Raw genomic sequence first — 59,472 nt, 5'->3', positions numbered from 1 at the left:
CGACGGCGAGGAGCCTCCGCCCCGCCGTCTTCCCCGTCTCCGGTGGCTCCCTGTCGCCGGATCCGCAACCACTGCCGGCCACCTCCTAACCACACGCTTGCTTTGCCCTCGCCGCCGACGCTGGCCCACCGCCCGCCGTAGTCCACCGCCCACCGCCGGTTCTCGGCCGTCCACAGCCATCCCTCTAAGCCCCGAGGAAACCCCCCTCTTCCCTCTTCCCCAACTCCCCTCCTACCCTCACCCCAACCCCAAACCCTAACCCGTATGCTTCCTGCTGGAGTTGGGGTGTCGCCGGCGCTGGAGAAGAAGGGAAGCCTGCCGGAGTTGGAGGAGAAAAGGTGGTGCATGAATCTTGGCATGGATCCAATGGTCCAAAATCTGTAAGATTCTATTTCCAAATTTCATTCGAATGACATATAGCAATCTCGAAATTTTATATGTGCCTTTTAACCCTCTGTTTTACATGTGCTTTCATTATTTTATTTTTCTACATTTATATTCCTACGTTTTGTTTTCCCTCAATCCAAATAAGGCAAAAAAGTTGAACAGAGGAAAGTTTATAAGAGATCTAACTTAAATAGGATTAATAATGAATAAGGTTATGGAAAATTACAATATATTAATGAATTAAGATTCAATAATATTTTACCATTTTCATTTTATTTGTCCTCATTCAAAAATGGATTGTCATGCCTATACTATCCAACTGAACCAAACACGTAGTAAAAATGTACACTCGTGGACTGGGTTGGAGAACCAGATAAAACCAGCATGCACCATAGATAAACAGGCCCGATATACTCAACTAACAGATCTAGCTACACCTGCAATATGGTAATACCCACCTCATCAAAATCATATCAACTAACTTTTATAATAGGTCTGTCAAACTTTCCTCCATGGAGAGAACCAACAGCGGGGAGGATGAAGAGAAGGAGGATGCGGGTTTAGGATCCCACAGATGGGGACGGAGCTCTCGCGCGCTGGAAATCATGGCCGCGGCAGCTGACGACCTGGCCCCTGTGTATCAGACCAACGAAAATGGCGAGAGGGAGATAGGGGACTGGGGAGGGATGAGGGGGCCTAACAATTCCGATGAAAATGGTGAGGGGGATATATATTTTGCATCGGACGTCTTACGCGAAGCATTTTCAAAGAGAACGCCGTGTCTGTCGACCACGGCATGGAGACAGCTCGCGCTGGTCAAGGGGCACATAAAAATTAAAATAAGAAATCGCAGTGGACAACTGAAAAATGCCGCGTGCATCAATCAATTTATTGAACCGTTAACAACGCATGCCCCTTTCTTTACATTGTTACTTTGCCGGCAACTCGTTCCATTGCTTATTTATAAATCCAGTCAAATGTTAAATTAGGTTTGTTAATTTATACCTACTTTCTTCCACGAAGCACGTGCATCGTAAATGTAGCGTGCTGGATTCATTTGGTGGACAAAACATGGATGCACACTGGGACCTAAGGAGGGTACGTAAATGTAAACTAAGTGATGGTGTGGTTCGTGCACGGATAGCACCAATATAAAATATTTATTTTTTTACATGATTTTCTTTAAAAATTGCTAAATAGCTATTTCTTGTCGTTTCATGACTTTAAAAGATCGCACCTTACTATTATTGGGTTTATAATATTATAGTTTTTAAAAGTCACACAAGTTACCTCCTTTTACTCTTCGTCACATTCTTATTTGTTTGCATGTTCTATCGTGGCTTTTATTCATCCTAATTTAACCTCTTAAAACCAAACCTTATATGAGTTTATTGTCTCGTTGGCTTTCGTTTTTATAGCATTGAGAAGTCATGCATATCAAACGGCATCACTGTAGTCCTCTATAGCCCGCTCGCTAACCTTTTTATTCTTATTGGGATTATATATAAAATTGTGGAGATTATGGGTACCATATACTCACAAGGCTAGGTTATCCGACTGGTTATAAGGGGATAACTATGAGTAGAATATGTATAGATAAGGACTTGGGTATTATGTTAACTTGTGTATCAAGGAAATATCTCATAGTTGTAGTCGGTTACAATTGTAAAGTATCTATAGAGCTTTAAACCGTAGGGGATAAAGTCTCTATGACTCCTCTACCTATATAAGGAGGGGTTGGGTATTCCTTGAGGGCATAACCACACTTTGGATCATTAGATCAATATCACAATCGGCAGAATATTTTCCTAGATAGGAGTAGGGTATTACTTCTCATCAAGAAGACATGAACCCGTATAAACCATTTGTCTCATAACCCATCCACTTTCCTTACTTGTTCGCTATCCCTTTTAGTATTGTCGAAATCTAGTTTCGGCAGTTGGCTCGCCAAGTAGGGGTGGCGTCAAGTTTTTCGCCGACTAGTGCAATGGGATCTACATCATGTATTGACGACTTCGCCTTCCCTCCAGGGCAGGCGTACCGCTTTGGTGGCCTCGACTTCATCACCGACAGCTTCGGCAAGATCTCTCTTCTCGTCTTGGATTTGAACCAGTCGGGAGGAGACAACAGCTTGGTTCCATTCGGTTTCCTGAACTCGGCCAAGATCTACTCCAACTTCCTCTCTCCCGAGTCAGCTTCGAACCGGCGAGACCTCCAAGACTTATTTCTCTTCACCAAGCTCTGCTCAAGACATGCCGGTTTACCCGGCAATCACTATGCGACTCCTAGATGACCTTGTTGTCAGGGTTACAGATAAGGTATACCCTCTACCCTTGGATGTACGCTATACGGCAATATGGTACATCTGCGCGTGTACGGACGTTCTCTGTATACGCTAAGGAAATTCATCACGAAGTCCACCAATGGAAAGGTTCCTACCCGTATAGGACCGGGTCGTCACTGTATCGTGCAGGGTTCGATGTCTCTGAGTCCTACTTGGAGACCACCTGACCTGCGATATAAAAGGGACCCCCTGGGAGGATCTAAGGCATCGAATCTCATAGCCAAGACAACCACCACAGCCTACGAAGCCGGAGCCTACAGGAGCCAAGTCACCGGGCGATCTAGTCGGACCAACTCGACTACGATCTCGTCGGTATCATCGTGTTCTGTTATTCCCTTTGTAATTTGTGGTTTCCACCATATAATCCCAAACCAACTGGATTAGGGCTATTACCTATCAAGGGGCCTAAACCAGTATAATCTCTGTCTCCTGTTTCCTTGATATCGTACTACGTAGATCCTCGTACCAGCGTACCCCAATACCCTCTATATCCGGTCTACGGGTATCCCCCGTCGACAGTGGCACGCCAGGTAGGGGGCCTTGGTGCTCAAGCTTCTACTACTATGACATCAAGTTTCGTTGACAACAGCGTCAACACTAGCCCCATCCAAGGAGTCCCTACTTCAACAATGCTGGTGTGGACTCAAGTCGGCGAAATCGTCTTCCCGGTTTACGCCACGGTACCGATCTCGGCTGGTCCATCAATGGCCAGAAACGAGAACGCCGTGGCTATAACCCCGGACAACTCCAAGTCGAAAGATCCTCCCGCCATAGTGGAGAACGGAACGTCGACATCATGCGAGCCCGAGAAGGTTCCTAGTGCGGCCAAACCTTGTCCTTCCGACAAGAACCACGAGCCGACAAGGACAACTTCCGAGGTAACAAAGCCCTGGTGTCCTATCCACAAGTGCAGGAAACACAACTTGCAAGCTTACTGGGTTTTTCTCAATGTACAGGCTAAGATTCGTGACTGCAAAGAGCATGGAACCCAGCGTACTTCTCCAACTCGTGATGTCTATTGTCCTATTCACAAAATGAAGAATCACGACTTCTCAAGCTACAAGGTCTTTCTCCGCGCCATGAAGACGCTGCTTCCTAAGGTCCAGCAATCAAAAATCTCTCTTAGGGATGCAGACAAGGAACAAGGAGCGGCGCTGATTTCGGATCGATTCGTTGGAGTAATCGACATCGATCCCCATGAGCCGTCAGTCCTACACTTGCTCGAAGACTATGGCTCATCATCCTCCAGTACACCACGCGACGTATTTGCCATCGGTGGGACCAGCACGTCTGCGCACGCTAACACAGAGGCGGAGAATCAAGCGGTCACGCCGGCCCAACACCTCGGCACCATCAACGCAATACTGAGAGAAACCCCCTATTATCCCGTACTTAACGATGATCTTGCATGATGGACAGAACGACTACGGGAATCGGTAGCCAATCTCAGTAACGCGTTCGAGGAGGCCGCTACCAGAGCACAACCAGAACATTCGACAGCTGGCGGCGCTGACAGCGAAACACCGGAGCAATGGACGTCGCCTAGACGAGCTACCCCTCCACCTCGCGGCACCGGCGATCTCCGCGACCATCTGAATGACCGCCGAGAAGCACGACGCGCGCGAGACGACGAGAATTGTTCCCGACATCGTGTCTCTTCACGATGTCGCAAGAACGAAGAGCGAGGAGGCCGCTCGAACGAAGACCGACACCATGATAATCGTCACAACCGCCACGACCGCGACGATCGCAAACAGCGGACGCTAGACGATACTGGTCGAGGACGCCGACATGACAGCGATGATAATGGGGATTGACGCCAGGACAACAATGGTGGACGACGACAGAACTCTCGAGAACCCAAACGTCGTCCTCGGAATCGGACACCGGACCCGAGTGACCCATCGTCATCATCATCATCCTCTTCATTCTCGTCATCCGATAGACATCCACGGAGGACATACGATCGCCGACAACCCACGGCCCCTAGCGCCGGGTGTAGGGCTTTCAACCGTTCCCTATGTGATGTCCGATGGCATGAGAGATTCCGACCCGGGGCAATAGAGAAGTACGATGGGAGTACCGACTCAGAAGAATTCCTTCAGGTCTACTCCATGGTACTATACACTGCCGGAGTAGATGACAAAGCGTTAACAAACTATTTGCCGACGGCGTTGAAAGGTTCTGCGCTTTCGTGGCTGATGCACCCCCCGCCCTACTCGATTTTTCATGGGCAGATCTGTGGCAGCAATTCGTCGCTAACTTCCAAGGAACTTACAAGCGCCACGCGATCGAAGACGACCTACCCGCGTTAACACAGAATCCGGGCGAATCTTTGAGGGACTATGTTCGGCGCTTTAATGAGTGCTGAAATACAATCCTCGAAATCACCGACGCCTCTGTGATTCGCGCTTTGAAAACCGGTGTCAGAGATCGCTATACTACTTAGGAGTTGGCAACAAGGCGAATCACAACTACTCGAAGATTGTTCGAGGTCGTTGATCGATGCGCTCACGTGGACGACGCACTGAGATGCAAGAACGACAAGCCGAAGACGGGGGGGATTGAAGAATCCAGCCAAGGACGCACCTGAACCGAGCAAGAAGAAAAGCGGCAAGAGTGGAAAAGGAAAGCTCAAGCGAAAGTCCTCACGTCGGAATACGAGCGCCCTCCCAAAAATCCAGACCCACAAGGCAGTGACACGAAGAGAATATGGTGCCCCATACACAAGTCGGACAGACATTCTCTAGAGGATTGCCTCATCTTCAAAAAGTCGCTTGAAAAGTAACTGGCATTGGAGAAGGGCAAGCGAGTACGAGTAGTCGAGAAAGCCGCCGAGGCTACCACTCAGGACTCGGACTCGGCGTACCCAGATTCCGATCTTCATGTCTCGCAAATCTTCGGAGGTTCTACGGCGTACTCCTCAAGCGAGAATACAAGAAAGTGGAGCGTGAGGTTTGTTCGACAAGGCTGGGGGCTGCACCCAAGATGAAGTGGTCTGAACAGAAGATCGAGTTTTCAGATGAGGACCACCCCAAGGCTGCTGTTACCCTAGGACGATATCCGATCGTGGTCGAACCCACTATTCGGAATATCAAGGTAGCGCGAGTCCTCATCGAAGGCGGCAGCTCCATCAATCTTCTCTTCGCCAGCACATTGGACGCAATGGGGATTCCACGAAGCGAGTTGACACCCACCGATCAACCCTTCTATACCAGGCTAACCATTCCAAATTTTAGTTGTTTAGCAAGTTTTAAGAATTAAACCTCTAACTTGGGTACATTGCTAGGCTTGCCCATAACCGCGGGCACGGCTATTCGAATAGATTATACTCTGATCAGAAGTGTACATCTTTACCCACAAGACACGCCTTCCTCATGCGTCACCATGTGCCACATACCAGCACGGGATACAGACAAAGGGTATGACATAGTTCCTAACCCATCCTAGCCGTGAACAAGAGTACCGGCCCAACGCCCGCCTACCGCCGGAGTCCCTGGGACATGTAGGTTATGGTTGAGCCCCCATGGCATTAGGACATCCTTCGGGAGTAACCACCCGGTTGCCCGTCTCGCGCCACGACATCTCGACTACCAGAACAAACTGCCCATGTAGCCTTCATTTGCCTCAGAGATATCCATCGGTCCCGACTTCATCCATCTCTATCCGTGTCCTTTTGTTTATGTCCAGACTGAGCAACAAACTAAGTCTTACACATTAGACATGTGGAAGTACGGTGGTGCTTTGCAACAAAGGCTCGAAGACCGGTCCTTATGGTGGCTGAGGTGCTTTTATCAAAACCATGCACCCCAAGCCCAGCCTAAAACCATTTTGGGGTTTTGAATAGAGGGGGAGGTGTATGTTCAATTTCAACATGAGCCAACCATTCCATAATGTCCAAGTGATATGAGAATTCTCAAGAGAGCTCGTGTCCTCTTGACCTGTGGATCGGACACCTGGTGGTCCTGCTTGGTGAGATGTGCTGAATATTATGCTCCTTGCAAACTTCGAGTTCGGCTTTCACTTGTTGAACCACCTTGCAGTCCATCAGGGAGTGATTGGCCGTCTTGTGGATGACGCACCAAGTGGTAGACCTCTGAGAAGATATCCTTATCGGTGCCTGATTCTCGGTAGATGGATGTGTTTCGGCCACTTGAGGTCTCTTATCAGACGTTGTTGTAGCCGGCATCCTCTTTTCCATCGGGACAAGAGGACCAGCTGGGGTGGTGTCGCTTCTCGTAGTCGCAGCTGCGCCGTTCTTGTTTCGGACAGAGATTGGGCTAGACGAGATTGGAGTTGCAGCGTACACCGGAAAGAAGATGGATCCGACTTGAATCCACACCAAAGATGCCTATGTTGGATCACCTGGGCCAAAGTTGGTGTAGATGCAGGTGTCGGAGTAACTTGAAGTCATATCAATGGAACATTGAGCACCAAGTACCCCTACCTGGCACGGCACTATCGATGGGGGATACCCATAGACCGGATGAATAGAGTATTGGGATATGCTAGTACGAGGATCTACACGATACGACATCAAGCAGATAAAGAGACAAAGATTATACTGGTTCAATCCCCTCATAAGGTAATAACGCTAATCCAGTTTATATGAGATTGATATAAAAAACCATATAGTACAATAGAGAACAGTCGATCCCAAGATTACCGGCGAGATCCTTGTCGAGATGGTTTCGACGAGATCTCCCGGCGAGTAGGCTTCACGTCCTTCGGATTGTAGGCTATGGTGGTGGTGTTGCAGCTACGATTTTATCCTTGGGTCCCACTAGGCGGTGTGTATTTATACAGTGGATTACCTTAGTTTCCAAGTAGAACTCGGAGACTCCGAACCCCGTAGTACAATCCCAATCCTTTCCGAGTATGACTCCGTTATGCACTTGTCCGTGAGGATAATTTCAATAATCTCTTGTCGATTTCCTTATCATATACGGAAGTATATCGTACATACGAAGGTATGCCGTATCCGTATATTCCAAAAGTCGTAGGATAGAAAGTACTCCCTCCGTTTCAAAATATTTGACGCTGTTGACTTTTTTAAACATGTTTGACCGTTCGTTTTATTCAAAAAATTTAAGTAATTATTAATTTTTTTCCTATGATTTGATTTATTATTAAATATATTTTTATGTAGGCATATAATTTTACATATTTCACAAAAGTTTTTGAATAAGACGAACGGTGAAACATGTGCTAAAAAGTCAACGGTGTCAAATATTTCGAAACGGAGGGAGTATATATTATCTGTAACCATGACACAATCTAATTATTATTTATATTAAAATTTATTTATCCTCATATGGTATTTGGCATATGGTCTTACATTGATGTTTTACTATCCATGTATTATTTTATTAGTATATTTAGTAATTAAGGGGTTTTAATATGGTATTTGTAACTTTTGGTGATTATTTTTTTTCTAAAATATTTTTTATACTATTTTTCATGGACTATCCTTCTAATAATATATTTAGTCCTGATCTCTTAATAAGTTTATAAATTGTATGTCGGTATGGGCTTTACCAATTACATATTTCGTTTTATTCTTATCTCTTGCGTGGAAATTTTGGGCACCGGTTTCAGTGGTCTTCCATGAGATCAATGATACCGGCCGATCGAGCAGAGTAGACAATTCTCCCTTCAATCACTCCAATTTCAGAAACTACACGTGCTTGTTTTCAATGCGAAAGGAAAAAGTAAAACAAAGAAACTACACGTGCAGATGGTATATATACCAGGTCTAGCACGTCTAGGCACGCGCACGCGCACGATATTGACGCGTGTCATTCCATTAAATAGCATAGCTACAACAAAGGTTTTTAGACCGTTAAGAGTTTTCACCAATCACCACACAGAAGTTGCTAATCACTTGCGACCTTGCGACCGGAGTAGCCAGCCAGCAGAGGCGATCAGGCCGCCATAATGTCCAGCCGCGCGCTGCTTCTTCCGTGGTTGTCTCTACGGCTGCTGCTGCTGCTCTGCCATTATTCCCTCTCTGCTCCGGTTGCAGCCCTTGACGCACTAGCGCCAGCGGTTGTCGGGAAGCCGGGCTGCCAGACGAGGTGCGACGTCGTGGATATCCCATTCCCGTTCGGCATCGGTGATGATCGGTGTGCACTTGAGGCGCGTCATACGCGCTACCCGTTTAAGCTCGACTGCATGTCCGTTGGCGGCACCAGCAAGCCTTTCTTCAGGGGTATGGAGGTGACCAAGATCTCCCTGGCAGACGGCAAGGCCTGGATGAAGATGAACATATCCCAGAACTGTTACAACCAGTCAACGGGAACCATGGAGCGCAACAGAGAACCTGTGGATTTCACTGGTACACCTTTCTGGATATCCGACAAGGATAACAAGATCTTTGTGATCGGGTGCCGAACGTTTTCATATATGCAGATCAATAATGTAAATATTCTGATTCTTCATCAATCTAATTGCATTAATTAAATCACAAATGTTCTATATGGCCTTTAAAAAATACTATATATTAGCCAAATTTCTCCCTTTAATTTATATATCAAGGACGACTTCGGATTGGTCATGTGAGAATATCATTATATATAATTGACTTGCATAAGAGTTTTTACATTAATCAAAGATTCAATCAATACATTGATTATATGGATTATATTATCGTGACCGTAGATCGTGTTGATATCACGCGTTAATTAAACAATCAAGCATGAACCACTATTAATTTTAAAATTCGAAATTAATTAATAATTAGCGAGTAGTACCAGACATGAACCACTAGTTTTTTAATATACTATAATTTAATAATTTTGTAATTAATAATAATAAATATCATATCATACCCATCTCATCTCCATTTAGTGTTCTATTAATTTAATTCTGGCATTCGAAACTAATAATTAGCAAGTTGTAAATAGCGCACACTCTTCTTAATATAAGCATATACAATTTTAAATAATATAGCCAACATATTTAAATAATATTTTAATTCTAACATACTTAAATAATTTATTTTTTTAGTTGAATTATAGTATCAATAATAATAATAATAGTTTGTGCCATGCACTTGTTGACGACTAGTACATATATACAGTATGAGGGGAACTGGACAACGTTTCACCGTAGAAACATTATGGACTAAAACTTTCAGGGCACACTATCACCTTGTTGCGCTTCGGCTTCGCGTGACTCTGAGCACCGGCACAACCTACATGTATTAGTGGGAAATATAGGCATTTTTAGTTTGTTTCGGCCACGCTCGGCCCTGTCTTTCAGTCATATTCCACCATCACCGGTTTGATCGCGAGCCAGATGGTTATCTCCGCATGAACGTTCTTGTTGTCGTCATCGATCTCATCACCACGACTAACGATCTCTTGTTGGTGCGTGACCCTACCTCATATTTCCTCCTCCACATGCCTGCCTTCTTGATCCAATGATGAAATCTTCTCCTTTGATATCACTTGTTGTAAAAGTTAGTCGATATAGCAGAATGATGACTAACCTTCTTGGTCGCTTCAGTCATTCATCACCCAAGACACGTTAGATGATGATACAGAAACACACGATATTTGTTAACGAAATTCAGCCGAAGCCTAGATCTCTGGGGTTCTGATTATGGGTGCTCCTCCTAAACCAATATAGCTCATAGCCGCTACGAGTCCATGACCTCACCACCATTATCTCCTTGCGTGTCTACGCTGCATTGTATTAGCCATGGTTATATTGTCGTGCGCCCTCTTCATTTAAGAGAGAGTTGCCAGGTTATAGAGTCTGATTCTAACTCCACCCACTACCACCTATTACAACTCAAAGTCCAACTATAACTAAATAGGACTACTACATTTGACACCTATTGTAATAATTTTCCTTCTTACGTGGATCAATTAATCAGCTTGTTTTTTTATTAACCTTTCACTTATAGAGATATGGCATTGAAAAAACATGTAATCAAAATTTTGTGAGGATACCATTTTATATTTGTCATGGAAAAGAAAATCCTGCCATAGCATTTTTGTCGTTGGAGATTTTGTTAGCGCCTAATTGAAGAGTCACATAATCTTACTCTGGGTTTTTTCTTTCTTGCTATAGGATTTTATTGCTGGCCATATTTTTATAGGATGCTTTCATGAGATAAACGTGAAAAATCACATTTTACATTAGACGATAATGTTAAAATACTATCAGAGGCTTTCCCAACTAATGAGAGGTGGTTTTCAATTAATTTTTAATCACGTATCAGAGATGATTTGAAAAGAACATCGTTTCACATTTTAAAATAAAATTCCTTTCGTAAGTGAGTTTTCGCAGACGCTTCTTCCCCTCATATTTGAATTTAGATGCTCCCTCTTGTAGAACCACATGTGGTAATATTAGTATGACACAGAGTTTCCAAGTTGTCAATGTGGATAGTGACCATTTATGTATGAATTCTATGTTCATATCATGCATGAGAGAGAGTTTTTCTAAGTTGTCAATCCGGAGAGTGACCATTAATTATGCGTGAGGTATTCTATATGGTCGTCCTTGTAGAGGTATCATTTTCTGGTTTAAAATTTGATATCTTTTGGTACCTTAGAAATCTAAGAAGGTATATCAAATTTTGTACTCCTTTCGTCCATATATAAATATACTCGATCCCTATGTTCCAAAATAAATCAAAATTTACACATAAATCTAGATATACAAAAGTTGTTGATTTATTTTAGGACAAAGTCAGTAAAGATTATGCTACTTTTAGTAACAATTAAGGTAGAAATAAAAGAATATATATATATATATATATATATATCACTACTACAAAAGTGATTTTTGCAAACGAACCATAACTAGTGGCGTCTGCAAAAATCGAGGTTCATTTTTGCATGCGGCCCCTTAAGTGGCCCGTATGGAAAAATCGATTTTCTCATACGGGCCTCTTAAGACGGCCGTATGCAAAAATGAGCTCATTTTTGCATGCGGCTCACTTAAGCGCCCGTATGGGAAAATCGATTTTTCCATACAGGCCACCTAAGGAGGCGTATGCAAAAATAAAATTTGAAAAATTTGAAACTAGTGTATCTCACTTATATGCACTCCAAATTAGATGATTCTTTTTTCTAAATGTTTCTAAAATCATCCTCTATCATGTTATTGTGTTCTTACTGCTATTATTTTGGCCATTTTTTCTTGTGACTTTATTTTATCAATTAAAACTTTGAATTTCAAAACTTCAAATAATATTTTGAAGGAGTAATTAATTTCAGCTGAAAAAGTCATCAACAACAAAGTTGTATAACACATCAAGATATATAACTTCTTTTTTGGTCATTTCTTCATCCGACAAAGATTTTTGTAAGATTGATCACAAAATGTAAATCTCTCTTATAGTTTTATAACTATATAAGAGATATGTACATTTTATGAACAATATTACAAATAACTTTGTCGGATGAAAAAATGACCAAAATAAAAGTTATAGATCTTGATGATTTATACAACTTTGTTATTGATGACTTTTTCAGTTGAAATCAATTAGTATTTTAAAATGCTGTTTGAAGTTGTTATAATTTTAAATTGAAATTCAAATTGTTCAAACAAAGTCATATAGAAAAATGACCAAAACAAAAGTTATAGATCTTGATAAGTTATACAACTTTGTTGTTCACAACTTTTCCATTTGAAATTATTTATTGATTCAAAATATTATTTGAATTTCTTATATTTTAAAATTCAAATTTTATATAGCTCAATCAAACTTGGATGGAGAAATACCAAAAGAAAATTGGTAGATCTCAATGATCTCTACAACTTTGTTTTTGACAACCTTTTCACATTAGTTCATTTAATACCACAAAATTAGATTTAATGTTCATTTTTATCTAGAAGTCTGATTTGCCTCCTCTCCCTCTCCACCACTTCAAAATTTCAGCAACCTTATCTCCAACCTTATCTTCTCTTATCTCCTCTCCACCATTACTTCTCCTCAACTCCCTCCCCCCCTCTCTCTCTCCCCCTCACACACAGCAAGACGGGCGGGCATCGGCGACACCGAGGAGGCACGCGGTGGCAGCGGCCGAGGGCGGTGCGGCGCGAGGCGGTGGCGGCAAGGAGGCACGCGGGGGCGGCGGCCGAGGGCAACACGGCGCGAGGCGGCGGCACGCGGCGGCGGCCGAGGGCGGCACGCAGTGGCACGCGGCGGCGGTCGGCGGGAGCGACCGCCCGCGTGGATCTGCCTCCTCTACCCCCCTTCGTCGTCGCCGGCGACTCCCTCGCCCTCCTCCAACGCGGATCCAGCGGCGGCGCCCACCCCCGTGGCGACGACGACCTCGGGCGGCGGCGCCACCGCCATCCCCTCCTCACCGCCCCTCCCCCCTCCTCACCGCCGCGGCGGCGGGGGCGGCTCTGCCGCCTCGAGCGGATCCAGCGCCAAGGGTGGCGGGGGCGGCCGATCCGGTGCCGGCGACGACGGCAGGCGGCGGGGGCGACGGATCCGGAGCCGGCGACGACGGCGGGCGGTGGGGGAGACGGATCTAGTGCCGGCGACGATGGCGGGCGGCATGAGCGATGGATCCGGTGCCGCGACGACAGCGGGCGGCGTGGGCGATGGATCCGACGCCGGCGGGTGGCGGGGGCGATGAATCCGGCACCGTGCGGCGGTGGGCTAGGGTTTGGGATATTTTGGATTTTTATTTTTTTTTGTTTGCTGAATTTATTTTCGCATGCGGCTGGTATAAGCAACCGCATGCGGTTGGGCCGGCCGCATGCGAAAAGGGTGATTTTTTTGCAGACCTTCTCGCATGCAAAGATGCCTTTTGCTCGTATGGAAAAAGCCTTTTTTACTAGTGTACAACTGAGGTGATGTCTTCTGTACTTTTGGCACATTTAACATGAAAAAGTAAAAAAAAAAGAAAATGGTATGTTGAAGGATTGAATGATAACTCAGGTGATATATATTATACTTTTATTCTTCTTAGTATCTCAAAGTCCATTATATTAGGAACAAATAAATGGGATAATATTTGACGGATAGAGTATTAAAAAGTATGGTAGCTCTCACTAAATTTCTCACAGAGGCTCATTGGGGTTAGTCCACAATAATATTTGCCTGATTTAGCAGATTTTTGTTGCAATTTGTTTTACTATATAATAATAAAATAAAACATGCCTGGTGACAATGTCTTCTTAGTCGTAGCCAATGTATAATCAGCTATTGCTTCTAGTATTGACTATATATTACCTATATATATACAACATGCCTGCAGGTTGTAACAGGTTGTGTATCAAAATGCGAACGTGCCCTTAAGGATGGTGAATGCTCTGGTGATGGTTGCTGCCAAGTTGATTTCCCGACAAAGGGATGGCGTTATAGTACTACTTTCGATAGTGAAAACTATAATACCAGTCTAATATGGAGGAACAACCCGTGCAGCTATATGGCAGTGATAGAGACCACAGCTTTCAAATTCCACTATATTCTATGACACATATAATGGGGCAGCTCCCGTTGTCCTAGACTGGATCATATATCAATGGATGTATGTGATATTGCTATAAAAAACACCACTTCATATGCGTGTATTAGTGGAAACAGTAACTGTGTCGATGATATAAAGGGAGGTTACCGTTGCAAGTGCTCCCATGGATACGAAGGCAACCCATACATTAAAGATGGATGCAAAGGTACAGCTATGCGCTATATATTAATACATTCATATAAGATAGCAGAAATATTAATGTTAACCAAGCGTGGTGGTTTTATTTCAGATATCAATGAGTGCCTTGACAACGCTACTTACCCATGCATGGGAATATGCAAGAATACGATAGGGAGTTTCGATTGCTCATGCTACCCAGGAAGTTATATGAAGAATGGATTCTGCCTGCCTAATCAAAAGTCCACTTTTCCTGCTAGGCATGTAATAGGTATAGGCTCCTTTCTTCCGTACAAAAAGATAATTACATGTGTGGGCATCAACCTGAAAGTAGTAATTAAAGATTGCGCCCACATTACTCACTCAATCCTTGATTTCAAATACAAGAGCTCATCATTACGAATTGAGAATTTTCTTTTGTTTAAAGAACATACGAAGAGGTACTATAATTTTTAGCGTAAAATTTGATATATTATATCTTGTTAACTGAGATATTAAAAGGTACAAAATTTGTAATAGAGAATACGCTACCTTCTTAAAAAAAGGTACACGAAAGCTTTTGTTATGATAAACTTTTGGCTATATCATTTTCACGTATATACCTGAAACCTACACTTTAAATAATAAATAATTAAACACATTCTTTCTGACTGGAGGGAGTAGAATTAGATTCATAGTTACTTGAATAAATAATATCCCTCTCATGAATGAATGATTGATCATTTTTATTGTATTAATGAATGCGGACAAGTGCATTTTAATGTACGATCTTAAACTTGCGTAGCAGTATAAAACGACCAATATTTGATATTAGATGGAGTAAAATAAAGTCTATGTGACTTCGTATCACGAAACTTCATGGTTACCCATGAGATATTATTGCTAGCAGCTTTATCTAGTATTGTACACACAGTTTTCTACCATTTTATTCAAAAAGAACTTGTTTAAATAGCCTAAAACAAACAAGATCCAAGCCAAGATCGCATAACCTAAACAAGGACCAAATAATCATTAGGCCATGCATGGATCTTGGTCGTGTTTGCCATGGATCTTGGTCGTGTTTAGTTGTTTTGGCAAAAATATTTTGACTATACGGACACATAGGGTTGTTTTGGTTTGATACCAAAAAATATGCCCTACCAATTTATAAACAAATTGAATACTATATGTGTTAGTTTGGATTGAGCCAAATATTTGATAGTGCCCCAATCCTATTTGGTCATATCCTAGAAGTTTCTTCCTTATACAATGAGAATTTGGCTTTATATTGGTAACAATCCAAATGATTGCTAAATAATTTTACCCTACCAATATTTTGGTAGTGCCAAAGTTTGCCTAGACTTTGGCACTACCAATGAATTGGTAGGGTAAAGAACCAAACAAGTCCATATTTAAAGTATTAAACGTAGACTAATAACAAAACAATTACATATTTCACCTGTAAACTGCGAGACGAATCTATTAAGCCTAATTAATCCGTCATTAGCAAATGTTTACTGTAGCACCATATTGTCAAATCATGGAGTAATTAGGCTCGAAAGATTTGTCTCGCAATTTACATGTAAACTGTATAATTGGTTTTTTTCGTCCACATTTAATGCTTCATGCATGTGTCCAAACATTTGATTTGACGAAAAAGTTGGAAGTTTGAAGGGAACTAAACACAGCCTTTCTGTACATTTCAAAAAAAAAATCATAACTCTAGTTTACTTTTGAATTGTGCAGGTGCAAGTGTTGGGTTCGTCATCCTAGTGATTGCCATAACTTTTGCATGCTATGTCCAACAGAGAAGAAAACTACAACATATAAAAAACAATTATTTTCAACAGCATGGTGGTCTGATACTATTTGAAGAGATGAAATCTCAACAAGGTCATGCATTCAAAATCTTCTCCGAAGAAGAATTGCAACAAGCGACAAAGAAATTTAATGAACAAGAAATTCTAGGCCAAGGAGGCAATGGAATTGTTTACAAGGGGCTTCTCAAGAGCAACTCTGAAGTAGCTGTCAAAAAATGCATGACAATTGACGAGCAAAAGAAGAAAGAGTTTGGTAAAGAAATGCTAATCCTATCCCAGACCAACCACAAAAACATTGTTAAACTATTAGGTTGTTGCCTCGAAGTGGAGGTCCCATGCTTGTGTACGAGTTCATCCCGAACGGTACACTCTTCCATCTCATCCATGAAAACCATGGTAATCACATCTCTCTAATCACTCGCCTTCGGATTGCCCATGAGTCTGCTGAGGCGCTTGCCTACCTCCACTCTTGTGCTTCACCACCAATCCTACATGGTGATGTCAAGTCATCCAACATCCTCCTTGACAACAACTTCTCAGCGAAAGTCTCAGACTTCGGTGCTTCTATCTTGGCTCCAACGGATGAGATGCAGTTTGTTACGCTAGTCCAAGGAACTTGTGGGTATCTTGACCCAGAGTACATGCAAACATGCCAATTAACAGATAAGAGTGATGTATAGCTTCGGAGTTGTTCTTCTCGAACTTCTCACACGCAAGAAGGCATGCAACCTTGATGCACCAGAACATGAGAAAGTCTTGTCGATGATGTTTCTCTCTGCGATGAAGGAGAACAAGCTCGAGGATATGTTGAATGATCAAATTAAGAATAACGAGAATATGGAGTTTCTGGAAGAAATGGCAGAGTTAGCAAGAAAATGCTTAGACATGTCTTCCATAAATAGGCCATCAATGAAGGAAATTGGAGACGAACTTGGTAGGCTAAGGAAGGTCATGGAACACCAATGCGCAAGACAGAACCCAGAAGAGATGGAGAGCTTTCTTGGGGATTCATCTTATGTGATCAACTCAACTGTTGAGAGCACAAAAAGTTTCAGCATTGAGAAGAACGCTATGAAGCGTCTCAAATCAGGGCGCTAATTAAGTACTAGCAATCTCTTGTTATAGCCGATATCATATCGTACGTGGCATATATACTATATCATACATTCATTGTTTTTCAAGGGAAATCAAGTGTTCATTGTACCATAAGAATCTAAATAAGTGAAAGGAGAGTCCTTTCTCGCAAAATTATGAAGCCACGTCACCAAATAAACATATAGATCATTCGATTTCAGATCCAAACGATGTAAACCGTTGGATCCTTGAATTTGTGAAACTTACTCTTGACCCTTCATGAAACTTCTTTTGCAAAGAAGACCCTTCCACATCCTCACGTTGTCACGTGAGAAAAGGAGAAAAAAAAAGGAAGGAAAAACAAAAATTCGCTTCCCTTTGTCACCTCCGCTCCCAAATCGTGCCGCCTCCTCTTCTCCCCCTCGCCACAGCCGCCACACCTCCTCCTCCTCCTAGCTTCATGCCCCTGCCGCCGCCGCTCCTCCTCATCATCCATGTCGTCGCCATACTAAAGAAAATAGAAAATGGAAAATGAAATGAAGAAAAAAAAAAGAAGGTGTCGTCAACCTTATTAGCATCCCTTATACAACAGTTAGCATAACTTCTGTTTGATTTTTTTTCTTTTTTCTCCTTTGATTTTTTCTAAGTATATGTTATTAGGGTATAGAATGGACATTTAAACATTGATCTTGCATGCAAGAACAACCTGGTATGCCAAGTGGTATTTTTCATATGGGTCAAAAAGCTACTTCCTCCAGTTTTATAATTCTGACGTTTTGGACAATGTCGCAGTCTCCAAAATGTATTTTTGACTATGTTTTTTCTATTATAATACATACAACAATTGATTTTTTTTTTACTTTTATTGTAGTACTTTGTAAGACAAATTTATATATATGTTGTCCTAATGCCTTTAAACTAAATAACATTAATGTTATAAAAGTTTGAACTCAACCTTATCTAAAACGTCAAGAATTATGGAACCGGAGTACATGTGACAAAATTTAAGTACTTATTTATTAGACAATATGAAACATAGGTACTGTTAAAATAGGTGTCGAATATACTAGTCCTATTTGGTTACAGTTGGACTTGGAGTTGTAATAGATGTTAGGGGGTGGAGTTAGAGTCGGACTCTGTAACCCGTCATCTCTCTTAAATAGAGAGGGGGGCACCGCAATGTAACCATGGCGACTACAATGTAGCGTAGACACGCAGGGAGAGGATGGCAGCGTGGCCATAGACTCGTAGCGGCTAGGAGCTATATTGGTTGGGGAGGAGCGCCCATAATCAGAGCCTCGGGGATGTAGGCTTCGGCTGAACCTCGTTAACAAATATCGTGTGTTCCTGTGTCGTCATCTGACGTGTCTTGGGTGATCAATGATTGAAGGGATCGGGAAGGTTAGTCGTCGTTCCGCTATATCGGCTAACTTTTATAACATGAACGCATTTGACATTATTGTAGCTAAACCTTAGTGATCATATTATCTATTCACCCATTTGATAATTTCAAAACTCAGTGTGCTCCTTGATTCCCGTGTATAACTCCCGTGGGAGGGTACTTGGGAGAAAAAAGTATGCCCACCAAAACACCACCCGCACTGTTCCATCACTGTCACCGGCGACTGTCCTATTTCCTCTTTTATTCCACTTCCCTTGTCTAGAGCTCTTCAACTAGATATGGCAGCGCAACAACGCGGGTGGAGGTGATGGCAATAGAGGGAGGTTGATCGATCTAATTGCCCACAGATCGTTGGGTAGCAGCGTTCTGTAAGATCAACGTGAGTTTTGATTCTTATTCTGTAATGAACAATTGGCATTTGTGATTATTGGTTTTGATATTTGGAGATTATCGTTGAAGTGGTTTTGTAGATAATCAATTTTCAGGTGATGACCGGATTCACTGTTATTTTATGTGACCGGTCCGACCGGGCTGAGGTTGCCGGTCAGACCGGCGCTATGTGTGCGGTTAGACCAGCCAGGCCCGCGGTCTGACCGGCCGACGCTGTGTCGGTTTCGGTTTCGGGTTGTTTCTTTGGATATCCGTGATTGTTTCATGGTTATGGCATCTAGATGGATACTATACGTATGTAATACTGTTGTTTGCTAACAATGAGTCAAGTTGGTGATAGCTTGGTCTCGGAATATGGTTTCTTTGTTTGTTTCATGTGTAGGTGACTCGATGTCTCGGGAGAGTATTTGCGGTAATGGACCGGGAGTCGGCTTGGTGGTAAGACGATGTCCGTGGTGGTCAAATATCATGCGGGATACTAAGGCTAGAGTTGATGCACGTGGTTGATGGAGATTCCATATAGCATATGATGGAGGTATTGTGTGCCTATGGGATGCGGAGTCGAATTTGGAAGGAGTCCAAATTTGGTATGATTGGTTATGTAAAGTTTGTGTCTTGTACTAGAGGGTTTCCTAAGGTGTTTAATTAGGACTCTTAGTATGAGTTTGGTTCGTGGCTTTAGGTTGTCTACCTCATGTATAAATAGAGGGGGAGCGTGAGGCTTCCCGGTATCGCTTTTGAGAGCAATTGAGTTGCTAGTTTAGTTAGGGTTTCGAGTTTAGTCGAGATTTTTGTAAGGAGTGCTGTTAGTGCATTTTGTAAATACAGAGAGAAGCAATAAAGTTATCATCTACTTTGAGAGTTCTTCGATTTGTGTTTCACCGGGTTTCGACGGTCTAACCGGCGACTCACCGGCGGACAGACCGGCGACGCACCGGCAGTCAGACCGGCTAGGGCGAGGCGGTCAGACCGGCGGTGACATCAGGCGCGGCAGGGATTCCAGGGCGGTTCAACCAGAAGATCAACACCGGTCAGACCGGCGGCTACACTTCGGTCAGACCGGCAGATCAATCTCGGTCAGACCGATCTCCATCGAATTTGAGGGTAACTTTTATTTCCGCTAAAAGTTTTGGTTTTTTGGTATATCAACCATTCACCCCCCTCTGGTTGGCTTAGTTCTTGTGTTTCGATTCTACACGTTCACTTCCTTCTTTTTGGAGCTCCTCCTATTTCTAAGGCTTGTGCTTCTAGATCCAATCGTTGGGACCTCTATGATGAGGTGGGGGCAGACGGGCAGTGATGTCAGGGGAGGAAGGCCGATTTGGTCACCGGAGTCCAACAATAAGTGAAACGTTTTTTCATATATGATAGGACTTGGAGGTCAGCCAGCGGAGTGGCACCGGTCGATAGGTGTGGTAGCCGTCGCATGTTGGTGAGGTCTCGGTTGATGCATGGTTGCTGAGCTAACAGGCAATGGATTGTGCCTACTGAGGGACAGGTAGGGCGAAAGCCCAATCTGATGGAATACTGGGTTGACTACATTGACGCCTTCGAGTACGCTGCAATGCTATTGTCTCTTGCGACTTGGTGTAAATAAATAAGTCCTGCATATATATGTTATTAATATGTGCTGTATCTGATTACTATTTCCGCAAGTTGCATTTACTACTATCTAATAATGGTTCTTCATCGTACATAGAGCCCCCCCCCCCCCCTAAAAAAAAAAGAAAAAAAAATACCAACACTTTATCCAGGCACACACACGCAAAAGAAAAAAAAAACTACGGTACCCAAGCACCAACGTGAACAATTACACGATACCTACACTGTAGATAGGAGGGGCACTCTCCACCTCTGCATACAACCTCTCAAACAACAGGCACCACCAACAAATATGAAGTTGCGGTATGCATGAGCAGTTGTTGCCAGCGGTTTTTGTTTCTGTCTCTCAGCCGTCTAGATGGCGACGTACAGCAACTGCCAATATACTGGCAGGCCAGCGTCCCGGCTGCCCGGAGAGGTGTGGCGATGTCGAGATCCTGTTCCCGTTTGGCATCGGCAAGCAGTGCGCGATGCAGACGGGGTATCCGTTTGAGCCAGACTACTTGGACGTGAATGGCACCAATAAGCTAGCCTTTCTACCGGAATAGGAGGTTACCATGATTTCGGTGTAGGACGGCAAGGCATGGATGAAGTTGGGCATATCCACTCAGTGATATGACCACGTGACAGGCAATATGTTGTACAACAGCAATGCAACGGTAGACTTTGGTGATTCACCTTTCTGGTGATCGACCGACAACAACATCATCATCATCGGATGTCAACTATGGCTTGCATGGAGAACGACGCTGTAAGTATATATCTTGAGCATATTCATTCATAAGCATTTTAATAAACACACCACCATGCTAAATAGGGGTGGACGAAAAGCTCGTGGCTCGTTAGCTCGCTCGACTCAGGCCAAGCTCTGCTTGGCTCGGGTCGGCTCGTTTCATTTTCCTAACGAGTCGAGCTGGCATTTTAGCTTGTTATAGATAACGAGCCGGCTTGAGCTGGCTCGCGAGCTGCTCGCGAGCCTTAACGAGCTAGACTAGCCCTACCTCAACAGGCCACGGGCCCACAATCACAGAGCACATAGGGTCTTTTTTTTTTGGAAGCCCAGCCCAATAGAGCATCAATCGGGTCAAAACCCTAGTCACACGGTCCGACCGTGTCTCTGCCTCTACTCTCCAGTCTCCATCCTTTTGCCGTCCTATCGCAGCGCCGCCGTCGCGCGCCCGCGCATCTCCACCGCTCCGCTGCCGCGCCCCCGCATGCTCGCGCCTGCGCGTCTCCACCGCTCCGCCGCCACCCGCCAATCCCATCCTTGCCTCTGTGCCGCTGCTGCTGGTGCAGCCACCGCTGGTCATCAAGGCCGTCGCCGTCCATCCGCACCAACTAATCGACCTGCTCGGCTCCTTCTTGGGTACAAAGGTTGTGATCTGCAATGAAACGGAATTAATGCAGGGTGTGGTATAGTGGAAATCTGCCGGTAGAGTGGTTTTGTGTAAAGCACTCCCATTTTCTGCCTGGTAGGGAGCAATGTAGCAGAGCTTGAGCCGGTTTGGCTCTGCATGAATTTTATGTGATTTGCTGCCTTTTTTCCCTTCTTTCTTAGTGTATACGATTTGATGCATTGGCCTCGCGAGCCAAACGAGCCAGCTCGAGCTTTGCAATGAGCCGAGCCGAGCTGGGTTTTTAGACGAGCCGAGCCAGCTCGTTATCTTAACGAGCTAGACCGAGCCGAGCTGGCTCGCTATCCACCCATAATGCTAAGTATATATACAAACAGGAATCGAGGACTAAGTGGGAAAGAATTCACCGAAAGCTGTCGGAGGAATCGGGGACTAAGTGGGAAAGAATTCACCGAAAGCTGTCGGAAGGCCAATACCGTCGTCTCTTTAGAATTTAACTTCGCAAGTGTATTTTTTTCCCTCCCAGCCATATGCAAAACATGCGTACTTTTTGATATAGAAGAAGTATATATAGAAGGAGATAAGTTTTTGGATGGGCAGCACTGATCCAATGATGATTATAAACCAGTTTCTTCCAAGATTCTTGTCACGCTTCGATCATCGGAGATGACTACGCGTCGGACGTCCGACGAATTCTGAAAAATCGGACGCTCCACATGCACCTGGTCTTCCTTTGTCCACGCTGTAGTATGCCGACGCCCGACGAATTCTGAAAAATCGGACGCTCCACATGCACCTGGTCTTCCTTTGTCCACGCTCTGCAGCATGTAACCATGTGTGCCACGTTGTCAGCACAGTTGCTCTCTCTCCTCTCACGCAGTATAAAGATCTATTGACTCTATGTTATTTTTTCTTCTAAATTATTTATCCGATGTATGATCCAATTATACCACTATATTTAACGCAATTAAATCTTTCCATCAAGATCCCACATGATTATATTTTGATAAAAAAATATTTGTCAAAAAATGGGATATTGTTTCACCACTTATAAAATAATGTTTCATCACTTTATTAAATGTGTTCTACTCATTAAATGAAATGTTTAAGAAGATGCAACATTTAAAATATATGGACTGCAACACCATCAACGAATACATGTAACATTAAGTCATAACGAGTGAAACATAAAAAAAAATCATATGCAACATGTATTATATTTCGCAGATACCTAATATTTTTTATATCACGTATGAAACATCAAGTTATAAGTGTTGAAACATCACAAATTACCAACTTAAACATTATTAAAATATGGTATGTGATATTTTCAAGTAAACTTGTGAAACAATACGAAATACTTATTGAAACATCTAAATAAAATAATTGAAACATAAGCAAATATTTATTGCAACAAAAAAAATAAAAAAAAAGATTTTGATTGGAATATAGTCATGCCGTATCTTGTTATAAAGATTTAACTACAATAAATATAACAGTGTAATCGAATCAGAATTTTAATATATGGTTATTTGGAAAAGAATATTTGAAGCTTGTTAAAAAGCTATATGCATGAACATGAAAAAAGGTCGAGTAGTATGTCAGCTGACTGAAGAAAGAGAAAAATGTGTTGGGTGTTAAAAAGAAACAATATGCATGCTGGCTAGAAATTTGGGTTAAGGGCTATACGGTGTGTCCAGTCCGATCTTTTTCGCTGGATCGGACGTTCGACCGTAAGCATTTTCCGATCTCATCCCCTTTGATTTGTGTGTTGTTATGTTGCCTTGCACTTTTGTTCCACCAACCTACCAGTGAATCATGTGGATTGTAATCTGCTGCCACCCGATTGTAACTAATCCTTAATTCGCATCATGGCCTCTCATATGGATTTGAACATCCGACAATAGAGCATGTCTCTGCCAAGTGGTGTTAAGCTTTGTCTCGAAGGGTCTCTATTGGTTTTCGAGTTGAAGGTACGAACATAAAGGCCCAACAAAGCAATGGTTTATCCAAATTTCAACAAATAATAATACAATATATTTCTTAATCCATTTGTGAGAAATCATGAAAATAGTCAATAGACATGAATTTTGGGCTTCAATGGATTGGGTTAAATACTGCCAAGAAGATAGTTAGGCGACATCGGCTTAATTTGTTGGGATGAGGAGGAAGAGTGTACGTGTAGATTAAAAAGAAAAAACTTGACTATTTCCAATTTCATTCATTGCAGTGCTTATAACCAAACAAGAGATATAATCCATTCTAATACCGGAGTACATGACCTATATATAAACTAAGGGTCATGTGCCTTTGGTTGCCACCAGTATAATCCATTCTAATATCCGGAGCCCTCTGAATTCTGAACAGAGCTTGCCGCGGCGGCGGCCGTGGACCTCAAGGATAGGTAGGTAGGTAGGTAGGTCTAATTAGCGGAAAAAAAAAAAGAGGGATTTGATACGCATCGATTGGAAGATCGATGCCCGACACCAGCAAGACAAAGGAATTAGCGAAAAGTTCCAAGAAGCAACGCACACTAAAAATATAGTTATACTATTGTGAGCTTCTTAGATTATAAACAAAATTTGCTACAGCACACTGAAAGATTGTGTTCTTTACTGTGAGACACCCGAAGATCATGTATTTGCTCGTGGACACTGTAAAAAAGTAGTAATTAGCTGCTGGACACTCCTCCCATAATTTTATTATTTCCGGTCGAGATAGAGAGAGAAAGAGTTGTGTAAGTATCAAAATACCCCTGGACACCGTTCTTCCTTTCTCTATTTTTTCCCTTTCTTCTTTCCTCGCAGCAGAGCAGAGGCGCGACGGCGGCCGGCCCGAGCCGGGACGGCTCGGCCACGGCAGGGCGGCGGCGGGAGCAGGGACGCCAGGCCTTGGACGGAGAGCAAGGGTCGCCAGTGCTCCACCCGAGCGCCTTGTGTGCACGGAGCACCTTCGCCACCACGCGCATCGCCGCCACGTCCGACGCTGCTGTGACCGCCGCGTAGGCCGTCGCCAGAAGCCCCGTGATGACCGTGCCGAAGTCGATGACCATGCCGCTCGAGAACGCCGACGGCGGGATGGCGAGCGGCGCCCCGCCGACGCTGATGCCGGTGAGCGCCACGACGTAGAACGTCGGCACTGAGGGGATGCGGCGCATCGGAGTGAACGAGAAGCCGGCCGCCGTGTTGCTGCTGTTGGGCACACCGAGGGCGATGAACCCGCCGCCGCCGCTCGTCGGCAGGAGGCAGTACGAGAAGGGCCCGCCGAATTGGGACGACGTCTATGACACGAGCGACTCCGGCGCGCCACCGAGACCGAGAAGGCCATCGAACTTCTTGTAGGGGCCGTGCTGGTGGTCGCCGCTGTCGAAGCCAAAGTTCTCGACGACGACGCCGGGCTTGAGCATCAGCTTCTCCGTGCTGTACACCCTGGTGGTGGTGGCGCGGTTGCCGTACTCGATCCCGTACTCGCACAGCAAGGCGCCGCCGGAGACACACGTGCCACTGGTGGGGGGGGGGCTCGCAGGCATCTCCTCCTCTGCGTACACCATCACGAACGCCGTAGACGCGAGCCCCGGCCCAGCACGCACGGCCGTCAACCGCACGCTCCAGCGTTTCCCACGGCAAAAGCGTCATTGCTGTCGAAGAAGAAGGACAGAGAAAGAGAGAAAGAAGATCAGAGAAACAGAGATTGACAAGTGGGCCCATGGGCAAATTTGTCTTTAACCAAAGTTTCTATCTCCTTTTTCATCGAAAATAATAAAAATAATGCGACCGGTGTCCACCAGCTAATTACCACTTTTTTACAGTGTCCACGAGCAAATACACTATCTTCGGGTGTCTCACAGTAAAAGCCGCAATCTTTCGGTGTCATGTAGCATTCATACCCACTTGATTTGGAACAATTGCGCAACATTCCTCTCAATCAAAGAATGACCATAGAATATGTGTCTAGTAAACTTGGTATTTGCAAATCTAGGATACAAAGGTATTTGAAAAAAATCTAGAATACGGAGTCCGGCACCTCAACGGAGTCCAGCACCATCTCCGAATCTAGCCCCTCGACGGAGTCCAGCGCGTCGACGGAGTCTGGCACCTCGACGGACTCCAGCGACTCAACGTACTCCATGGCACGACCGAGCTCTGAACCCTAACTACAGCTGGGCGGCGAGGAAGAGAGACGCGCGTGTGCGAGCGGCGAGCATGTGCTGCATGCAGGAGATGAAGAGGAAAGATCGAGCGCTGGAGTATTTGTGCCTTGACGCGAGAGCCGACGGGCGGCAAGAAACGAGGTGACATGATTAATGCTGCCTTAAGCAGAATGGACGGCGAGCGGAAGGGCAACGAGCGTCAGGGGCATACGCGTCCAAACTGCACCCCGCGGAGGAGCGATGACTTGTTTTGTGAAAACGGGCCAAGAGCCCAGAACGACTTGTTTTAGGATACGGAGGGAGTATCCTCTCTATCCAAAAGTCTAAGACCTATTCCATTCTTTTTTGTTTTGCTAAAAGTAAAGTCTAATTTGTAGTCACTATGTGGTAAATTAAATTATTGATCGGAACCCAAGAAATCATGTTAGTACTTATTAGTTGCATGTTTATTGGTTTTGTAACACGGTGAATATGTTAATTGCTCCTTGGTCTTGGTAAAAAAGAATTACTCCTTCCGTTTCACAATATAAGTCATTCTAGCATTTCCCACATTTATACTAATGTTAACGAATCTAGACATATATATCTATCTAGATTCATTAACATCAGTTTGAATGTGGAAAATGCTAGAATGACTTACATTGTGAAACAGAGTAAGTAGAGAATATAAACTTAATCTAATGGAACATAAAATGTTAAAGTTTGACTAAATCTGAAAATACATTTCTAGTATACAAACTAAACATACATAACAACCAAGTCAATTAATAGACCACAGATAACATGTACTAAATGTAATGAAATTTAATCAGGGTAGCTGCACCACCACGTATGTCGACCAACCGCCCGACGGAACACGGTCACCGGTGACCCCTCACCGCAGCGCCGGCGTACGGCGTGTCAACGGAACCGACCCAAAGCGTGCTGTTCCGCTCCGCCACCTCGCTCACCGTCACGAAGCTGAATCCGGCGAGCGCCTCCGCCACCACCGCCGCGCTACCATTCTTCGCGGCCGGCGCCACCACCCTCACAGCCACCGTCGGCGCCATGTCATCACTGTCGGCCTCGCGGCTGAGCGCCACCCAGTACCCGCCGCGGCTGTCATCGCGGCGGACGTTGTCCGGGTAGCCGGGCACCTCGGCGAACGTCTCTGACTTGCCAGCGCTGGGCCCGCACAGCCAGCAGCGGCGGAGTTCGCAGAGGCCCGAGTGGGCCACCACCACGTGGCTGCCGTCGTCGCTAACGGCGACGCCGTTCGGGTACGGGAGGCCGGCGTGGAGCACGGTCACGTGACGCCGCCGCGCGTCGTACCAGAGCAGCCGCCCTGTCTCGTCGCCCATGGCCACCACCAGCAGGTGAAAGCTGCAGACGACGATCATTCAAAAGTTAATAAATTGATTAATTGCTACTCTCCCGTCTCAAAATATAAAGGATATTCTTAGACTTCAATATAGTCATTGAGATACTATTTTGACCAATAGTTATCTATAAAATGAGATGTTTTAAATAAAAAGATTTACATATTAGTATGATAGTTTATTTAATGATAAATCTAGCAACATTAATTTTACATAATTATTTTTTTATTTTATTTCTATTAATAGTTAAAGTTAAAAATGTTCGATTTGATATTATGCTAAAAATATTTATATTTTATAATGAAGGGAGTAATAATTATGGAATGGTGCCATTGATTAGTTAATAGTAGTACTGCTAACACAGATGTGGATTTTCATCCATTGAGGGACATCCCTCGTTATTTGCATATCATCTAAATAGATATTGAAAATTTTGACAAAAAAAATTGATAACATAGATTAATATGAAATAAATCACTCCACAAACATGCAAGACCAAATTCAACTTCTACAAGTTACAACAAAAACAATAAATTAAACTAAAAATAGTTATCGTGCATTCGCAGCTATATTTGTTATTTTTGTTACAACTTGTAAAAATTTAATTTAAACTTGTTTTGGATAACGAATTGAGTTTGAATAAGTTTGTGCCATATTTATAGAGTCCAAATAAATGTATTCCTGATGTAGAGGGCCAGGTAAAAAATATACTTCTCTAGAAAAATAAAAAATGATAATAATAAAAAGTAAATGTACTCCCTTTGGCTAGGGCTGTAAAAAAAAACTCAAGGCTCGCGAGCTGCTCAAGCTCTACTCGTCCTAGGCTCGATTCGAACTCGGCTCGAGTTCAAAACGAGCTGAGTCCGAGCCTGTCCCAAAGCTCGTAAGCTTTGTCGAATCGAGCTCGAGCTTGTAACAGATTAATACTTCCTTTATCTCATCCTAGTATAACAAATCATAACATGACCTTCGTTCAGATTTGTTGCAGATCTATTCTACTTCCTCCGTTTTATATTATAAGACTTTCTACCAATGTCCACATTCATATATATGTTAATGAATCTAGATATACATGTGTACCTAGATTCATTAACATCTATATAAACGTGGGCAATGCTAGAAAGTCTTATAACCTGAAACAGAGGGAGTCGGTTGCAATATTTTAGAACGGAGAGGGTACGATGATTCAAAATTGTATAACCAGAAATTTGTCTAGTGGGTATATATATTATTATCCAACCTCTTTCTTCTTTCAATTATAGCCAACTTGCAAAAGACGAAATATCACGATACAAACTGCATATGCAGAAATTGTCTAGTGGGCATTTATTATTATCCGACCTCATTCGCTTCTTTCAATATAATTACAGCCATTGCAAAAGGTGAAGTACGTTGCCAATAATGCTACTCAACGATCTAAAGGTACTCTTCGGAAGAATGTTGGTCATTTTGACCGAATATAATGTTAAACCACATGCTAATTAATTACTACTCCGGCAGGTAGGCTGCCGGTTAAAGTAAGCAAGAACTTAGTTTAACCTTTTCCCCCACCAGATTTTGAGTTTTTGCTGACCGATGCATTTTTATGCTCAGAAAAAGGAAACATAGTAGTCAGTACCGCCAGAACTCCGGTGTAGGTCAAATTAAGACATGAGCAGTTCAAAATCACGGGAAAATAACATTTAGGGGGTGTTTAGATTAGGGGTGTAAAGTTTTGACGTGTCATATCGGGTATTATATAGAGTGTTTGGATACTAATAAAAAAACTAATTACATTATCCATCAGTAAACCGCAAAACAAATTTATTAAGCCTAATTAATCCATCATTAGCATATGTTTATTGTAGCACTACATTGTCAAATCATGGAGCAATTAGGCTTAAAAGATTCATCTCGCAAAGTAGTCACAATCTGTGCAATTAGTTATTTTTTTAGCCTATATTTAATACTTCATGCGTGTGTTAAACATTCGATGTGACAGGGTGTAAAATTTTTGGTGGGATCTAAACATACCCTTACTACCCTAGCTATACGGAGTATTATCACCAAAAGTAATATTAACCTTAGTTTATGAGTTCCGTTATCAGTATGAAAAAATTATTCTACTATAAATAGTTAAGATAATAGTATAAATATATATATGATACGTTGAATTAGAAAAGATAAATGATTTAGATAGATTTATTTCCTGTAAAAACTATTGTAATGGCTCTTTGAAACGCAAGAAAATAGAAGGAAGAATAGAAAACAAAAAACACATTTCGACATGATTAATAAGAGCAGAGATGACATTACATGTCCATGTTTACCTATTCAATAGTATAGCATGATGCACATAATATTCTCATTTCAATTCAGATTGAAAGAAAAGCAGTTAGACGTATACCAAAATGTCTAAAAGTAGTTATACCAGATTATCATAATCCACCACAAGGTGCCAAACAGAGACGTTCGCTTCTCTGTTCTTTTACATACCCAAGTTTGATTATTCAGTAAATTGCAAGTCTTTTGTCGTGACCAAGGCTATCATTATCCCGACCTGTACCGTAGTTTCCTACTAAATCGAAATGATACCGATATATATCCTAATTTTGTAGTATCTCAATCCTACTATTTATTACCATACGATTCTACGAAATCATAGGTAGTACCGATTCCACGATACTTACGATCGATCCTACAAAATATTATTTAAAATAAGATGGTTTGAAAATAAAATAAATAAATATGCATAAATTTATATAAAAATCAGTTGAATATATCAAAAATAATATGGTTTCTCTTGATAAATGTCTCTATTTGTATGGCATATATTATTACTGTAATTTTTTTATATAGAATGGCTATATATAATTAATACAAATATTAATTAAACTTAAAAAAGAAAATTTTATAGTATCCCGATACTACGATATGATACTATTTTGAGCAAAACGATGCTAACTAGAATCCCGACACTAATAACCTTTTTTTTAAATCAGATCAACTTTCATTGACCCGGCTCTTTAAGAAAGCCGAAAGACATACAGAGTCTTTTACAAAAAAAAAAAGAAAAGAAACAAACACATAACAGGATAAACAGCAGCAAAGACTGGGAGCAAGTTTCAGCACAGCTCGCGAGCAACCAACTAGATCCTGAGACAAGAATAAAAACCCAGAAACCAGACCGGCAAAGCAGCCCACAGCAGACTAAATATCTATAGGAAGACTACACGGCTTTAGCTGGTTGAGTTTTTCCATCCGCAACTCGCACCACCTCTTCATAGTTACTTGATCATCTTCCTTTAGCAGAATACACCAGCGCTGAACAAAAGATAAAGATTTGTAAGCAACCTGCAAAGGAGACTTCACCAGAATATTTGAAAAAACCCGTTCATTTCTGGTTAACCAAATAACCCAGCACACGCCGGCAATAAGCATAACCCAAACCTTCAGAACTTTTTGGCCCTTCATCAAACCCAAACAATTTCTAAAATTAATAGGAATCTGGGCTAATCCCAAAGCATCTCTTACCACACACCAGGTAAACGCAGCTAAAGGACAAGAGAACAGAACATGGTTAGTGGTTTTAGTTTTGCCACAAAGTTTACAAAATTCGTTCCCTCCTTTCCACTGTCTTTTAATCAATTGGGAAGCACAAGGTAGCCTCCCCCGATCTGTCATATAGATGAAATGTTTAATTTTCAGTGGAATTTTACTTTTCCAGACAGCCATCATCCCAAGATCCCTACCCCCCCCCCCCAAAAAAAAGTTAATTCTCTATACATGGACTTGGTAGTAAACCCTTTCTTACTGTTATGTGGCCAAATCATTAGATCATTGCCCTCCTCCAGAACAACTCCCTGAATCAGTTGAGTGAGCTGTGCTAGCTCTGCCTCTCCATCAGCATCCAAGTTTCTCCTAAAGTCCAACCTCCAGCCCCCATCTTCAAACAAATCCTTAACAGTAGCAGTTTGGTGGTAATTGATAGCGAAAAGATTTGGGAAAAGAGTTTTTAGACTACATTGGCAGCACCAAACATCAATCCAGAAGTAAGTGCTTTCCCCATTATGTACCTCTTTCATCACTAATCTTTCCAAAACCTTCTTACATTCATGCAGACCCTTCTAGAATTGAGATCCTCCTTGAGGAGAGCTTTGAAAAAACCCACCCTGATCAAGATATTTCTTTCTTAAAACCTCCAGACACACATCACTATCCCCTCTTTCTAGCCTCACAACCCATTTACTAAGCAGGCACAAATTCATAATCTTAGTATCCATAAAACCCAAACCTCCAAAATCCTTAGGTCTTATCAAACCCTCCCATTTCATCATGTGGTACTTTTTCTTCTCTCCCAAACCCTGCCAGTAAAAGTTCCCTCTCAGGGAGTCCATCTTCTTATGAAAATCCCCAGGCAGATAGTAAAAACCCATCGCATACATTGGAGCACTCGACAAACAGGAGTTGATTTTGATCTCTCTCCCTCCATAAGATAACCACTTTTCCAAGTTTGTAATCTCTTTTCCACTTTCTGGATTATCAGTCTAAATTCTTTCATCCCAACTTTTTCACAGTGCATTGGCAACCCCAAATAGGTAAAAGGCATTGTTCCTACTTTACAATTAAACATATTAGCTATCCTTATTTCTTCCTCTTTATCTACTCCCAACACATATGCTTCACTTTTTTGGTAATTTATTTTCATACCAGACATCTCTTCAAAACAGAACATAAGGAACTTTAAAACCCTCACATTGTCATCCCCCACCTTGATGAAAAGAATGGTATCGTCTGCATATTGCAGGTGGGACAGACCCCCAGGAACTAGGTCCCGACACTAATAACCTTAGCCGTGACCCATATTATAGTATAGATATTCTTGTCACGGTGTTCTAATAGTTCAGAAAGGTTAGTCAGGCAATCAGATTACTGCTGTGTTAAGATGGACTGTTTATTTTTTTTGAGAAACGAGTGTTTATAGTTTCTTTAGAAAAAAGCAGCGCCAAACAGAGCAGCTGGAGATGAGGAAATAAATCATGTGTGTTTATTTTTGTTCCTTTTGGGGATTTTCATTGCCGTGTGCCCATGTGATGCTCGTAATCATTTAGTCCTGGTATTCTCTGGCCCAAAATCAAAAGAAAAATACTGTAATAATGATATATTAATTCAACAGAAAGACAATTCTTAAGATTGTGAATGTGGAGGCAAAAATAATTTGCAAACCTTTGTCTGGCTCCAGATGCGGCGACTCCATGTTGACCGTATGATCGATATTCATCGAGTGAGATGTGTGTGACTAAACTGGCAGCTTTAATTATTATTCACACTCCCTGAAACAGATAAAAGCAATATATAATCCCTCTGTTAAAAAACCAAATCTAGAACTGAATGTGGTATATTATAGTACAATAGATCTTACTTTTGTCCAGAGTTATTATACTATAATACGTCTTATCTTGTCTTGAATTTGATTTTTTTTTTGAATTTGAAGGGAGGGAGGAGATGTCGGTGAAAACCACACACCCCGGAACGAGAGATTAAATAAACGGGTTCATCAAATTCACGCACCTTACAATCAGTGGACATGTTTTGCTGATGATGATGTTGGTCACCTCCGCTGCTCCGACGCGTATCAAATATTCATATCCCTTTTTATTTTTCCAGCTAATTCGACGTGTCACCGGCCACGGCCGCACGGCGAGATGTTATCAGCGGGCAGCGGCGAAAGGCAAGAGAAGTCGAGGAGCACTGGGCGTTGTATTGTAGCCGTATTTTGCCCGTGCAAGCTCCGTTTAGGCATGTTTATCTACAAGGCTGGATTTTATCTGGTTTCCCAACCCAAGCCCATGAGTGCACGGCTTAGGGCCCATTTATCGGGGATAGCTAATTAGCGATCGATCGATCGCCCCAGGCGATCATTTTTTTTTCACCGCTTTTCCTTTTTACCATATATATATTTAAAATTTATATACCTAATGTTTATACATCTAGGGTTTACACACCTAAAATTTATAGATCAAAAGTTTATATACAGATTTAAATTTAAATTTGAATTCAAATACATTTAAAGATGATTTTTAATCTGGTATATAAACTTTTAGCTTATAAACTTTGAGATATTTTACCATCCTTGAAAAGATACCATAAGGTACCAGGTACTGGGTGGTACCACCTATATCTATCCGTCCATTTACAAGTTTGCGCGAGTCGCAGGTAGGACGATCGAGCGCCTCTCATTGGGGACTTGGGTTGGCGAGCGTGCAGAGGCGGTGATGCCCACCCAGTGAGTGCATGTAGTTCCAATGTCAATATAATGGCCGCACCACCATAGTGTCCGGTGAGCAATGGCCGAGAATCGGTACGTGAAGAGAATGTTGAAGCAATTAATTGATTGTTGCATCGCATCCTTTAGAGCATACGATTAATTAAGAATTAAAATATTTTGCAAATGATATGTGGGTTGATGATTGGATATGCTTGCATGTTGATTTATATAGAATTAAATAAATTATAGATGATGTTGTATATATGCTTGCATGAGATAAATATGTAATTATTGCTAGGAGGTGATGACGTGATATGGTTGCATGTTGAGCTTTAAACTTAGTGGGCTATAAGAATATAGAAAATATAGATTCCTACCAAAACAAGAGCTCAACCGAATAGTATAACAGCAAATATATAATTTCATGAGTAAATAAACTAGCTAGCTAGATGCAAGGATAAGCCCAGTCGACGCGCAGCTTGCGTCCATGGATGATCCTGCCATTGAGCTGATCGATGGCACTCTCCGCATGCTGTCGACTCGAGAAGATGGCGTAGCCAAAGCCCCTGGAGAACTTGCTATTACGCATCACCAAATGGTACATCCTAAGTGGCCCAAACGGCTTGCAGAGCCAGGAGAGGTCCCATGGCCGGAGCTTGGTCGGGAAGTTGTTCACCCGGACGACGCACCGCAAGAACTCGCGATGGCGGCCGGAGCCGGAGACGACGGCCATGGGGTGCTTCCCCGCGGAGCAACTCCCCTCGCAGGTGGTGCCTTCAGAGGCATCTTCATCAGACATGTGGTAGTACATGTAGTTGAAGGGGCAGCTTAATTCTTCATGGCTGCCGTCGTCGTCTCCACAGATGTAGCACAGCTTCTTGTTGCCATCCGCAGCTGGTGGTTCCCTCTCGAATGGCAACATGGAGGCCATGCCACATACGTACCTCGCCACCACTTTAGCTATCACTCCATCCGTTTTATTTTATAAGTCGGTTTTTTTACTTTTTTTTTTCTAATCAAATTTTGTTAAGTTTAATCAAGTTAATAGAAAGATTTAGCAACATATACTAGACATCAAATTAGCTAAATATAGCATTGAATAAATTTTGATAATATGTTTGTTTTGTGTTGAAAATGCTAACTTAGCCAAACGTAAAAAAGTTTGATTAGAAAAAAAAACGGAGAAGGGAGTAGGTAAACTACCCATGGTTAACTGTTGTGTTTATCCAAGATTAGGGTGTGTTCGATACTTTGTGTTGGAACGACAAAAAAAAAGATAAATCATTGGAGCATACGATTGATTAAGAATTAGTTTAAAATATTTAAATTAGATAAATAAGCAACTTTTCTATAATTTTTTATAAAAATACAGCATATTTAGTAGTTTGGGAAGCACATTTGTTTTAAGTCTGACTGGTATCGGCATATTAATTATGAACATACCACGTGCTGCTTCAGAGTTTTTGGGCTGCTCCCTTGCTGCTTCAGAGTTTTTAGGCTCCCCCTTTGCTGCTTGAATGTTTTTGGGCTCCAGTGATAATTCTGAAATAAGAGCACAGATGACATTACATGTCCATGTTTACCTATTCAATAGTATAGCATGATGCACATAATATTGTCATTTCAATTCAGATTGAAAGCAAAGCAGTTAGACGTATACTAAAATGTCTAAAAGTAGTTATACCAGATTATCATAATCCACCACAAGGTGCCAAACAGAGACGTTCGCTTCTCTGTTCTTTTACATACCCAAGTTTGATTATTCAGTAAATTGCAAGTCTTTTGTCATGACCAAGTTATCAGTATCCCGATCCGTATCGTAGTATCCTACCAACCCGAAATGATACTGATCTCATTTAGTATTCTAATTTTCATAGTATCTTGATCCTACTATTCATTACCACACTATCCTACAAAATCTTAGGTGGTATCCCGATTCTACGATAATTACGATCCTACAAAATATTATTTAAAATAAGATGGTTTGAAAATAAAGTAAATATGCACAAGTTTATAAAAAAATCAGTTAAATTTATCACAACTAATGTGGTTTCTCTTGATAAATATCTCTGTTTGCATGACATATATTATTACTATAATTTTTATATAGAATGGCTATGTATAATTAATACAAATATTAATTAAACTTAAAAAGAAAATTTTATAGTATCCCGATACTACGATACGATACTACTTTGAGAAAAATGATACTACCTAAAATTTCGATCCTTATAACCTTGGCCGTGACCCATATAGTACAGATATTCTTGTCACGGTGTTCTAATAGTTCAGAAAGGTTAGTCAGGCAATCAGATTACCGCTGTGTTAAGATGGAGTGTTTATAGTTTCTTTAGAAAAAAGCAGCGCCAAACAGAGCAGCTGGAGATGAGGAAATAAATCATGTGTTTATTTTTGTTCCTTTTGGGGATTTTCATTGCCGTGTGCCCATGTGATGCTCTTAATCATTTAGTCCTAGTATTCTCTGGCCCAAAATCAAAAGAAAAAATACTGTAATAATGATATATTAATTCAACGGAAAGACAATTCTTAAGATTGTGAATGTGGAAGCAAAAATAATTTGCAAACCTTTGTCCGGCTCCAGATGCGGCGACTCCATGTTAACCGTATGGTCCAAATTCATCGAGTGAGATGTGTGATCAAACTGGCAGCTTAATTATTATTCACACTCCCTGAAACAGATGAAAGCAATACATAATCCCTCTGTCAAAAAAAACCAAATCTAGAACTGAATGTGGTATATTTTAATACAATAAATCTTACTCTTGTCCAGATTTATTCTACTAGAATAGGTCTTATCCCGTCTTGAGTTCTTTTTTTCTTTAAAGGGAGGGAGGAGATGTCGGTGAAAACCACACACCCCGGATCGAGAGATTAAATAAACGGGTTCATCAAATTCACGCACCTTACAATCAGTGGACGTATTTTCTGTGTTGCTGTTGCTGATGATGATGTTGGTCACCTCCGCTGCTCCGACGCGTATCAAATATTCATATCCCTTTTTATTTTTCCAGCTAATTCGGCGTGCCCCCGGCCACGGCCGCGCAGCGAGATGTTATCAGCGGGCAGCGGCGGAAGGCGAGAGAAGTCGAGGAGCACTGGGCGTTGTATTGTAGCCGTATTTTGCCGGTGCAAGCTCCATTTAGACCTGTTTATCTACAAGGCTCGATTTTATCTGGTTTCCCAACCCAAGCCCATGAGTGCACGGCTTAGGGCCCATTTATCGGGGATAGCTAATTAGCGATCGATCGATCGCGCCAGGCGATCATTTTTTTTCACCGCTTTTCCTTTTTACCATATATATATTTAAAATTTATATACCTAATGTTTATACATCTAGGGTTTACACATCTAAAATTTATAGATCAAAAGTTTATATACAGATTTAAATTTAAATTTAAATTTGAATTCAAATACATTTAAAGATGATTTTCAATCTGGTATATAAACTTTTAGCTTATAAACTTTGAGATATTTTACCATCCTTGAAAAGATACCATAAGGTACCAGGTACTGGGTGGTACCACCTATATCTATCTGTCCATTTACAAGTTTGCGCGAGTCGCAGGTAGGACGATCGAGCGCCTCTCATTGGGGACTTGGGTTGGCGAGCGTGCAGAGGCGGTGATGCCCACCCAGTGAGTGCATGTAGTTCCAATGTCAATATAATGGCCGCACCGCCGTAGTGTCCGGTGAGCAATGGCCGAGAGTAGGTACGTGAAGAGAATGTTGAAGCAACTAATTGATTGTTGCATCGCATCCTTTAGGCAGGTTCGCCAAACTGAAGCTGCAGGATTTTCTAAGAGTCAATGTAAAGTTTGTTTGAGATGAGTTCGTGATGCATCCAGAGATTGAACAGACATTCACAGATCCTTGTCACCATCGAGAGGTAAAGCATTCTCGATCTAGAATAAAACAGAAAGTAGATGATTGATTAATCTCCATATATCTGTGTTGCCATCCATGATTTGCTCTACTCCCCTTCCTCATTCTCTGAATCCCCTGCGCGGCCGCACCCCTCATCTCCCACTCTCTTTCGCTATACATGTGCGTGCGGGTGGAGGGCAGGTACTAAGAGGTACCAAACGATCCCAGCCGTACGATCCTCCTATATCGACCGCTCAGGCTCGTAAACTTTAGGTCTACCAATTTTAAGTGTATAAACATTAGATGTATAAGCTTTATATGTGTAAACTTGATGTGTATAAACTTTAGGTGTATAAACTTATTTAAAAAAGGAAAGTAAAGCGGTGCCAAGAAAGGAAACTGCGTGGGGGAGAGGAATTGATCGCCTGGGGCGATCGATCGCGTGATAGGTTTTTCGCTATTTATCTGTTTAAAGTAGCAATGTTTTTTCTAATGCTGCCAAAACACACGAATCACGAAGAGATGTCTTTTGATGAAAAAAAGAAGAAGAGGATTTTGATAAAAATGCATTGAAAAGTGAAAACCATGGGTTCACCTTGCAAATACAGTTATAATATTGTGAGCTTACAAAGATTATATATATAAACTTAATCTAATCCAGTAGCGGCGGAGCTCGCAGAGGCCCGTGTGGGCCACCACCACGTGGGTGCCGTCGTCGCTGACGGCGACACCGTTCGGGTAGGGGAGGCCAGAGTGGAGCACGGTGACGCGCCGCCGCCGCGCGTCGTACCGGAGCAGCCGCCCCGTCTCGTCGCCCGTGGCCGCCACCAGCAGGTGAAGACTGCAGACGACGATCATTCAAAAATTAATAAATTAATTAATTGCTACTCCCCCATCCCAAAATATAAATGATATTCTTATACTTCATTATAGTCTTCGAGATGCTATTTTGACGAATAATTATCTAAAAAATGAGATGTTTTAAATAAAAAGAATTACAATATGATAGTTTATTTAATGATAAATATAGCAACATTAATTTTACATAATTAATCTTTTTTATTTTATTCCTATTAATAGTTATAGTTAAAAATGTTCAATTTGATATTATGCTAAAAATATTTATATTTTAGAACGAAGGGAGTAATAATTATGGAATGGCGCCATTGATTAGTTAATAGTAGTACTGCTAACGAATGTGGATTTTCATCCCTCGAGGGACATCCCTCGTTATTTGCATATCATCTAAATAGATAATCCACAAACATAAAATAAATCACTCCACAAATATGCAAGACCAAATTCAACTTCTATAGGTTGCAACAAAAAGAACAAATTAAACTAAAAATAGTTATCGTACATTCGCAGCTATATTTGTTATTTTTGTTATAACTTGTAAAAAATTAATTTAAACTTGCATGTTTGTAAAGTGATATATTTTATATTAATCTATATTGCTAATTTTGTTTTAAAAAAATTATAACTATTTAGGTGATATGCACGAAACAAGTAAATATTCCCTCGAGGGATGAAATCAATTTCCCTACTGCTAACACGACATGCGGGGGCCGGATGAATGCAGTGTTCCATGTTTTTTTTTTTTTTTGACCAAAAACAGTGAGGGAGGCCCCACGGTATATATATTAAAGGAGAGAAGGTAATATTTACAAGGAATTCTAAATGAGCTGGCAATTTGTCAATTTCTTACAGCTTTTCTTATATCTAGCCTGTGCTCTTGTCTGTGTGTCTGAAGACAATGCGTTCAGTTGCAGGTGGAATAATTCCCATGTGGCTTCACACGGAGTCACGGACGTTGTCTATGACTGTGTTTGAATGATCATATTAAGCTGATCTACTCGCTCGTTTAAACGCTTCTTCTCGAACTACTAAACTAAACGATAGAACGTAGGTTATGTATAAAAAGGTTTCTTAAATTAATCAAACAAATCCATTTTCTTCCAGTGTTATAATAGTTTTAGTACTTTATTAATCATGTTTTATTAAAATGCCTTAATTGTTCATCCAATCAGTTCTATTCTTTAAGTTTTGTCCAATACATTTTATGCTCCTAAGTTTTTATATTGTTCATTTCATTTTTATTTTGGTAGTTCGAAATTTAGTTCACCACTTGAGTAACTTTCACCATTTAAACTTTCTTAGAATAGTCATGTTTCCTATTCCTTTTGTCTCAAAATAAACCAACTTTTAGAGTTTCAGTTTTATTCAAGAATAAACTAACTCCTACTTCCTCCATTCCAAAATATAAGGCACAGTCATCCTTAATCCAAAGACCAAGAAATAATTATTATTATCTTGTAGTTTGGATCATCCTAATAAATACTAATGCATGCATCCAATAGAATTAGATAACATGAGAGTGGAGGATTTAAAAAAGTAATAATTTAATAGAGAAGATGTCATAGTTAATTGCATACTTGTATATATACCTTATATTATGGAACATCTAAGAAAAGTAGTTGTGTCTTATATTATGGAATGAAGGGAGTACCTTCTAACTTATCATGGTCCGCAAATTAAGAAATTTTATTCTTTTAGTACCCCTCACCTACCCATTCACCGATATAACTTTTCTATTAATTAGAGGCATTTTAACCTTTTGTCTCCCTCCTTAAAATCTTCATGGGATGCTATGGTTTGAGTACTTTTGAGGATAGAAGGAGTAGTTCATAAACCGAGAGCGATAACGCCCCCCCCCCCCCCCAAACTAAAGAATAATTTTCAGTTATGAGATAATTAGTAGGATGTGCTGAAATGAACAAATCACTAAGTTTTTTTAAAAAAAATTGTATCAAATTTGAAGAGCAAAAAAAGGATATCAAATTTTAACAAATTAATAAAAATATGGTTCTAGAAAATTTGTAGTGTTCCAGTTTATTGACATTTACCTTTCAAATTTCCAAATAATTGAAACTTTAGTGATTTTGGTAAAATTATCACTTATTTTCATGTCATAAACCAAAAAACCCTATATATGGGAAATTATGCGCTTTTGTTATATGTCAAAGGCAATACGATCAATTCAAAAGGAATAAATAGTCAACTAACAAATGGCATCTATAAAGATAAAGAAGCTCAGGGGCATATAGTGCATCAAGAAAATTTTAGGGTTATGGAAGATATAAGTGATATCAAGGGCATGGTGAAATTTTAGAGGCACAAGAGGAATTTTCTCCATTTTTTTACTGGAGAGTTTATTTTAAGTTTCCATTAACTTTGCGCTAATATAGGTACACTCTTTTAGAAGCTCAAAAGTTAAATAGCAAAGAGATAAATCGAAATATAGTATACCTCCTCCCAGTACACAAAAATGTTGTATATATCGTTGTTTTTCTTTCATCATTTGGTAATTTTAGAGTTCGATCGATTCGGTTGCTAGTTGGATCAATCAAGCTTACAAATTAATGCATACATAGACAGGAGATCTGTCCGATTATGTGTAATGTGATGGCATACAGTTGAGGAATCTAGTCCCTCCGTCCCAAAATAAGTACAGTTTTGCACTGTTCACGTTCAACGTTTAACCGTTCGTTTTATTTATAAATTTTTTATGATTAGTATTTTTATTGCTATTAGATAATAAAACATGACTATTACTTTATGTGTGACTGAATATTTTCAAATTTTTCATAAAATTTTCAAATAAGACGGACGGTCAAATGTTGGGCACGGATATATACGGCTGCATTTATTTTGGAACGGAGGTAGTACATTAGTAGTGAATTTCTGGTATTATTAGGCAAATGTCGGGAATGGTCAATAGGTCATGCCATAGCCAACTGGTGGCCATACGTTGGAACAAGTTCTACTTTAATAGTAGAGCTCACTGTTAGATATTGGTCCAACTAAAAGCTAACATATATAATATGTTAGTTATAAGATTGTTTTTAATTTTTTTTCCTCTCTTACTCTCACTTATTTATTTAATGTACTTGTTTTGGAGCACGAGTTGAGTTAGCTCTTACTATAAGAACCAACACCCTTAATTTTTTATATATCTCTTCCGTCCACATACGTTTATATTTGGCTAGAGAATAATAGTAAGCTATTATCTATGATTTCCAGTGATTAATTGCAAATAAAAAAAAGGACCTCATCAAACATTTGTTCCCAGGACATTAATTACTGTCTACTTAATTGATTCGCGGGATAAAACTGCATTGTGGCCTGCCTCACACAGTTATAGGACAAAAGTACTTAATTAATGGTATTGAATTGCGTACGATGAAAAACACTGACTCATAGTACTATTCAACAATCAGCCAGAACAATAAATAAATAAATAAATAAACCTACTTGATTTGCATGCCAAAATAACGGTGTATGCTAAAATCTGTTTTCATTACAAATTTAGCCGTGGTTAGCGGTTACTGTGCCTGTTGCGTCACGCTGGTTTCTAAATTAGACAAAAATCCATACTCCACCTAAACTTTAGATGAAAGTCTATCTAATACTCTAAACTTTAAAAGCCGAACGTTACCCCCTAAACTTTTATATCACTCCTAAAATGATTTTGAACAATGGCTTTGTATATTTGGACGTTTAAAGAGCAGTTTTAAATAACAAATATAATATATTTACATATAGATCATCAATCCTCGATCCTTGATTTATACTCTATATAGTGATGCAAAACTAGTATTATATATGGTGGTAGTTTGTAAGACAGAGCAAACATGGAGAAGAAATATTTAAGTGGAAATTTTATCATATATGTCTAATGTGTATCTTACATAGTAAAACTCATCCAATGTATATATAAACTAGATAACAAAAAACACCTTAGTGGGTTATATGAATTGTATTGTAAAGTTCGGGAGGTTGAATATCCGGTTTCAAAATTCTAAGGTGCCAAACGGAAGACGGACTTTTAATTAATGTTTAGGGAATACTCGGTCCTTTTCCTTCTAAATTTGTAGTAGGAATTACAACTTATTTCATTATATATATATATAACTTGTTTTATTGATTAAATTAAATTATGTTCATACAATACAAAAATATGGTATCTAACTTGTATGCCTCCGGGTTCTTTCAAATATTTGGAAATGCAATAACATTTTCGTTTACAACACAATTAAAAGAACATCATTACTTACCTAATAGCTACAAATCTAGTTACAAACTGTTTGACCAAACAAGATTACTGTAATCACCGTAATACCGAACAGAACATTATTACCTATTTGGTTGCTAACTAACTAACATCGCCATATATACCTCCTTTTGTCAGATGTGTGGTATATGTCACTTAAGTGTGACCAATGTTTTAGCTTAGTTTGTGCCAAGGTTGGGCATGAAACGTAGTGTACGACTTATGGGTCCAATGACTAATAATAAAGGGTCAATTTGATTGCCTTCCATAATTTGCCATTTCAACACATAAGGTGCGCCACAATTTGTTTAGTTAGGTATATATTTAATCGAGCTATACATTTAAGCCATGCTTTACTGGTATATTGGCCCGCGTGTCATAACTACATTTGCAGCTAGCCAAAGCAAAATATATATGACATGCCTATATTTTTGGCAAAATGAGTTGTGACTAAATTAGATACCCCCATCCAAAAACATAAAATATATTTCAAATTTGTACTTAAATATATATTGCTATATTTTAGGATGGAGAAAATAGAATTTAAAATTACAACACTACCGCTCTTATAGCAAACCAAACACTAGACTGTTTGGCAAGTCTGTTCCCAACTGGAAATAGTGCACACAGAAAACAAAGCGGTCCATTAGCACGTGATTAATTAAGTATTTGCTATTTTTTCAAGATTAAATTAATTTGATTTTTAAGTAATTTTTATATAGAAACTTTTTGAAAAAAAACGCACCGTTTTACAGTTTAGAAAAATGTGCGCGCGAAACACGAGGGAGAGAGGTTGGAAACCCTGAGCAAAGAACACGGCCTAATAAAATATAACACACATATATAAAATAATCGTAGCGACCTTTACTACTAATCCCGTCTATTGAGTGTATATTAGGATGTATTTGGTTCGTGGCCAAGGTTAGATAAAATATAATCATCTATATATGTAGGGATTTTTTTTAAAGAAGGGTAATTTTTACCTGGCCTCTACATCCAATCGGATATATACAACCTTTATTAAATTGGGAACTTAGCTCATCAAACAGGAAACTTAGCACTCAAATAATCCAATATGAAATTCGCTGCTATGGATATTTGTAGGGATATTTACGGATAACTTCGTGATGTAGGGTTAGGGGGTGTTTAGATTCCACTTCAAAATTTTTCACCCTGTCACATAGAATGTTTTAACACATGCATGAAGTATTAAATATATGCTAAAATATAACTAATTGCACAGATAGCGACTAATTTGCGAGGTGAATTTTTAAGCCTAATTGCTCCATGATTTGACAATGTGGTGCTACAGTAAATATTTACAAATGACAGATTAATTATGCTTAATAAATTTGTTCGCGGTTTAATAATGGATTCTGTAATTAGTTTTCTTATTAATGTCCGAACACCCAATACGATATCCTATATAATACCCGATGTGACATGTTAAAACTTTAGACCCCTGATTTAAACACCCCCGGAAATGAAAAAAAAAATCAGATTTTTCGGAGACAGAAAGCAGAAGGGCAGGCAAGCTAGCATGGCAGGCAAACAGAAGGGCAGTACGATTGATTGATTTTTCTTTTTCTTTTTTTTTGGATACCTCCTCCGATACGTGGTGCTGCTATCGGTGAAGTAGACGTCGCCGGTCCTCTGGTCGACGTCGAGGCCGTTGAGGAAGTTGAACGGCACGCCGGCGGCCTCCGTCGCCACCACCTCGGCGAGCCCGCCGTGCGCCGGCGCCCTCAGGAGGCCCAGGTACGCGTCGGCCACGTACAGGTCGCCGGAGGCGTGGTGGAACTGCAGCCCCAGTGGCCGGCCGCACACGCTCTCCGGCACCACCAGCTTCTTCTCCGGCGAGCAAACGCTGATGCTCCTGGTGGGTGAACAAATCGCAGGTCAGTCGTCAGTGCATTCTAGTACATATAGATATGGGTAATTTTATAATCCTTAAAAAAAGTACCCAAAGATATTATATTATTTATTATAAAATTAATGTAAAGTATTTGCCGGCACAGTCTTCAAAAATGCTTATAAGATAGGGTTTACGTGCGTGTATTCAAAGGGATGAATGTGCGTGTGTTGTGAGTATCTGTGTTGCCTAATATCTCAAAAATAAATTAATTTGATATCTTCATATACTTATACATCGAGCTACCAAAAATTTTAACATAATTTTGGTAACTTGAGATATTTTTCTAAGGACATAAAATTTCTGGATAGATATAGCTAGCTTACTTGTGCCTGGAGTTGTAGGCAAACTCGGTCCAGCCGAGGCGGCCGCCGCGCCAGCGGAGGATGCGGCCGTCGGAGCCGCCGGTGTAGGGCCCGTCGCCGCGGCCGTCGAAGGCGAGGCTCTCCGGGCCCGTCACGGGCGCCGGCAGCGTCATCACGGCGAGGCTCGGGTCTATGGACTTGGTCTCGTACGTCGGCTCGTCGCCGCCACCGGCGGACGTCGTCGCCGCCACCGCCGCCACAAGAACAAGAAGCTTCACAAGAGCGGAGGCCGCCGCCGCCGCCGCCGCCGCCGAGCAAGTGAACGCCCTTCTGCCGGCTTTCCTCATGTCGTCGCGACAACTCGCAGCGTCGCGCTCTGTGCAGCGTACGTGCGAGGTTGCGAGCCTTGTGTAAAGCGTTAATTAATTTCGCTAATTAATTTCGCGGTTTGGACGACAAGGTTTGTGCCATATTTATAGAGTCCAAAGTAAATGTATTCATGATGCAGAGGCTAGGTAAAAAATATACTCCCTCCGATCCGTATTTTAATGTATGACGCCGTTGACTTTTTGATAAACGTTTGACATTTCGTCTTATTCAAAAAATTTATGTAATTATTATTTATTTTATTGTGACTTGATTTATCATCAAATGTTCTTTAAGTATGACATAAGTATTTTTATATTTGTATAAAAAATTTGAATAAGACGAATGGTCAAACGTTGTGGTTAAAAAGTCAACGACGTCGTTAATTAAAATACGGAGGGAGTACTTCTCTAGAAAAATAAAAAATGACAATAATAATAAAATGTAAATGTACTCCCTTCGGCTATCGATAAGTGAGGTAGCAGATCGATCCGTAGAATTATAGTGATCATTTTTTAAAAAAAAATTATCATTTGTAGTTTCTAAAATGTTTTGTTCAAAAATATGGTGCGCACAAATATGTATTTTTAGAGTTATAAACTCATCACGTACTCCCTCCATTTCATGTTGCTTGTCGTTCTAGATTTATTTTTATTCTAAATTAAATATTTCTATTTTGTACCATTATGTTTTAGAGAAAATTATATAGTTTAACACATATGAGTTATATCTCGTGAGAGTATTTCTCATAGTGTATCTTAAAAAAAATATAAATCTTATGATGTTATGAGCTTAGTGATTAATTGATGTGACCATGGCTACCACAGATGTAACCATTGCTCACATTATGGATAAACAAGAAGATATCGAGATTAAGTCGTCAAGTGCTGGAATCCGATTCGGCCACCTACTACACTACTGACTTCAAACGGCCGCCGAATCTGCATACGACCTCCATTTTTGGCCTGAGAGTACTTGATGGAAAGCTCTCGGAGCCCTCTTTCCAACAGATCCAGCCTCATCTCCAAATTCCATCTCGTGTGGCCGGAATCACAGGAACAAGGTGCTGCGTCACCTATAATGGGCCTATGGGCTTGTAACTTCATTTGGGACCCCGGCCTAGGTGGGGCCCATGTGGGGTGCGCCCCAACCAGGTGGAGCACGACCCTAAGCACCCCTAGATCGTCCTCCCACCCCTATATATAGCTAGATACCCCTTCAGGGTTTCTTGGGTTTTGTTTAGATGAAAGTTTAGCCATTGCTACTTCCTTGCAGCGCGCGTGTCGACTAGACCGTCCGTCTGCTTGTATTCAGAACCCCAACTTATCATTTGTATTCAATTCCTATTTGCAATATCAGATTGTTTTTATCCTGTTCTTGCTTGTTTCTTCGATTTGCTTGCAGGAATAAGGTTGATCTGCACCGGCAAGATCAACAACCCACGGAGAGGTGTATCGATCGCTAAGGCGCAACGCAACGTCTTGCACGGTTGTAGTCGGGTCGTCAACGTGTCTCCCAAATCGTAGTTATCTCAACTCACTGAAAGATCGGACCAATAACAGTCTTGAGTGCCTCGAGTGGAACTCCAGGCTCTTCATTAATATCAAAGATTAAAATGTTTGAAAAAAAACAAGTATAGAAGGACAAGTAATTTGAAACAGATGGACTACATTATATATACAACTTATTTAAATATAAAACTGATTATTAAAGCTGTACTAACCAAATATTATCCTAAGACATTCAATACCTATGACAGCTGGGACTATATATATCGTTGTGTATATATATATATATATCATGTCACTCTAAAAAGAGGCTACTTTTTATTACCTACAGTTTTCAGGAAAACTATAAATATAGGAGTATATAAACAGCTTTACAATTGAATACACTTCTTTTTCTTCCACCAAGACGAAATGAAAGCTGATGGAGCTAGTCCCCGGCCACAGCCACGGCCGCGCGGCGAGATGTTATCAGCCGGCAGCGGCGGAAGGCGCGAGAACTCGAGGAGCAGTGGGCGTTGTTGCCGTAGACCTGTTTATCTACAAGGCTGGATTTATCTTGGTTTCCCAACCTAAGCCCATGAGTGCACGGCTTACGGCCCATTTATTTAGGCAGTGATTAGTTCCTTTCAAACATCAAAAAAATTCTGTCACACTAAATCTTTGGACACATGCATGGAGCATTAAATATAAAAAAAATCAATTACACAGTTTGCATATAAATTACGAGACGAATCTTTTGAGCCTAATTACGCCATGATTTGACAATGTGATGTTACAGTAAATATTCGCTAATGATGGATTAATTAGGCTTAATAAATTTGTCCCACAGTTTACAAGCGGAATCTATAATTTATTTTGTTATTAGTCTACATTTAGTACTTCAAATTTGTGTCCATATACTTCAAATAAATTTTGGCACACGACCTAAACATGACCTTATTTATCTGTTTAAAGTAGCAATGTTTTTCTAATGCTACCAAAACACACGAATCACGAAGATATGTCTTTTGATGACAAAAAAAAGGGAAGAAACTGTTTGGGATGGAGGATTTTGATAAAATGAATTGAAAAATGAAAACCATGGGTTCACCTTGCAAATACAGTTATAATATTGTGAGCTTACTGGATTATATATGTATATATATATATATATATATGTATATATATATATATGTATATATGTATATATGTATATATATATATATATATGTATATAAACTTAATCTAATAAATGGATGAACAAAATTTTAAAGATGGACTAAATCTGAATATACATTTTTGAATGTACAAATCAAATACACGTACTAATCAAGTCAATTAATATATACTAGCAAAATGCCTGTGCGTTGCACCGAGTAATAACAGGGTGGCTGAAATTTGATCAGAACTATTTACATGAAGAAAATGAGTGGAATTGAGTTGATGGCACATCCGAATCTCAACACATAGAAATTTTATTTTCTTATGCTATGTATAATGCAATTGTTGAATATATTCGTGAATTGGTACATGAAGAAAATAAGTTAAGTTGAATTGATGACGTATCCTAATCACGAGATACATATATTATATTTTTTTTAATGTAAACGTGCTCTGATATGTGAAAAAATGTGGGGATTTAAACTGTCTAAACCGTGGCACATAAAAATTGTACTATATACTCCCTCTGTCCCAAAATATAATATAAGCATTTTTAGACTCTGGCACAGTATTCAATATGCTAATTTGACCAATAATATCTATAAAAGTAAAATATTTTAAATAAAAAAGTTGCATATTATGATAGTTTGTTTAATGATAAATTAGTGTTATTATTTTTTCTATGGTAGTATTGTTGTCCATTTATAAATCACATTTTGATGTCAAATATCGAAAAAAAGAAAGCAGAGTAGACGGAGAGAAAAAAAACAAAATTAAAGAGCAGAGTGGATAGTGAGGAAAATTAAGAAAGCAGTTGCAGCAGTAGTCTCCTTTCTTCCATTCATCTCTCTCCCTAGACTATATTTTGTTCTTATCCTTAGGGCATGTTTAGTTCCCAAAAAGTTTTTCCTAAAAACATCACATCGAATCTTTGGACACAGATATGGAGCATTAAATATTGAATTTTTAAAAAACTAATCGTACAGTTACGAAGGAAATCGCGAGACGAATTTTTGAGCCTAATTAGTCTATGATTAGCCATAAGTGCTACAGTAACCCATATGTCCTAATGACGGATTAATTAGGCTCAAAAGATTCATCTCGCGGTTTCCAGGCGAGTTATGAAATTAGTTTTTTTTATCCGTGTTCGAAAAACCCTTCCAACATCTAGTCAAACGTCCGATGTGACAACCAAAAATTTTCTTTTCGCAGCTAAACATGCCCTTACTTTACTCTCTCCCTCCACCCATCTCACTCGAGTCAACACTCAAGGCAGGGGAGATGAAAAACACTTCGTCTTCCTCCTCATCCTCATCGTGTGGGGCAGAGAGGTCTCCACCCCGGCGACGAAAGGCAGCTCCGGTGGCTATTTCTCGTTCCCCTTTTCCGACGTCCCTCGAGCCCGCCGTCGACGGATCCACTTCCCCTGAGCTCGCTGGGTGGATTCACCTCCCTCGAGCTTGCTGAGATACCCCTACTGGCGGCGAAACACGCTTGCGGCGGCGTTTCGGCGGGGCAACGACGCTTCGGCGGAGCGGCAATTGCGGCGGTGTACCCGTGCGTGGCGGGCTGATGCCATGCATGGCTCTAGCGGAGCTTAAGCCCACGGTGCGCAGCGGGTCGACGCCAAGGCGAGCCCCGGTCTGGTGCGGCCAACTCAGGCAGGCGAGCCCTGATCCCGTGATTTATGCCCCAACTGTTTTAGGGTTTGCACTGATTTGGGGTTTTGATTCGGGATTTGCAATTTTGGGAATTTAGGGTTCTTGATTTGGGGAAACTAAAAATTAGGGTTTTGAATTTAGGAAATTTTAATTTTGGGGAGAATACGTGGGAAGGATTTGGTTGGCACTCTGTTCTATCGATGGAATCAAATTTGGTTATCTCTTATTTTCTAGAACAAAACCCACCTAATAGATCAATTAGATCGAGAATGCTGTTCGGCGATCGATCGCCCTGGGGATGGGGCAGCGATCAATCCCCTCCCCCCTCCCTCCCTCCACCCCTCCACCTGGTTTCCTTTTTTGGCACCGCATTACTTTTCTATTTTAGTAAATTTATACATATAAAGTTTATACACCTCAAGTTTACACATCTAAAGTTTAGAGACCAAAAGTTTATATATCCGATTCTAATTTGAATTTGAATTCAAATATTTTTTATATATATAGTATTTCTATACATCTAAAATTTATACACCTAAAGTTTATAGACCTAAAGTTTATAAGTCAAAAGTTTATATACCCGTTTCACATTTGAATTTGAATTATATCCGATTCAAATTTGAATTTGAATTCAAATATTTTCTATATATAATATTTCTATACATCTAAAGTTTATACACCTAAAGTTTATAGACCCAAAGTTTATAAGTTAAAAGTTTACATACCTAATTCAAATTTGAATTTGAATGCAAATTCAAATTTGAATTCAAATATTTTCTATATGTAGTATTTCTATACATCTAAAATTTTATACACCTAAAGTTTATAGACCCAAAGTTTACAAGTCTAAAGTTTACATACCTGATTCAAATTTGAATTTGAATTCAAATTTTTATATATATTATTTCTATACATAAATTTTTCTAACTTTTTGTTTTTTTAAAAAATTTTGTGTGGTGTACTATAATAGGAAGAGAAGAAGGGGAGGAGGAAGGAGGGAGAAGAGGGAGGAGTATAGGGGGAGGGGGGCGAACTGATCGCCCAACGCAATCGCTGGAAATCGATCGCCCATTAGAAGGGCCCCAATTAGATTGTGTTCCGTGTTGATTGGAGAAAAAAACGGTGAAATAGATGTGATTACCTAAAAAAAAACTGATTACCCGGTCTATTTGGGCTGGATGGTGGGCCTGGCTTTGTAGATTAGGAAATTGTTGTGATTATATTGCCAAAAAAATCTGCAAAAGTATTACGCGATGCGCGTGCGGGGACGTAGGGCACAAACTGAAGACTTTACGGACGAAATTCTTGTTGTGACGAAAGGAAAAAATATGAATATTTTAATTAGTTAAGATAAGATTAGACCACACATCGTATGTACTAAATGTAACGAAATTTAATCAGGGTAGCTGCACCGTGCAACGCACACCGGCACCACCAACCGCCCGACGGAACATGGTCACCGGCGACCCCTCACCGCGGCGCCGGCGTACGGCGTGTCGACGGAGCCGATCCAGAGCGTGCCATTCTGCTCCGCCACCTCGCTCACCGTCACGAAGCTGAACCCGGCGAGCGCCTCTGCCACCACCGCCGCGCCTCCACCCTTCTTCTTCCCCGCCGCCGTCACCCGCACGGCCACGGTCGGCGCTACGTCGTCATTGTCGGCCCCGCGGCTGAGCGCCACCCAGTACCCGCCGTCGCCGTCGCGGCGCACGTTGTCCGGGTAGCCGGGCACCTCGGCGAACGTCTCCGACTTGCCGGCGCGCGGCCCGCGCAGCCAGTAGCGGCGGAGCTCGCAGAGGCCCGTGTGGGCCACCACCACGTGGGTGCCATCGTCGCTGACGGCGACGCCGTTCGGGTAGGGGAGGCCGGAGTGGAGCACGGTGACGCGCCGCCGCCGCGCGTCGTACCGGAGCAGCCGCCCCGTCTCGTCACCCATGGCCACCACCAGCAGGTACTGGCTGCAGACCATCAGTTACAAATTATTAAATTGATTAATTGCTACTCCTTCCGTCCAAAAATATAAATAATTTTAGATTTCGATATGCTACTTTAATAAATAATTATCTATAAAAATAAGAGGATTTAAATAAAAAGAATTTTATATTATGATACTTTATTTAATGCTAAATCTAGCAACATTAATTTTACGTTATTGATCTTTTTTTTTTGCTATTAATAGTTAAAGTTAGGAATGTTCGATTTGATATTATGCTAAAAATATTTTTATTTTAGAACGAATGGAGCAATAATTATGGGATGGCCCATTGATTAGTTAATAGTAGTATTGCTAACGGAAGTGGATTTTTATCCCTCGAGGGGATATCCCCTCGTTGTTTTCATGTCATCTAAATAGATATTAAAAAATTTGAAAAAAAATGAAAATATATATTAATATGAAATAAATTACTCCACAAACATGCAAGACCAAATTTAATTTCTACAAGCTGCAACAAACAGATCAAATTAAACTGAAAATAGTTATTGTACATTCGCAGCTATATTTGTTATTTTTTTTACAACTTGTAAAAGTTAAATTTAAACTTACATGTTTGTGGAGTGATATATTTCATATTAATCTATGTTGCCAATTTTTATAAAAATAAAATTTATGACTATTTAGATGACATGCACAAAACGAGAGGATATTTTCTCGAGAGATGAAATCAGTTTCCCTACTGATAACACGACATGCGGGCCGGATGAATGCAGTGTTCCATATTCTAAATGAGCTGGCAATTTGTCAATTTCTTACAGCTTTTCTTATATCTAGCCTGTGCTCTTGTCTGTGTGTAAAGACAATGTGTTCAGTTGCAGGTGTAATAATTCCCATGTGGCTTCACACGGAGTCACCGACCATGACTGTGTTTGAATGATCATATTAAGCTGATCTACTCGCTCGTTTAAACGCTTCTTCTCGAACTACTAAACGATTGGTTATGTATAAAAAGGTTTCTTAAATTAATCAAACAAATTCATTTTCTTCAAGTGTTATAATAGTTTTAATACTTTATTAATCATATTTTATTAAAATACCTTAATTGTTCATCCAATCAGTTCTATTATTAAAGTTTTGTTCAATCCATTATATGCTCCTAAGTTTTTATATTGATCATTTCATATTTATTTTGGTAGAGTTCACCACTCGAATAACTTTCACCATTTAAACTTTCTTAGAATAGTCATGTTTCCTATTCCCTTTGTCTCAAAATAAACCAACTTTTAGAGTTTTAGTTTTATCCAAGAATAAACTAAGAGGGTGTTTAGATCCAAGAGTGTAAAATTTTGGCGTGTCACCTCGGATATTATATAGCTGTCGCATGGGTGTTCGGGCACTAATAAGAAAATAATTATAAAATCCGTCAGTAAATCACGAGACAAATTTATTAAGCCTAATTAATCTGTCATTAGCAAATTTTTACGGTAGCACCACATTGTCAAATCATGGAGAAATTAGGCTTTAAAGATTCGTCTCGCAAATTAGTCGCAATCTGTGCAATTAGTTATTTTTTAGCCTATATTTAATACTTCATACATGTGTTTAAACGTTTGATGTGACAGGGCGAAAAATTTTGGGGTGAGATCTAAACGGGGCTTAACTCCTACCTTCTAACTTATCATTGGTCCGCAAAATTGAGAAATTTTATTCTTTTAGTACCCATCACCTACAAATTTACCGATAAAACTTTTCTATTAATTAGAGGCATTTTAATCTTTTGTCTTCCTCCTTAAATTCTTCATGGATGCTATGGTTTGAGTATTATTGAGGATAGAAGGAGTACTTCATAAACCGAGAGTGATAACCCCCCCCCCCCAACAAAAAAGAAACTAAAGAATACTTTTCAATTATGAGATAATTAATAGAATGTGCTGAAATGAACAAATCACTAAGTTTTTTTAAAAACAATTGTATCAAATTTGAAAAGCAAAAAAAGAAAATCAAATTTTAACAAATTAATAAAAATATGGTTCTATAAAATTTTAAGTGTTCCAGTTTATTGATATTTACCTTTCAAATTTCCAAATAATTGAAACTTTAGTGATTTTGGTAAAATTATCACTTATTTTCATGTCATAAACCAAAAACCCGTATATGGGAAATTATGCGCTTTTGTTATATGTCAAAGGCAATATAGGATCAATTCAAAAGGAATAAATAGTCAACGTACTAACAAATGGCATATATAAAGATAAAGAAAATCAGGGGCATATAGTGCATCAAGAAAATTTTAGGGTTATGGAAAATATAAGTGATATCAAGGGCATGGTGAAATTTTAGAGGCACAAGATGAATTTTCTCCATTTTTTTACTGGAGAGTTTTTTTTAAGTTTCCATTAACTTTGCGCTAATATAGGTACACTCTTTTAGAAGCTCAAAAGTTAATTAAATACCACCTCCATTCCAAAACTAATAACTTTTAGCTATGAATCTGGACAAATAATCTAGACATACAGTCGTTCAGATTTATAGCTAAAAATGTTTATATTTTGGGACAGATGGAGTAGCAAAGAGATAAATCGAAATATAATATACCTCCTCCCAGTACACAAAAACGTTATATATATCGTTGTTTTTCTTTCATCATTTAGTAATTTTAGAGTTAGATTCGGTTGCTAGTTGGATCAATCAAGCTCACGAATTAATGCATACATAGACAGGAGATCTGTCTGATTATGTGTGATGTGATGGCATACAGTTGAGGAATCTGGAGTATACATTAGTGAATTTCGGGCATTATGTCGGGAAAGGTCAATAGGTCATGCCATAGCCAACTGGTGGCCATACGTTGGAACAAGTTCATAATAGTAGAGCTCACCGGTAGATATTAGTTCAACTAAAAGCAGGTAACATATATAATATATTAGTTATAACATTTAATGTATTTGTTTTGGAGCACGAGTTGAGTTAGCTCTTATATTAGAGCCAACACCCTTAATTTTTTTTATACCTTTTTCATCCACGTAAGTTTATACTCCCTCCGTACTCATAAAGAAAATCGTCTAGGACAATGTTTAAGTCAAACCTTAGAAATATAAATCATAAATAACTCTCAAGTTGTTAAGTTTGAAAATGTAAAAATTATACGAATAGATTTGTCTTGAAAAATAATTTCATAAAAGTATACATATATCACTTTTTAATAAATATTTTTATAGAAACAAGAAGTCAAAAGTTGTTCTTTGTAAACCGTGTCCCTGTCCTAAACGACCTCCTTTATGAGTATGGAGGGAGTATTTGGCTAGAGGATAATAGTAAGCTATTACCTATGATTTCCAGTCATTAATTGCTGATAAAAAAAAGACCTCATCAAACATTTGTTCCAAGGATTTTAATTACTGTCTACTTAATTAATTCGCAGGATAAAACTGCATCATGGCCTGCCTCGCACAGTTGTAGGACAAAAGATACTTAATTAATGGTAGTAACGAATTGCGTACGATGAAAAACATTGACTCATATTCAACAAACAACTAGAGCAATAAATAAATAAACCTACTTGATTTGCATGCCAAGATAACAATAGTTTGTATGCTAAAATCTGTTTTCATTACAAATTTAGCCGTGGTTAGCGGTTATTGTGCCTGTTGCACTACGCTGGTTTCTAAATTAGAAAAAAAAATCCATACGTCCACATAAACTTTAGATGAAAGTCTATCAATACCCAATACATTAAATCCGAACGCTGAACCCCCTAAACTTTTATATTACTCTTAAAATGATTTTGAACAGTGGTTTTGTATATCTGGACGTTTAAGTGAGCGGTTTTAAATAACATATATATCGTCAATCATCGATTTATACTTTATAGTGATGCCAAACTAGTATTATGTTGGTAGTTTGTAAGTGAGAGTAAATAGGGCGAAGAAATATTCAAGTGGAAATTCTATCATATATGTCTAATGTGTATGTTACGTAGTAAAACTCATCCAATATATATATAAATTAGATAACAAAAATCACCTTAGAGGGTTATATGAATTGTATTGTTAAGTTTGGGAGGTTGAATGTACGGTTTCAAAATTCTAAGGTGCCAGACGAAAGACGAAAGGTGCGCTAGTTTGATTGGTTGAAGGGTCAGTTTGATTGGTTGCCATAATTTACCATTTCAAGATAAGGTGCGCACAATTTGTTTAGTTAGGTATATATTTAATCTGAGATATACATTTAAGATATGCTTTACTGGTATATTGGCCCGCGTGTCATAACTACATTTGCAGCTACCCAAAGCAAAATATATATGACATGCCTATTTATTTGGTAGATTGAGTTGCGACTAAACCAGATACCCCGTCCAAAAACATAGCTACATTTATAGTTCAAATTTATACTAAAAATATATTTTTATATTTTAGGATGGAGGAAATAGAATTTTAAAAAACAACACGACCACTGTTATAGCAAACCATACACTAACTAATAAAGTGTAACACATATCCATTCAAAAAAGAAGTGTAACACATATAAAATTATCGTAGCAACCTTTACTACTAATCCTGTCTATTGAGTGTATGTTAGGATGTATTTTGGTTCGTGGCAAAGGTTAGATAAAATACAAAATCATCTATATCTGTTGGGATATTTACGGATACCTTCGTGATGTAAACGAAAAAAAAATAATCAGATTTTCCGGAGACAGGAAGCAGGGCGGGCAGGCAACCTAGCATGGCACACGATTAACTGCATGATGCATGCATGCACACTGTGCAGTATGAACATGGTTGAATGATTGATTTGATTTGGGGTACCTCCTCCGGTACGTGGTGCTGCTATCGGTGAAGTAGACGTCGCCGGTCCTCTGGTCGACGTCGAGGCCGTTGAGGAAGTTGAACGGCACACCGGCGGCCTCCGTCGCCACCACCTCGGCCAGCCCGCCGCGCGCCGGCACCCTCAGGAGGCCCAGGTACGCGTCGGCGACGTATAGGTCGCCGGAGGCGTGGTGGAACTGCAGCCCCAGCGGCCGCCCGCACACGCTCTCCGGCACCACCAGCTTCTTCTCCGGCGAGCAAACGCCGACGCTCCTGGTGGGTGAACAAATCGCTGGTCAGTCGTCAGTGCGTTCTAGTGCATGCGGCGCAGTTAGACACATAGATATGGGTAATTTTATAATCCTTAAAAAAATACCACGAGATATTATATTATCTATCATAAAATTAATGTTAACTATTTGCCGGTCTAGTCTTTAAATATGCTTAAGATTTGGGTGCGTGTGTCCAAAGGGGTGAGTGTGTGTGCGTTTTGGGTGTCTATGTTTTAGTGTGTAATTCTCAAAAATAAATTAATTTGATATCTTCATATACTATATATCGAGCTACCAAAAATTTTAACATAATTTAGGTAACTTGAAGGTAACTTGAGGTAGTTTTCTAAGAACATAAAATTTCTGGATAGATATAGCTAGCTTACTTGTGCCTGGAGTTGTAGGCGAACTCGGTCCAGCCGAGGCGGCCGCCGCGCCAGCGGAGGATGCGGCCGTCGGAGCCGCCGGTGTAGGGCCCGTCGCCGCGGCCGTCGAAGGCGAGGCTCTCCGGGCCCGTCACGGGCGCCGGCAGCGTCATCACGGCGAGGCTCGGGTCTATGGACTTGGTCTCGTACGTCGGCTCGTCGCCGCCACCGGCGGACGTCGTCGCCGCCACCGCCGCCACAAGAACAAGAAGCTTCACAAGAGCGGAGGCCGCCGCCGCCGCCGAGCAAGTGCACGCCATTCCGGCGGCGCCTTTCCTCATGTCGCCGCGACAACTCGCGCGGCGTCGCGCTCTGTGCAGCGTGGCAACAAGGAGTGCCGCGTACGTGCGAGGCTGCGAGCTTTAGTGTAAAGCGTTAATTAATTTCGCGGTTTGGACGACAAGGTTTGTGCCATATTTATAGGAGTGTATAAACAGCTTTACAATTGAATGTACACTTCTTTTTCTTCCACCAAGACGAAATGAAAGCTGATGGAGCTAGCTAAGCTACCGGCGCCCGTCATCTGGTACATGCATAATCTGTTCACAGTAGTAATTAGCCTTGTTGGGATATACCATGTCAAAATCTTACAGATTAATACTTCCTTTTACCTCATTCCAGTACAACGTATCATGACATAACTTTCGTTTAGATTTGTTGTGGATCTATCCTAGGTTACAACATTTTAGTACGGAGAGGGTACGACGATACAAAATTGCATAACCAGAAATTTCTCTAATGGGTATATATATTAATTATTATCCAACCTCTTTCTTCTTTCAATTATAGCCAACTTGCAAAGGACGAAATATCACGATACAAAACTGCATATGCAGAAATTGTCTAGTGGGCATTTATTGTTATCCGACCTCATTCTCTTCTTTCAATATAATTACAGCCAACTTGCAAAAGGTTAAGTACGTTGCCAATAATGCTACTCAACGATCTAAAGGTACTCTTCGGAAGAATGTTGGTGATTTTGACCGAATATAATGTTAAACCACATGCTAATTAATTACTACTCCAGCAGATTGGCTGCCGGTTAAAGTAAGGAAGAACTTACTTTAACCTTTTCCCCCACCAGATTTTGAGTTTTCGCTGACCGATGCATTTTTATGCTAAGAAAAAGGAAACATAGTAGTCAGCACCGGCAGAACTCCGGTGTAGGTCAAATTAAAGACATGAGCTGTTCAAAATCACGGGAAAATAACATTTAGGGGTGTTTAGATCAGGGGTGTAAAGTTTCGACGTGTCACATTTGGTATTATATAGGGTGTCGCATAGGGTGTTTGGAGACTAATAAAAAAACTAATTACATCATCCATCAGTAAAACCACGAAATAAATTTATTAAGCCTAATTAATCCGTCATTAGCGCATATTTACTGTAGCACCACATTGTCAAATCATAGAGCAATAAGGCTTAAAAAATTCATCTCGCAAAGTAGTCGCGATCTGTGCAATTAGTTATTTTTTACCCGATATTTAATACTTCATATGGGTGTTCAAACATTCGATGTGACGGGGTGTAAAATTTTTAGTGGGATCTAAACAGACCCTTACTACCCTAGCTATACGGAGTATTATCACCAAAAGTAATATTAACCATTAGTTTATGAGTTCCGTTATCAGTATGAAAAAAAATATTCTACTATAAATAGTTAAGATAATAGTATAAATATATATATATATATATATATGATACGTTGAATTAGAAAAGATAAATGATTTAGATAGATTTATTTCCGGTAAAAACTAGGGTAAATTAGAATCATACCATTATAATTTGCAAAGTTTGAAATATGCCATCGGTATCTCAATGACATGTAGAACCCACATGAGCCGATGACATGTGGGTCAGAATGACATATCTTAAATTTTGTAAAATTATAATGGCATGGTTCCAATCTTCCCTATAATGGTACCGGATTGAAATAATTACTTTATTTCAAGGGTAAATTTTATTTTATTTTATTTCAAAAGGCCATGGAGAAAAAAAAAGTTCTTTAAGATTGGAATCTTACAAAATTTCACGAGCACCTAGAAGTATGGTGCACGTACGTGCGCTCATAGGTGGCACGTGTTTGGGTGGACTGGCCGGTACGATGACATGTCAAAACAAATATATAGTAGCAACTTTATGTTACACGCCAATTTATTTCGTGTGCTGCATGAGACCGAAGTACAGCCTAATTTTTCTGTGGGCAATTAATTAGCCACCAGCTAATACTATAAAGTTTATCGACGTCCTCAACTAGTGTTTTCATGATCATTTCATATCATAATTGAAACAAAATTCGTCGCTACTCATAGGAGTAATTGCTCCCTGAAATTAATTGTTTACCAATATTTTCCCAGCTACATATATATATGCCTTGTCCACCTAGATTATGATGATAAAACTAATAACAAA

At 40.4% G+C, this 59,472-nt stretch overlaps 3 protein-coding genes and 1 pseudogene across 3 annotated transcripts; 1 reads left to right on the top strand and 3 right to left on the bottom strand.

Annotated features, from left to right (window-relative positions):
• The first annotated feature begins 8,334 nt into the window (after window positions 1–8,334).
• Window positions 8,335–17,249, top strand: LOC9270321 (putative wall-associated receptor kinase-like 16; annotated as a pseudogene).
• Window positions 17,250–26,984: 9,735 nt separating this feature from the next.
• LOC4346903 (protein STRICTOSIDINE SYNTHASE-LIKE 10) lies at window positions 26,985–45,499 on the bottom strand. Its single transcript, XM_015755680.3, has 3 exons — window positions 44,966–45,499; window positions 44,331–44,603; window positions 26,985–27,486 (listed from the first exon to the last, which is right to left on the bottom strand). The coding sequence occupies exons 1-3, from the start codon at window positions 45,289–45,291 to the stop codon at window positions 26,985–26,987; spliced, it is 1,101 nt and encodes a 366-aa protein (XP_015611166.1). The 5' UTR covers window positions 45,292–45,499.
• Window positions 34,077–35,265, bottom strand: LOC136351864 (uncharacterized). Its single transcript, XM_066304308.1, has 2 exons — window positions 35,173–35,265; window positions 34,077–34,689 (listed from the first exon to the last, which is right to left on the bottom strand). The coding sequence occupies exon 2, from the start codon at window positions 34,658–34,660 to the stop codon at window positions 34,175–34,177; it is 486 nt and encodes a 161-aa protein (XP_066160405.1). The 5' UTR covers window positions 34,661–34,689; window positions 35,173–35,265; the 3' UTR covers window positions 34,077–34,174.
• Window positions 45,500–50,927: 5,428 nt separating the features above from the next.
• Window positions 50,928–57,341, bottom strand: LOC4346902 (protein STRICTOSIDINE SYNTHASE-LIKE 10). The gene is made up of 3 exons (XM_015755842.3): window positions 57,022–57,341; window positions 56,364–56,636; window positions 50,928–51,577 (listed from the first exon to the last, which is right to left on the bottom strand). Exons 1-3 carry the CDS (start codon window positions 57,339–57,341, stop codon window positions 51,076–51,078), a joined length of 1,095 nt encoding a protein of 364 aa, XP_015611328.1. The 3' UTR covers window positions 50,928–51,075.
• Window positions 57,342–59,472: the final 2,131 nt, after the last annotated feature.

The sequence above is a fragment of the Oryza sativa genome, chromosome 9, assembly GCF_034140825.1.
Source record: "Oryza sativa Japonica Group chromosome 9, ASM3414082v1".
Taxonomy (NCBI): Eukaryota; Viridiplantae; Streptophyta; class Magnoliopsida; order Poales; family Poaceae; genus Oryza; species Oryza sativa.
The sequence above is the reverse complement of the archived record's forward strand: the minus strand, read 5'-3'. Positions and strand labels throughout refer to the sequence as shown.

Excerpts from the sequence above, each read along its gene's own strand:
- LOC136351864 (XM_066304308.1), bottom strand. The coding sequence starts at position 34,660 with ATGGCCTCCATGTTGCCATTCGAGAGGGAACCACCAGCTGCGGATGGC.
- LOC4346903 (XM_015755680.3), bottom strand. The coding sequence starts at position 45,291 with ATGAGGAAAGCCGGCAGAAGGGCGTTCACTTGCTCGGCGGCGGCGGCG. Across the intron at positions 44,604-44,965 it reads GCCTACAACTCCAGGCACAA|GAGCATCAGCGTTTGCTCGC; the intron begins GTAAGCTAGCTA and ends TTCACCCACCAG. Across the intron at positions 27,487-44,330 it reads AGCACCACGTATCGGAGGAG|CTTTCACCTGCTGGTGGTGG; the intron begins GTATCCAAAAAA and ends CGTCGTCTGCAG.
- LOC4346902 (XM_015755842.3), bottom strand. The coding sequence starts at position 57,341 with ATGAGGAAAGGCGCCGCCGGAATGGCGTGCACTTGCTCGGCGGCGGCG. Across the intron at positions 56,637-57,021 it reads GCCTACAACTCCAGGCACAA|GAGCGTCGGCGTTTGCTCGC; the intron begins GTAAGCTAGCTA and ends TTCACCCACCAG. Across the intron at positions 51,578-56,363 it reads AGCACCACGTACCGGAGGAG|CCAGTACCTGCTGGTGGTGG; the intron begins GTACCCCAAATC and ends GATGGTCTGCAG.